The sequence below is a fragment of the Denticeps clupeoides genome, chromosome 5 (assembly GCF_900700375.1).
Source record: "Denticeps clupeoides chromosome 5, fDenClu1.1, whole genome shotgun sequence".
NCBI classification, from domain to species: domain Eukaryota; kingdom Metazoa; phylum Chordata; class Actinopteri; order Clupeiformes; family Denticipitidae; genus Denticeps; species Denticeps clupeoides.
In genome coordinates this window covers 17,035,557-17,096,504 of record NC_041711.1, presented here as the reverse complement: position 1 = coordinate 17,096,504, position 60,948 = coordinate 17,035,557, and the positions used below count along the sequence as shown (strand labels likewise).

The 60,948-nt window shown below is 44.2% G+C and overlaps 3 protein-coding genes across 3 annotated transcripts; 1 reads left to right on the top strand and 2 right to left on the bottom strand.

Moving 5' to 3' along the window:
- Nucleotides 1-866: 866 nt before the first annotated feature.
- Nucleotides 867-1,914, bottom strand: arl4ca (ADP-ribosylation factor-like 4Ca). The gene has a single exon (XM_028981516.1). It carries the CDS (start codon nucleotides 1,602-1,604, stop codon nucleotides 1,026-1,028), a length of 579 nt encoding a protein of 192 aa, XP_028837349.1. The 5' UTR covers nucleotides 1,605-1,914; the 3' UTR covers nucleotides 867-1,025.
- Nucleotides 1,915-15,023: 13,109 nt separating this feature from the next.
- sh3bp4a (SH3-domain binding protein 4a) lies at nucleotides 15,024-36,921 on the bottom strand. Its single transcript, XM_028980758.1, is given in 6 exon segments — nucleotides 15,024-16,480; nucleotides 16,807-16,995; nucleotides 27,545-28,144; nucleotides 28,146-29,920; nucleotides 30,071-30,268; nucleotides 36,808-36,921. Coding segments are annotated over 5 exon segments (2,910 nt in total). The 5' UTR covers nucleotides 30,192-30,268; nucleotides 36,808-36,921; the 3' UTR covers nucleotides 15,024-16,255.
- A 15,324-nt stretch (nucleotides 36,922-52,245) lies between these two features.
- On the top strand, nucleotides 52,246-53,585 carry s100b (S100 calcium binding protein, beta (neural)). The gene is made up of 3 exons (XM_028981300.1): nucleotides 52,246-52,280; nucleotides 52,682-52,838; nucleotides 52,920-53,585. The coding sequence occupies exons 2-3, from the start codon at nucleotides 52,701-52,703 to the stop codon at nucleotides 53,067-53,069; spliced, it is 288 nt and encodes a 95-aa protein (XP_028837133.1). The 5' UTR covers nucleotides 52,246-52,280; nucleotides 52,682-52,700; the 3' UTR covers nucleotides 53,070-53,585.
- Nucleotides 53,586-60,948: the final 7,363 nt, after the last annotated feature.

The window sequence follows — 60,948 nt, the reverse complement described above, 5'->3', positions numbered from 1 at the left end:
AGACTACATCAACTTCTGTCTTCTAGATTTATTACTTTCTATGTCTTTGCAGGACAGTATTCATGAGAAGTTTTCTTTTTTTGTATGGCAGGCTTGGCTGCAGCTAACCCTTTAATCTATTTGGTGTGATCAGTAATGTGGCCACACCTTCCCCCCTTATCTCATGATGCTTCACGTATCCTCAGAAAGACGCTTCCACTTGATGTCTGCATAGGAGCTTCTCTGAACTAAGCGGTGACAAATAGAGCTGCCATGAAAAACCGCACATCTCCGCGGCTCTGTCATCATCACGAGGGACTGCTTTGGATGTTCTGCATGTAGTTTAAATAAAATGTAAAAAAAAAAAAACCTGGACGAAGTGGGGGTCGTTGCAGAGGCTCCTTCACAGTCAGTTGTTCCGTATATCGCGAAGGAGCAACGAACGGGGCCGGTCCAGGATTTCCCTCTCTGGTTGGCTACAGGTTACAGCCTGAGCACATTTACATCATTCTGCAACCGCCGCATGCTACAAAAGCCCCAAAAGCCGCGAAAAGGCCGGCAGGAACCGTACTGTTTGTTGCGATCTTAACACCGGGGTGAGCAGAAAGTCCATGTCAGCTCAAGGGGACATTTTGCACTCGTGAAGGACGTGGTTTGGGGGATCTGGCCGCCACTTGCTCGCCTTGCCTTTGATCATTCGGTAGTTCACAGTGGGACGAGTTTCGATAAATCTGCCGTCCCTCCAGATGCTCCGGGAGAGTAAACGGGGCACGGCGGGCACTCTGCGCCCACACCCGAGCCCACTGTGCCCTGAGAGGACATGCACGTTTCTGACAACTGCGGCCGTCAATCACACATCGATCAGGAACGTTTTGAACCCCCCCCCCCCAAAAAAAAAAAAAAAAATTCACTTTCCAATCGGTAAGCGTCCTACAATAAGTGTCCGCGCACGTTTCTCCAATGTTTATCGGACAGAAGGCCAGTCTGCAGAACCTTCCAGAACCTGACCTGATCACAGTGCCCGCTGACCTGGGCGGCAAGGCACCTTATCGCTTTTTCTTCTGCTTCAGACTTTTCCGCCGCTTCACTATCATCTCGTAGAGCTTGTCCATGCCCTCGTGCAGGCCCTCGCCGATGATGGCGCAGGCGGGCTGGACGTGGTACGTGGTGGGCGGGCTGAGCTCCTGGAGCGCCAGGTGCTTCTCGATCTCGGACACCGGCAGGGACTTGGGCAGGTCCTGCTTATTGGCGATGACCAGCAGTGGGGTGCCCTGGTTCTCCGCGAATTTGGTGACTTTGTGCAGTTCCGTTTTGGCCTCCTCCAGCCTGTCCACGTCCACGGAGTCCACGACGTAGATGATGCCGTCCGTGCATCTGCTGTAGGACTTCCACAAAGGGCGCAGCTTCTCCTGGCCGCCGACGTCCCAGAAATGGCAGCTGATGCCCTTGGCCGTGCCGTTGCTCAGCTTAATCTTCTCGGTGTTGAAGCCGATCGTGGGCACGGTGTTGACGAATTCGTTGAACTTGAGGCGGTAGAGAACGGTGGTCTTCCCGGCGGAGTCCAGTCCCAACATGACGATGTGCAGAGACTGGAACGCGGCTATGTTGGAGAAGCTGTTTCCCATTTTAAATCACGTCGGTCTCACGTCGTGGGGGTCGTTTTCTCGGCGCACGCGAAGAAACGAACTAGTAGAACCCGTCAGAGTCCCGGCGCAGCATCACGCCGGAACAGTCGCGCGTCTGACGCCGCGTCGTCGCTCCGCTCCGCTCCGCTGCGGGTTCGGGCGGCGCAGCTCCGCCCCCTCCGCGGGGAACAATCCCGGCGCCCGTCTTCAACGGAGGGACGCGCGGATCCCGACGTCCTCGCCCCTGCGCGGCTCTTCTGAATTTACGCAGCGGAGCGCGTTACCGCGGTCGACGGCGACGCGCCGTGGAACGGACGCGGCGACCCCGCGTGGCAGAACGCGGTACTGCACCCAAAACATGAATCTCGCTCGTTTCGTGCAGGCAAAGCGTTCGGACGAGTTTAATAAATCTAAATGTACCACGACGGCCACTCGATATGACCGATGTTAATATCGTTATGGTTCTTTTTAATCACTGTGCCTGGTCCGGTTTTACTCCACTATTATGAAGACAGTATGCAATTTGTCATTACGCAAAGCCACCAGAAGAGGGCAGGACGTGACAAGGGAACAACAGTGAGGCGTTGTGACCCCTTCTTCCAGCTGATGATGTGTCTGTGTGTGGACTTTAAAATTGGATGACCCTCAAAGAGGAAAACAAGAGGTGAATACACGATTTCAGATAAATATAATTCTTATAAAGATCTTTATTTGCATTTAAATGTAAGAAAAAATATATTTAAATTGTCCTTGCCAAATATGCTGTGTCTTGAAGTGGGTTCTGGGTTCTGGCAGCCACAACCATGATTAGGACAAAGCAGTAATGGACAATGAGTGAGCCAGACAGTAATATATTTAATTCATATATTTTTTTAGTGCAGCTAAGATTAAACACATATTGCAAACATTTTACACACACACACACACACACACACACACACACACACACACAAACATGTATTATGTATTGTACATTTGCCTAATTTATCCCACCTCTATATCTATGAATGATCTCACTAAAAGATATACAGCATAGTAACAAAAAGCAGCAAAATGTAGCAAAACTTTGGCACTGCAGAAAATGTACAACCAGCAGCTGCAGGGAGCCGTCAACAGGTTGAACTCCCCCTGCACAGTTTCCATAGCGACACAACAAACTGGAAGTACTTAATAACGAGAGGCTGCAGCTGACAGCTCCGAAAGGATGTAAGAACGAGGGGGAGAAAGAGATTTCGGGAGCGCAGACAAAAGCCAAAGTTCCTGCTATTCTGACCCTCTGCGAGCAGGAAGGAAACGACACAGGATGGTAAACGATGTTTTAAATGGAGTTGGGCCGCTTTATTCTGGTCCAGCAATACAAAGTCGGATCAAAGCCTCCCTTGATCAAACTGGGACAAGCATGGAAACAAGATTTCCACTTTGCACATTACTGAATCTCACACCTTCTTGTCATACATTGTCCATGTTAGAAGCTGTTATATATTATTGTTAGGAATCCATGCAGGCAGGATACAAAGGACACAACCACATCACGTACAGACATGAGATTTATTCCAAAACAACACAGGACAGGACAACAGGCACCATGACCCATCAGGAACAAGACACCACCAGGGTAGATTTATACAGAGATGAACACAGTCTAGAAATTAGGAACACACACGGTCAACAACAAACTCTGAACTGGATCACGGACCCAGAGTACCCCACAAACTCAGGCCATGACAATTATAAACATGATGGATTTTAAGTTTAATTGATTGATGTTGAACTTTGTACAAAAGGACAAAGGGACAATTCTAGAACTGCTCTATATTTAGCTCCAATGAGATGTAACCCTTTTGCCATTTCAGAGGCCTTCAGCAGATGGGCAACTTCTCAGCGGGCGAGAGTCCTCGGAAGATTAGGATGAACAGCTTCTCATTAAATGCACCAGCCGAGGTGCTTTTTCCAGGTGGGGGGTGTGAGATTGTCCTCTCTGTCTCCCTCACAGTGTGGCCCACATGTCACCGAATGTGCTGATAATTACGCCCGCCAGAGATCAAGGTGCTCAAGCAGGATTTCCGGTTCATCATTACACTCCATATGTAGAGAACTAATCTTCCACCGTTTGATGTGTCCACCAATGTTTTCTCGTCACTGTGGAAACGGTGAGCTTAAGCAAATGTCCTCTGTAATGGTGATACTAATGGCTGCACGAGAGCCCCTATGTTGCAGATGCTGCAGCTTACAAGTAGGAGTGACCACATAGTTTAAGAAAAAGGATGGATAAGAACTAGATTCTGACTGGACCACATTTCAACTCACAAGACATGTTGTTCTCATTCACTTGGGAAGTTCATTGCTGTAGCTACATCTCCTCCAGGAGGCTTTTTTTCATGCAGCCTCCATTAATATGCATGGGAGAGTCTGTAACTGGGCAACCTGATTCACCGGGACTGTGCTTCTTACTAATTGCTCCCTATCCCCTACGTGGCTCATTGATTCTCCATGTAATGTGGGTGGGATCGATAAAACAGGGAAGAAAAGGCGGTGCCCTGCACTCTTCCTCAAATCAGCACAATGTAAATAAGCCACTATCGCATCCCATGCAGCTACCCCTCACACACACTCACACAAACACACACAAACAGGGCTCGGCTCCCAAGTGCAAAAATCACACCTCTCTACCGCTCCTTCCGTCACGCATTATAAGACCTGCCCATCACGCTGGAGACGTCTTTCAAAGCTCGCTCATGCATTTTGCAGAGGCTGCGAGTACGCCAGGGACACACATCTTCAACAACTTTTTAAAAAATTCATTATTTAGCTTCATTCTTACAGCTCCGCCTTACCGGAACAAATCTAGAGCAAGTGCATGGGCCTTTACTATTGTGACATTAATTATTCAAAACCACTGTTGTGTCGCATTAAGTGAGGTGGCCTTTTTAAAGTGAACATGCTTGGCATGTTGACATCTTTGCAACGGCCAGTGGCTCTGGGATGAATCTGGCACCCGGGGCTTCTTGTTGTCTCGAACCTGTGAAAACGCGTGAAAGGATGTTTAATTGCTGCTGCCAGTGAATTTATTGGACTGTAATTATTTCATAACGATCGACTCTGGTCTCTCATAATCATGATGAGGCAATCACAGCTCGCTGCCATGAAGAAATATTCCATCTATAACATCAGACAGGCATCGTTCTGGGAACGGTTATGGCAGCGCAATATTTTTTTCGCTGAGCTGGTAAGCTAATAAAAAGCGGAGCCAGGTGCACAGAACACCGCGCTTCTGCCTGACCAGGGACTTGTAGGCCTGGATGAAGCCTCATATTTCAGAGGAAAAACAGAGAGCATGCTAGCTGTAATACATTCACAGCCTTCACCTTAACTCAATTTAATGTCTATGAAAAAATTGGAAATCTACCACATGAGACCCCATAATCTTTGTGTTACATAGGGCAGTGGTGGCCCTATGGCGCCTGTCATGGCTGCCCACTGCTCACCAAGGGTCATGGTTAAAAGCGGAGGAAACATTTTGTTGTGTCACCGTGTGCTGTGCTGCTGTGTTTCACCATGACAATCACTTCACTTTTTTCTAGCTGCTGAATTAAAATATTAATTCTGATCCAGGGACTTACAAAAATTATGAGTCGTAATAAAGATTGCAAGATCACTTTATGAAATGTTAATTAATATTAGGGATTATTCAGTGAACGCGACAAAGTGAGTCTGAGTGCATCCAGAAGGAGCTGCAGCAGGAATGCAGCATAGGGGAGCTTTACATTCCACCCCATTTCCTTCCCCTCTGGTCTGCACTGAGGTCATGATGCAGCGAGAGTAACACACACTCTGAAGGATAAAGGTTACACATGAAGAGAGAGGGGGAGTGGAGAAGAGATAAGAAGAACACTGGGACCATTGATACCATTTATTCAGACTGGAAAAAGAGAGCCAGTGACCACACACACACACGCACACACACACGCACACACACGCACCCACACACTTTTTTATACCTTAGTGAAGACCTAGGACTAAAACCATTTCCACATGATTTCTACAATCCTGTCCTTAAAAACCAAAGGCCAGCCAGACATAAATACCTGCCAATACACAGATGAAAGACTTTGTTTCCATCTTAAAGAATGATTGCATGTCATTTACATTCATCCATGATCTACTTGAATGTATTATGTGAATGTATTATGGTCCAGTTTTCTCTGGCTCATGTCAGCCTCCTGCCACTCTCTGTAATGAAATGAACAAACCCGAGACTCCCAAAAACCAACGCAATTAGCCAGAGGGAAGTGATGCCAATGCATCTTGCCAAATGCTGATACTTAACGTACTCTATGCCTATTTAAATTTGCACGGCCAATGTATTTGAATGTATATGAAATGCTGTGGACATTTATGATCTTTTGTGATATGCTGACTTATACAATTTATGTGTACTCCTCACTCAGTCTGCTTAACACAGCAGGGTTACTGGAGGGTTCCATAATGCTGAAGGCAGGATTTATTTTTAGGTTTATTTCTTACCAGTTTACCAGTTCCAGACATTCTGCTATTGCACCCTTAAACTCATTTGGTCAACCACCAGAATGACCCCCTCCTTGTCTTTTTCGGTCACGTTGTTTAAATACATAATACTCAACTTACAGGTACTTATCATACTCAAGATAATGTGAATAATTCTGACACTGTGGTCTAAATCACTGCATGTCTCTGACCTGTTCTTTATAAATGCATCTTTGTTCAGATCTCATGAAACACTGCATAGTTTTAACTTTTATAATACAAAAAAGTGCAGAAGAATACATCAGTGATCACATGGTCCTGGTCATGAGGGCCAGAGATTTTTTGTAAGCCTGTAATAAAACTCTCTGCCCTAGAAGGGCAACCTGTTTTACTGCTGCCTGCTGGGTCTATGGAGCCATTGAACTGTTTTAACCTGATAGCTTGCAGAAACAATCCAAGATATGATCTCTTTGGTCCACATAAACCATCAATCAAAACATTATGTGGTAAGTTGGCAAACAGTCCAAGACACTTTTCATGCAAAAGATATTTATCCAATGATATTATATAGGCTTTTAGCTTAATAAGTGTCTCTCAATATATTAAATAAGAGTAGGGAGAGGGACAATATGCCTATACATTCTATATGCCTTCTGTGGATGTTTTTGGTATTTTATGTTATGCCTTATGTTGTTCTTGTTGACCAGTATTTGGGACACTGTTTGAAGCAGTAATGTAATATAGTCTTATTTTAGGGTAATTTCAGTTGCATTGGAAGTGCAGTTTCACCACAGGTGAGATAGCAGGTATCTTCACTTCTGTTTCCTGGTTGTTTTTGTTCTCATGAAAGAACTGGCAGCTGGATAAAATCTTGTATGGAAAATGGGCCTGTATCCATCAAGGTACAAAAGCCACTTTGGAACCCAAAATATTCATTCACTCGAATGCCAACATGCAACATACATTTATTTTTTTCTGATTCATGTCTGCATGAATATTCTCAATCAATGACAAAGTTGCTGCTGTCCACTTAGGAAGCAACACTGATTGACAATCAATTTCACATGCTGTTGTGCAAATGGAATAGACAACAGGTGGTGCAAACAGGAGAAAGGCCAGTACATCAGGAGACGTGGAGGAGGCTGTATGAGGGCAACAACCCAGCAGCAGGACCGCTACCTCCGCCATTGTGCAAGGAGGAACAGGAGGAGCACTGCCAGAGCCCTGCAAAGTGACCTCCAGCAGACCACAAATGTGCATGTGTCTGCTCAAACGGTCAAAAACAGACTCCATGAGGGAGGTATGAGGGCCCTACAGGTGGGAAGCCCAACACCATGCAGCATGTTTGGTATTTGCCAGAGAACACAAAGACTGATACACCACTGGCACCCTGTTCTCTTCACAGATGAAAGCAGGTCCACACTGAGCACATGTGACTGACGTGTCAGAGTCTTGAAGATCCTCCAGCATGAACGGCTTGGCAGTGGGTCTGTAATGGCGTGGGGCATCATTTCTTTGGGGAGCCGCACAGCCCTCCATGTGCTCACCAGAGGTAGCCTGACTGTCATTAGGTACCGAGATGAGATTCCCAGACCCATTGTGAGACCATAAGCTGGTGCGGTTGGCCCTGGGTTCCTTCTAATGCAAGACAATGCTGGAGTGTGTCAGCAGTTCCTGGAATATGAAAGCATTGATTCTATGGATTGGCCCGCCCGTTCATTCATTCAGATCTAGAAGACAGCAGGGGTGCATTCACCTAAGATTACAATACACCCCCTGCCTACTCTATTTACCTCCAATTTCCAGGCAACAGCCCACTAACTCACTCAACACTCACCCTAAAGGTGGGTAGAACCTTGCTTCACTACCCTCAGAGGTGGCCATATGTAAATGAGCGCAGCCCGATTGGCTGCAAACGCTACAATATCATTACATTTTATTACAGTTAACATAACTTATAGACATCTATAGCTTGATGTCTTTGCATACATGTGTGGATTGAATGGGTTGTTACTGCCATCTGATTAGAAATAGGGTGGTAGTAGCCTAGTGGGTAACACACTCGCCTATGAACCAGAAGACCCGGGTTCAAATCCCACTTACTACCATTGTGTCCCTGAGCAAGACACTTAACCCTAAGTTGCTCCAGGGAGACTGTCCCTGTAAATACTGATTGTAAGTCGCTCTGGATAAGGGCGTCTGATAAATGCTCTAAATGTAAATGTAAATATTTACTTAGAAAATTGACATGTTCAATATTTATTTTGCTGTAACCAGCCTTATATTTAAATGTGTAACTACCTCTCTGTAACAAGATTTTTACTAAAATTAAGTCCCACAAGGGTGTGGGAGGTATAGTGGGAACTATAGTTTCACCCATTTTATTGTTGCATCCTAAAATGGCCAATTTTGTAGAAAGTTTCCTATAAAATTGTAATGCATGTTGCAATGTTTCAGGTGAAATTGCAATAGCAAATGGAATGACAGAATGACAGATTCTTTTCCATAATATTGTGATTAAGAAATAAATAAAATAATTAACTTTCCATCCCTTCTGGAACTGGCTGGGGGTAAAGGTAAATTGTCTACTCAGCAATGGCAAACTTGCCATATGTGCGCTCTGTGGACAAGCATACCACTCGGAATATATTAGGATGGCGGTTGCCAGGTGCTGGCCTTTTCAAGAGCGTCACTCAGGGGTTCCAGGGGTAGCCAGCAATTATGGAAATTTGTCTACAGAGAAGAGCACGTAATGCATATCAGAATTATCCCTGTCTCCAAGGCGAATTTTTCCATTCCGGTTCAATAGTTTATGCCAAAAAATTGCGGCCAATGATTCAACAATGCAAAGATGGTTAGATGTTCAGTTAATGTATTAGTTAAGGAAAAGTTAACAACCCCCACTTTAACTTTTACGTCTGTAGCTGCCTTTTCTCTCTCTGCACATTTAAATTTGGGAGGTTTAACACCTGAGATGAACCCTGTGAGAATATAATAAATAGCCTATATTAAAGGGAGGCGGAATTGAAAAGATCCACAGTATTAGATTATTATTCAGCCATCTATTTTTCATCTTAAGAGTTCTAGAAATCCTTTTATGTGTTGGTTTATTGCCAGGCTGAAGCTTGCTGGTGTATGAGGCAACGTGGAAGGAGACTCAAGTCATCTATGGACATAATAGCAATAACAGAGCAAACATCCTTCCCCATTTCAAAGCAGAACCTGAAGAGACCTTTTCGGTGGCATAAAGCCTTGCTCCAAAGACAACCGTGGCAATTGTCTGTGCTTCTCTGTGTGCATGTGCGTGCATCTGCACGCTGGGGTTACCATAGAGACAGCAAGTCATCAAAGAAGCACATCCACTCAATAGGTTTCTCGCTCTCGTTCGCTCAATTTAAATTGTGGCCATGAACAGACATGCTCTGAGGAGGTGAGCTTCATGGCTAAAGCAAAACCACACAAAAAATGATGGTGAGGGAATATTCTCGATATTTTTGTGTAACTTTGCCTTTCGGTTACTTGTAATTGTTTAAAAACCCTGTAAATAAAACTGTAGCTTGGGTCAAAAGTTCAGCTTTTCAGTTTTGTGACAGCCAATCCAGCTGCACGTATTTTTGCACAAAATGACACTAGTAACAGGTTTAATAACATAATAACATTTGACCCATCATATAAATTGAAATTGGAAGGATTAAGATTCAAAATTTTGAACCACAATGAAGCACCAAGGTCTTGTTTGGCAGAAGACTCTGAATCTAGACTCTTAATGTCAGTCCTGTTCTTCTCTCCACTTGTCAGAGCTGCTTCAGCTGAGCAAATGATGTCACCAACCCGTGACACTCCATGGCAACCCAACGTGATGTACGTGCCTCGTTTGCACTCATTATCTTAAGCGAGAATCACAGCGGTGGGATTCCTCCCTGACAAAAGGCTGACCCTTCCACTAAAAGCGTATTCATCCGTATCCATGCAACCAAGAAGAATGTCCTCCCCCCAAAGTCCCAGCAGAGCAGGTTCATGGTACCAGTGCCCCACACCATGGATACACACACACTCACAGACACTTTTACTGCTTTCCCGTCTTTGTGATGTCTGAATAATTACTAGACTTTTAATTAAGCTAATTATGGGATGGGACCATGTGACAAGCAATTATGTCATCAAAATGATTTATTCACCCTGTCAGCACAGGAATGTGGCTCATTTGTGACCATGGCAGGCCACTACAGAGAAGACACATGCACTGGAAGGGCATATAGAACTATTTAGACAGTATTCCACAAACTACGCAACGCTCAGCCAGTCAGGACTAATGAATACACACTGTCAGGATTGCCTGCAGCTGGGCTCCACACCGGAACCCAATCCTGACGCCCCATAAATGCCGGAAGTTTCCGCCCGTTCGGGGTCGCTGGCATTTTCGTGAACTCTCTGCACGAACTTGACCTTGTTTAGTTTTATGTGCTTTGAGTTCTGGCAATCGCCACACGCCTACGGGTTTGTTTCAGTTCTTGATTTATGTTAAACTGTTTTTGGCCATCGCGCCATTGTTTATTTGTATTTCTTTGTTTATTGTATAATAAAACCCCCTTCCCAGTATGTCAGACCTCTGCGCTTCCTTCCCCCGTAAGTCCGTAGTCGTGACAGAATGCCAGCGACCCCCCCAAAAGCGCAGAGGTAAAAAACAGAGGAGAAGAAACGCCGCGAAGGACGCAGCCCGGCGCGGCGAACGCGGACACCAGGGGAGAGACGCGCCGCCCGTTCTGGTGGAGCGTTTTCTCCCCGAGAAGCCGTGGTACGCGGCGCCGCGTGATGACGTCACCCCCGGGAAACTCCGCGAAACCCGGAAGCGACAACGTCGGCGGGTGAGTGGGCGGAGCGAGGACGTTGGCGTCGGCAGCAGCGAGGAAGTGACGTGGGCAGCGAGCGCAGAAGATGCGACCCCCACGATCTTCGCCATGTCGAGCCAAGAACTCTGCGCTCTGCTGGCAAGGCTCCCCGTGGACTGGGACGACACGGACGATGACGAGAGCACGGGAGACGAGAGTTGGGCTCCGCCCATCGCACCAGTCTGCGATCGTCGCAAGGTCCGTGGGGACCCACGTCACTTCCAGGGGGGTGAGAAGCGACAACAACGGCGGCGTCCCTCCAGCGAGGGGATGGGCAGCCTCCAGCCCGAATGGCCAGAGTACTGTCCCTGGGAGTTGATCGCACCCTGGGTCCAGGATGTCCGCAGGGTGGACGACCCTCGGAGTCACAGGTGGGAGGACACGGATGACGAAAGCGACAATGACGTGGATTTTCGTTGGGCAGTCGGGGCCGGGATGGCTCCACCCAGCGCGCGCGTCCGAGATTGTCGCGACATCCGTGAAGATCCACGTGACTTCCGAGGGTATGAGGTCGACACGGACCAACACGAGGATGACGCCGATTGGGCAGTCGGTGCCGGGATGGCTCCGCCCATCGTGCCCGTCCGTTGCGAGGTCCGTGGAAACCCACGTCAGTCCCAGAGGTGCGACAACAGTGAGGAGGAGGACAGCGATGCGGGCGTAAGCTGGTGGAACAGGGCGACAGGAGGTCGCCAACCAGCAACTGCACTGTCGGAACTGCCTCACAGGGAAGATGCCCTCCCAGTTCCAGTCGCCGACCCGCCTTCCCTCTGCTCGGACGTTCCCCAGCTGAACGGCAGCGCATCACCAGCGCCCCTGCATGCTGGAGAAGACGTCCACCACCCCCCACGCCACACGCCCACCACCATCTCCAGCGACGCTGCCTGGCAGCAGGGAGAGACCGACAGGAGTTTTCGGGACTTCCAGCAGAGACTGAGGGCGGAGTTTGATCGGCCAGAGCCTGAGCCAGGGATCGAACTCTGCCCCTCCACCACATCCAGCGCCAGTCAGGATCCGGGGCAAGAAGACCAAGCACTGGCGGGCGACGAGAAGGTCGCGCCTCCCGAGATCCTGGCTGTGCCCCCTGAGGAGGTCCCGGAGTGCTCAGAGAGGGAACTAGACGATCCTCTCTTCTGTCTGTCTCTGTCTGTGTGTGTGTGCGTGGCATATGTGTCCGTATGTCGCCCCCACTTCCCCTCTTTGTGTCCACCAGATGGTGACCCAGCAGCAGAGCCGAACCCCAGGGAGGGAGTTCCCAACCTGACTGCACCGGTCCAAGGCGAGGTGGACGAGCCCCAAGGTACCCCTAAGTCCAGCCGGGGGGGGTGCTCCCCCAAAGAATTTTTTGGGGGGGTGCAGTTCGGGTTGGGGACTCCTCCTGAGGGGAGGGGAGGTGGGGAAGCGATGGAGCTGGGTCCTCCGGTAGCCAGTGAGGAGGGCGGGCCAGGCATGGGCCTGCGTCTGCCTCCAGAGGGGTGGAGCGCCATAGAGCCCCCGGGTAGGCATGAGGACCCAGCTGGGACAGACAGGAAGAGGGCCTGCTTGTCCCAACGGACGCAGAAGGGGCTAGCTGGATGGTCTGGCAATGCCCCCCCCTTGGCACCAGGGCCGTGCAGCGAGAGGGGCTGCATAGTCCCAGAAGGCACCAGCCTGGGGTGCCTGGAACAGTCGCCGGAGGCTCTGGGACAATCTCCCTGCGCGGTGCAGGGGGTGACACAAGACGTGTCAGAGGGGACATGTGGAGACAGGGCCCACATGTACCCAGATGGATCGGCCCTGATTATTGTGTGCAGGTACGGGAGTCCGGGGCCGCCAGGCGGGACCACGCCGGGGAGCCAGGCCGAGGGTCCGGGGCCGCCATGCGGGACCACGCCGGGGAGCCAGGCCGAGGGTCCGGGGCCGCCATGCGGGACCACGCCGGGGAGCCAGGCCGAGGGTCCGGGGCCGCCATGCGGGACCACGCCGGGGAGCCAGGCCGAGGGTCCGGGGCAGCCAAGCGGGACCACGCCGGGGAGCCAGGCCGAGGGTCCGGGGCCGCCAAGCGGGACCACGCCGGGGAGCCAGGCCGAGGGTCCGGGGCCGCCAAGCGGGACCACGCCGGGGAGCCAGCCCGAGGGACCGGGGCCGCCAGGCCTGACCACGCCGGGGAGCCAGCCCGAGGGACCGGGGCCGCCAGGCCTGACCACGCCGGGGAGCCAGCCCGAGGGACCGGGGCCGCCACGCCTGACCACGCCGGGGAGCCAGCCCGAGGGACCGGGGCCGCCACGCCTGACCACGCCGGGGAGCCAGCCCGAGGGACCGGGGCCGCCACGCCTGACCACGCCGGGGAGCCAGCCCGAGGGACCGGGTCCTCCAAGGGGAGGATACAGCAGGGCAGGAGCCCTGTGGTTGCCGCCATCCGCCCCGCCGCCTCCACTGATGGTACTGTTGGGGCTCCGAGGACGTAGCCCTTGGAGGGGGGGCTCTGTCAGGATTGCCTGCAGCTGGGCTCCACACCGGAACCCAATCCTGACGCCCCATAAATGCCGGAAGTTTCCGCCCGTTCGGGGTCGCTGGCATTTTCGTGAACTCTCTGCACGAACTTGACCTTGTTTAGTTTTATGTGCTTTGAGTTCTGGCAATCGCCACACGCCTACGGGTTTGTTTCAGTTCTTGATTTATGTTAAACTGTTTTTGGCCATCGCGCCATTGTTTATTTGTATTTCTTTGTTTATTGTATAATAAAACCCCCTTCCCAGTATGTCAGACCTCTGCGCTTCCTTCCCCCGTAAGTCCGTAGTCGTGACACACACCATTGTCAGACTAGTGGGATTCTCTAATTAGTTGGGCTAAAATCTTTGGAACAAAATGGTGCTCAACCCTGCTGAGTAGAAAAATAAACCACTTCCTGTGCTTTAGGGCTTCTAGACAGTTTATGAAGGACAACTGGGATAAGAGGCAGAGATAAAATAAACTAAAAAGCAGAAGTGCAAAGCTTTAATGTGTGCTCTCATTTCAACAGGGACCAATTCCTTTAGCTGGGGAAAACATCAAATCACGTATTTCAATGTTTCAAAGAGGCAAGAGCAACCATCTTCAGCCTTGCTGGCTGCACCGTAGGCACTGCAAACAGTCAACAGCATATAAATGATTCCTTAAACACACACACACACACACACACACACACACACACACACAACATCTTGCCAAAGACTAGCAGTTTTCTGGGTATTTAATGAAATCTAATCTGAAATCTAAAAGTCAACGCTTGCTGCAAGCCTCTATATGGCGCTCACTTGTTCCCAGAGCTTCTGCAACTTGACGCATTGCCATTGATCATTAAATTAGATATTTTCTGTGCTGTCCAGACATTTCGATCCTGAGTCTCGTTGAAAAAAAAAATTATAGGATCAGTACACAGTCAAATTAATTTGAGTGTAAATGAATTATGCTGTTCAAATATGGCTTGGGATTGATTCTGTCATCGGGGTGCATAGTAATACAAAATCATTTACAGTCAACAGTCGAGCAGGAAACACCGCTAATGAACCATCAGACCCTTGACCCACCTTAAACAACTGCAATTTAGATTGATACATCACTGGTCTATTTACACTCCTAGTGCTCCCAGAAGTCAGTACACAAATAATCCTAAATACAGATCTTTGCACAGGGCACATTAGTTTATTATTTAAATGTTCTCTATATGTTATCCAATTTTTTATTGTACTTGTTTTTTATATGTCCAATAATTTATATGGAAATATGAATTTTATGTACCCATTTAATTCTATGTGTGTTTATTTTTTTGGTGATTCTGAAATCTCTTTTTAACTCTTTTATCTGTGCTGTTTCACAATGACAATCACTTCACCTTCACTTTCAATATGCATCTCTTAATTAGAAATATACATAAAGATTTTACAGTATGCATGAGTTTTAGAGCTGCTTAAAAAACACTGACAAGTGACTGTCAAAAATCTGTTAAAAATGAACACAAGCCCTATGCAACGTACTATAATTAAAAAATAACCGAGACACAGAAAGATGAGGTTTTCTGAACCGACAGCTGTTTTATTGAATCCATGGGAACAAAAAAGAAACAGCCCAGTTTTGTTCTTGCTCCCTCTAAATATTTGGCAGAAAAAAAGGAGAAAGGAAAAGAATGAAACATAATATGCCCGTCATACCAATTATGACTGGCATATGAAAAAAACAAGAAATAAACTATATACATTCAGCTCTCCATGGACTCCAGCTGCAAAAAGGAACTCCAGCAATGTACAATACTACAAACTAAACAAAATGCTAACTTAAATGCAAAGTCCAAAGCCTAATAATGAAGGTCAATTGATTTTAATGCAGCTGGCATGGACAAAACATTCTCATTTATTATAAAAAGCCTGATTACTGAACTGACATGTAAACCATGGCACCAATCACAGACCAGCAAAAATACAATAACACACTTCATTCCTTTAACAGGGCTCTGTTTTAATGCAGCCAGAAGAATGAATAAAAGTGTGTTGAAAAATAATACTGAAACCTCTAATGAAGCATTTTGTGCAGTAACAAATCATTGTTCCACGCATAATTACTACAGCAGCCCAGAGTACCACTATCCGTTCTCTCGACTGATTCTGAATCAAAAATATATCACCACAATCACACAGTGTGATCATTCTAAGAAGATGTGGTCGTATGCTGTGTTGAGATCATGCACGTTTGAAATAAAGCTTTTTTCAAGTCGGAACACAATGCCACCAACAAAATCAAAGGTGCTTTAAGTTCTTCATCGTGGCAATCCAAGCAAGAACTTTTCACAAAGTGAGCAGAGGACGGATGTAGTGACAGACATAAGCATAACACTACATACGAACAATCCCTTTTTTCTTTTTCTTATTTTTCTTCCAAAAATTGACTATGAAAAGTGTCTGAGTGATTCTAAAAATTGCAGCTGTGCCATTGTGTTTAAAAAAATACAAATTACAGGGGACAATAATGATAAAAATACCCTTTATATTCTTAAAAAAAAAACAATTACGCAGGCATCCCATCAGTGTTTGGCTTGATTGGCTTACCACATTTCCTACTAGGGGAGAGGCTTAGAATAGCCAATCAGAAGAGAGATTGAGGTACGGTCTGTGGGTAGGTGGGCCACAAAGATCCAGCTATAGTGTCATGATAAGCCAGACTGAGCCGGGTCATGTAAGGTCAAGGCCTATCAGGGCTTTAGTTCTCCAGAGATGCTTTGTGATTTGCCATTCACAGGGGTGTGTTTCAAATGGCAAAGTCATCCTGAGAGCCAGGGCTGAAGGCAGAGCTGCGCAGCATGTCCAGGCAGTTGACAAGGATGAGAGTGCCCGTCAGGTGCTTCCAGCGCTTGGTGATGGGGTTCTTCATCCGGTCCAGACCCATGTGCAGCTCCTGTATCACGTCACGGTAGCTGTCACCAATCTGTGCTGCCCAAGTCAGCAGGAAGTCATATGCTGGTTTCCACATGGCCTGTAGTGGGTTTCAAAAAAGAGGAAACAAATGCATGTATAAATCTATCTATCTAGTTAATTTCTAATCTGTTTCCTCAGTTAAATAGTATAACCGACAGATATCAGTACAGTTCATTGTCCATTGTCTTGTAGCTTTCTGACATGGACACATGCAGTCAGCTCCACATTCACTGTATGACATATGACTACTATTATTGTCACATGCCTAGTGTGTGTGCAGTTGGGTGTTCAACTTGAGCTTTGTGGCAGACTAATAGAGATCACAAAAACATGAGGGCCTTTCTTAGCCTCTATGTGGAGTCCAGAAAGTCTGAAGCGTCTCACCTCACTGTCCACCACCCCATGCTTGTCACGGTGAGGTGCCTCATAGGCATCCATCTGTTGTTTGGACACCCTGGCCAGCTTCTCGCCAAGTTCTCTCCAGCGTGGGGCCACCTCCACCGCTGTGGTCAGCAGCACAAAGTCCATAATGAGCCTGGCCACCAGGCCCTGGCAGTCCATCTTCAGCAGAGCCTGCATGGTCAGAGGAACAGCTCATAAACACCCGCCCACTGGGGAAAACCCAGAAACCACTCATGTGCAGCCCCCACGGCCATGACAAACTGAGACTGGCCAATCGAAATTTCCAACAGACGGCGACAAAGGAGAATATACATCATCTGCTTTGCAACCCACGGATGGATAAACAACCTTTTTTTAATAGATGTGCTCACAACGTTAATCTCCTGTGGAATGAAAACATCTCCTAGCTATCCAAAGTGCTGATTGCATTTACATATTTTTTCTCCTAATTACCTAACTCAGACTAAAATGCAATCACTTTTTGAATAATGGAATATCTAATTTATTTCCATACAACTGAGATATGAGACAGGGGCAAGGGGATACAATAAAAAAATAATAATAATGGTGAAAAGCAAACAAGCCTGAAACTGTACAAAATGCAATATGCAGCAAGCGCTGCTGATTGGAAACAGATAAGCTGACAACCAGCCAAGTACAATTACACTGCCTTGGAGCGATGCCACACCACACTCTTTTCTTAAAGGAGGAAAAGGGGGGATGTTAGACATTATCGGAGATAATGTTGAATTTCCATTTTCAGACAAAAGTCTTCCACTTGCACCCAGCGGCAATGGAATGAAAATGTACACACAACACACTCACACTCTAAATGTACTGTTCAAAGTTCTGTAACTGAACTTTGAAAATCTGAACTTCTGCTAAAGCCTAAGAAAGAAAAATCGCAGGTGACGCTTCACCAGGTTCGCCACACTGGCCATGCTAACAAGACCGAATGTCGAAGTGGTAACACTACACACATCACAACATTTCCATATCGTGCTGAGATAACGTGGCTCGCGTAGACTCGAGTGCATTAATCCACAGGTGTGGCTGAGTTCAAAAGTTGAATAATTTAGGGAGATGAAACATTTTGTAGACTTGGAACAGTTTTCACCAGCAGTCCGAGACGATGGAACCCGAGTAAATGCAGACCCACTAAGAGCTGAATGTAAAAATAATACGAGAGAACAGGAACAATAACAACCATCCTTCACCCCCGTACTTCTCAGTAGGGACTTGGGGTGAACAACTCCATCTATCAGCGACTCCCCCTCTCCACTTCCTGCAGACAGGTCCAGCATGGGGAAAGGCGCGTGTGGAATGAGAGTAGGAGGACCGTCCCAGGGGAGCAGGGGGGAATAGAGTGGTAATCCCCTCCCCCTTCCCCGCACATGGTATTTGAGAGAAACCTAGCATGGGAGACCTAGCACGGATAACAGAAGATCCGAGTTAGCCTGGCATGGGGATTTTGGTGGGAATTCTGCTGTAGCCATGTGCAGATCTCACAAATGAATAAGGATGGTTCCAACAGCCTCTTAGGAGAATATTTATCCAGACTGCCTCTCGATTTTTCTCCCTCAGTGTGTTTTTACGGTGTGAAGCCAAAAACAAGGTGGAATGAGTCCCATGGGAAAATACAGATTAACGTGGACTTGGTCAAAAGGGATTTCAATGCTTTGTTCCATAAAAAGTCTGAGAGCGTATTCAGACAAATGGTCACAAACAAAAAAATATATTAAACAAAAAGCAGGCAGCCTTAGTCTAAGCTGGTGGTGCATGTGAACAGACTCTTATATGCCAAACTACAGCAGAAGTAACATCAAAGGCAAAATAACTTTTCCGCATCACAAGGAATCTGAATATTGATGCAGTAGAACAGGAATGGGTCTTACTTAACCCAGTGCCAGGATCCTGTTCCCATTTCGGTTAGCTCCTGTTCAGTTCAAAAAGGCTTTGTTTGGTTTGGTCAACACTGGTTTTGCAATCAAGTCATAAAGCATACAGTGGATCCAGAAAGAATTCAGAGCGCATCACTTTTTGCACATTTTGTTATGTTAAAGCCTTATTCCAAAAAGGATTAAATTATGTGTGTGTAGAATTCTGAGTGAAAAAAACATTTTGGAATAAGGCTGTAACATAACAAAACGTGGAAAATGTGATGCAATGTGAACACTTTCCAGATGCACTGTATGCACCACTCAAACTCACATGCTATATGTAATGTAGATCCCCTTTGTGGAACCAAAATATCTGGCATTCTGACATCAGCAGCTGATCCATCAGCCCTGTAAGCTGGATCTGACTTTCTGGATCCGATTGGACAGATCTGGGAAATTCAGTCAACACCTTGAACTTTTTTTGTGAGCGATGTTTTCCCAGCAGAACATTGTCCACCAGCTTCTTGCTTTCCTCCTTCTACCCAGCATCCTGTTACCTTCTCATCCCCAGGTCATCAATGCAAATTCACATGATCAAAAACTTCAATTAATGTTATTTAACTAATTGTTTAATGTTGTTTAGTAAAAAAACACATTTATTAGAGCAAGGAAAAGGAAGCATTTACCACCGTGTTGACAGAGGAATAAGGTGGACAGAGTTTTTTTCATCAGACATTAATATGTCCCGTTCGATCCCATTTTTGAATGTGTAGTGGAAAATCACTATAATATTTTTTTAAACAGGCAAAGAATTCTCCTGATATCCTGGCGTCTTTTCACATGTACAATTTTGGTGGGGCAGTGACTTTATATCCAACATGAAAATAAATGCACAGATGATTGGATTATAAACTCTTCTGCTCCTTTTTCAAAAGATGGAATGGCTTTATTTTCCCTGTGTGAGCTTGGCAATGGTTGCTCTCAGTTCATCCTCTGCTGTCAGTGCAGTATAAGGCAAACTAAGTGGAATGACAGGTCGGAGATTTAAAAATGGGAGCAGAGGTTTTCCAAATGTTGCCTGGAGTGCTGCCTGCTGATTGGCGTGTGTTCCTGGGATCTGTCATTTATAATAAAATGGGTACCTTTCCACAGACACCTGAATGTGGAGAATTTAAAGCCCATTCACTGTTATCAGTCTGTTAAAATGTCAATCATTGTGATGTGTCCAGTTTGCTGCAAAATAAGCCACATCATAAAAACACAACTCTTTCGGTTTTGAGTCGGAACAGGTCGGTCTGAGGAGAGCTGTGAAACAGTGTTCTCAAGTGGCTCTGCTTTTAAATGTGAGATTGTAAGTTGTCGGAGAGTAAGCTGTATGCTAAGCTTGGTGGACATCAGACTCCACATCCTCCCCGATTCATAATTCACATCCTGTCAGAGAAGGGAGCCACTGCACTGAGACCGCTTGATTTCCGCCAGACAGCTGCCTCAATCCAACTCAATCCATTTTTTTTTTTAATCTGAGGGCTGAGGCAGCACTCAAAGCCCCACAGAATTTCCCCTGACCAGGCTACGTTTCGAAAGTGAGCTTAAAGAAACATACGGGGTGCGGTGATAAAAACGACTGGCCGCACACTGCTTATTAGCTGTGTGTGTGAGCACATGTGACAGAGAAAGAGAGAGAGAGAGAGAGAGAGAGAGAGACGAGCCTTGTGAGTGAAGGAATGAAAAATACGAAGAGGCAGCCATTCCTACACTTGCTTATCATCATTTCGACAAATATACCTGGACTGTGCCGTATTATTTCTTTGAAGTCCGAGATGCCGACCCCTGACAAGACCCAGATTCTCTGACAATGACCCATCATGGAGCGGATCTGTCGCGGAACGTTCCCGGAGCCGGGCCACCTGGTCTGCGCGCCACTGCTCTTAATGAGGCCTGGATGCTGAATCAGGAGGGCTATTAAGGCTGTCAAAAAGGCTAAAAATACAGGCGCGCGCCCTCCCATCTGGACAGGCGCGTGCACAGCCATCTGTCAGAAACGGAACAAACCAGTTGTGCGGCCAGCGCTGGCACATGCCTTCACCACGTGGCCGTGCCAAACTGTTATTATGCTAAGTGACACTGCATAAGGCACCTGTAGGCCACGATCACTCCACCCTGTCGCTCCGGTTAGCCAGATTCAGAGTGCGGCCAACGCGCGTCGCAGACTGTTTGGAGGTTGGATCAAACCCATGATATGCTTGTCATATTTATATCGTAATGAAAAAAAAAATCTGACAGGCCAATGTTGAAATGTGAAATATGGTGTGGGCATGTGTAAATGTTTAATATAACCAGACGGTTGAAAGAAATCCTGGAATAAAAGGGGAAGGTTTCCTCCCAGCACCTGAACAGAGAAGTAAATAATATACCGTAACCTCTCTCTAAGTAGAAGGGGGAAATACAATATTTGCATTTGAAGAAAAGCCAGGCTGATGAAGTCCCTGGTGCCCTCGAACGTCAAAGCCTCAAATCTGTCGTCATGATGGGAATGCCTAATACCCCTCTCCCACCCAGCCCGCGCAATCACTGAGAAAGCCTGTAAGTGCTGATGAAACGCTGGAGAAAATGTGGAAATGAGTGACGGCTGGGAGGAGGGGATTGGCGTGGGGGCCATTTCCCCCTCTGCAGCACCGCATGTGATTGATGGCTGGAATTGACACTCTGTGCCTCAGAAGCCATTTTTTGCCTCCAGCTTTAGATGGAACAGGGGCCACAGGAGCGAGGGATGGTACGGGGGATGTAAAAAATGACCTGCCATTCACTAAGCAGGGGTGTTGAAATTAACCGTATAATCGATGCATTGCGATGCAGACGTGGATGATATTGCATCAATGCAGTGCAGGACATAATAGATTACATCATAATGATGTTGCTTGGTGATTTTCTGCCGCCGTGACGCATTTTCATGCAACCAATAGAATCAAAGTAGGCAAGTTTTCTTTCTGCCACTTCTCTGAACACGACATACCGGGAGTTTCATAAAAACGTGCTTACTTTTTGCGCAGACCCCCACGTCGAGCAGCGCGATTGGGCTGAATGCGGCTTTTGATTTTCTCCAATGAACAAAAAAGCTCCACAAACGTCAGAAAAAGGCCTGGTTCAGACATCCGTGTCTTCAGGGGAGCAAGGACTGAACACAAATAATTTTCCTGCTCACTGTAGCAAATCAAAGCCTCCACACTGGTGAGACGTCAACTCTTGTATTTGAAAACATCATGTGACCATGTAGAAAATGTATAGGATGCATCGTGGTTCATACCTCTACTAAGCAGGTTTTAGAAACACTGCAGCTGTCCTCTCAACTGAACAGTGAGAAAATGTAAATGAGAACCCAGCCTGCTTCCTCTTCACAACATGGTTTGGAACAGAGTGTTCCGCTATTGGATAAAAAGAAGAGTCTCGATAAGGAAGTACAGTGAGTATTTACTTCACAAATATTCGCGATTCCCTTTGCGTCACAGGAACAGACTCACAACAAAGTTCCGACCTGTATTACGTCTTAGTGGCGTAGAGCTCTGTGGGCGTCACAAGCTGGTCTGCGTTCCAACCATTTGGCCTCACTGTGGTGACCAATTATCAGATGTGTATTCATTTGTTTGCTGAGAGAGCAAAACTATCCATCTGGTTGAAGTGTTGGCTGTGTATCTGCTGGCTTTTCTCGCCAACCGTGGGCTTCCTCGCAAACCCGCTCAACAGATTTCAAATAAATTGTGCCTGTCAGCAACATCCATGAGCGCACATAGGCAGAGAGGCACCGGCCACTGACAGGTGAGCTGAAAGCCTCGATGCTACCTGAAGTCTAGATGACTCACAGAGAAAATTGGAATTCTTTTTTTTTGTAGAGAACATCAAAGCAGAAAAACAAATGGTTACATGAGATGTTCCCGACTGTCATGGAATATGAAAAGTGTATCATTGTTTCAACATGTATCTGAGTTGAAAGCATGATTTCTTAAACACAAGTAATGTACTGTCATTGTTACCAAACCCTCTGAACCGTACTTTCACATTTACATTTACAGCATGGAGCAACTCCGGGTTATGTTCAGGGTAGTAATTAGCAACAATTTTCTAATCATATCAACCATGATTTGTATCAAATCCAACACTGGCACATCCAGAACGCTCTATTCATCAGGAGCAACGGACAAAGAACAGAATGGAATATGCACAAACAAAACTCTGGATGAAATAAAACATGTCACAAGCATAAAACAGGCTCAGAAGACTATGATTTAAGCTAATATAAACCTTTGCAAAGATCACAAGCTCCAGGACCCAAACAGGAACAGACTAAAAGGCAGGCTGATGACAGGTAGATTTGAGAGACAGAACTGTGACAAACAGAAACCACTGAACAAAAGAAAATGCCAACGGAATCAGAAGGATTGTAGTGCCCAGACAAGGAAGAGGGAGTTACGCGTATCTGGAAAACACACAATGTGGTTTCTTCGCAACAAACAAAACACCCACTGTGCCCTCTGACAAAACAAACCTCTTCTGATAAATCACTAGAGTCTAACTGCCTGAGAAAATGACATGCAAATAGCAGCGTGCACCTGGAAACTGCATTATTTTCAATGATAAGACAAAGCATCCCTATGGGGACATCCCTGCCATGAATTGGTTAACATATTTGTCAACAAATGTAAATTCAATGTCCATTAACCAAGGGATCCTCAATCTGCGGCTCTAAAGCGGCAAAATTCCACATCAGCCACGTACAATGAGCACAAAACGTAGTTTTGGAATTCTGGAATGCATTAATCATGAAATGTTAAGTGTGGGTCATTTTTTAAAATTCCTCAATAGCTCAATCGGACAAAACTTTTCAAATAATCCACCAAAAAAGACTGTGGACCACTTACCACATGGTACAGTGCCTGATTTCCACTCTTTGCACACAACAAAGGACGAGTCCAGACTAGGGCATTAACAGAAAAGCCGTTTTGTTGACGTGTCGACGTCAGAGGCAAAAGTGGACAGCCCCAGTACAAGTGTACAAGTGAACATCTTACTAAATACCTAAAGATGTAGCGGTGTGAGGGACCACTCCCAGGGCTCTAAACTAACTTTTTGCACTCACATTTAAGAATATCGCTGTGCATATACAAGCCAATATTGACTTGATTAACTAACAATCTGGTCAACAAAGTTCTTGATTTGAAGCACAATTCTAAAAGTTAAGTAACTTACTGAAAATGTGTTGGTGCTCAAAGTGCTTCACTGATTTAAACAAGATTTAAATATAAAAAATAGTAGTAAATGAGCAGTCAGGTGAGTTTTTCGATTAGCGCAAAAATGGATGCTGAGGTGATGAAACTGATACTAGCTTCAATTTTGTTGCACTGGGAATGACAGCAAAGTCTGAGGAGTAGAAAAAAGACTTTGACCATGACCAGAAATGGGATTAAAAAAGTTATAAAAGGTGTACTCGGGTCTAACTTTAATGCCTGATTAAAGCTCTAATACGTGGCTATATCCACTCCATCTATCTGACTGTCACGGAAAGATAACTAGTGTGACCAGCTTTTATGAAAAAGATGAAAAGGTAGGGAGTTGTATGTTTGTGATGCTTAATTTTATCAAATGCAAATTGTGCTCTCTGCAGCAGCAGGAAAACAATCCACTAGCGCGACTAGAAGTGAATACACGTTTAGGATGCCCATGATGTGCTAACTGTTCTGGCAGCTAAAAAACCCACCCAGACGTAATTTCCAGGTCTATAAAAAAGAGGACAAGTCTGGGGAATAGAGGACATCTGGTCATCCTATGTAAACTGATGCAGTAAGGTGGGGTAAACACGTCTCCTGTTTCCTCCATCTGCCGCATGGACCTGGCCAGCATGGATTATTTCGCTCCTCTGCACCAAAGTGGACCAAATAAAGGGAAAACTACAACCATGGACACTGGTGTGTTTTCTATATTGTAACATGTTTCAGGAAGCATGAATGTCTTTTGGGCTTTAGTCTCCTGGGGTGAAAAGGGGTGAACCGGAAGTGTTCAGGAGTCCTCCCTGTTACGGCATAATAGTTTTAATTATAGTTTTTATATTTTTTTCAGTGGATGCACATTGGACAGCTGGAGATGAGAATGTACACTGCAAAGTTGATGGTTGGGATTGCACATGCGAAGATTACGTCTTATCGACTTTTTTGGGTGAATTAAAAATCGTTGGTCCAGATGCAGGCCCGTCGTGGACACTCACGTGTTTAAAATCATTAATTTGCTTTAAATATTTTAGCAATAAGTACTATAACACCTTCCTACACGTGACTCAGAATGGAGCTTATGACATAATGGTCTGACATAATGGTTTAAATATGATATTTTAAAGGGATGAGTCAGAGTGTCAATTTGACTAGACGTCTCTCATCCTGTCAAAATGCCAGGTTGTAAATAACTGTGGTATACATGCATGTAGCTTAAATACCAAACCTAATTGACGAAACATTTCACCTTTTCAACGTCACTGAGCCAATGACAAAAAAAGAAGTGCCGTGCTCAGGTTCATGTTTCACATGACGCAATGGTCCACTCTTTAAAAGGAAGGGGAGGAAATAGAAACATCTGTGGATCACATTTCTTTTTTTCTGGTGAACAAAACAAACATTGCCTGATACACCCACGCTATTTGAGGTTGGTCAGACGAACAAAAAAAAAAAAAGCATTAGCAAAAAGACTCTGTTAAGGTTTGTATGTGTTAAAACAATAAAGACGGGATGTTATACTGACTGACTACAAAACTGTAAATCCCAGAAGTCACTCTGCCCCCACTAGATTTTTATTTTACATTCAACGAGCTTCCTAAAATTTGGGTAAATACCCACAGAATTGCAGCCTGTATTTCCAGTACACAATGGGATATTTTTGTGTCCGCCCCTGCATAGCACATACAGTGCATGAACTCAGTGTGGAGTGCAGCAAATTTGGGAGCTGCGGTGTTTGACAGCAGCGGTTTCCCTTAATGGCTCTGTGGCTTGCGCAGCGTCTGGGTAAGGCTGAGACAGCAAATCACGTATCACGCCTCCCGCCAGCTGCCAACCTGCTTGGACCACGGTCCCTCCTTGAGACATCAGCAACTCTTTAAGTACCGCTCCAGTGCTTTCACTTTCAGGAGTCTTTTCTGCCACTTGAGAAAATTGGATCAGTAAACATGGCAGCGGTCAGTGCACGTGACCGGCTGCATGTGTGTATGCTTTTTAATGACGTCTGACCCTTGAAAAAGCCCAAAGTCATGTTTTTGTTTTGTTAGCTTCCAGGGATAATCGGTGACAGAGCAATGGCTGTCTCATTACATTCATGTCCAGACAAATGTCACAGGGGGCACAAGTGGTCGACATTATTACTGGGCGAACACTGTGTGACAATGACATGGGCTGGGAATGAGAGTAAGGCCTGTCTGCCGGGAACTAAAGCTATAATTTAAAAATCTATTCACTCCCAGAAAGGAGTTCCATCTCCTCATTTCACACCAGACACAGAATAATGGGCCTATCTGCACTTGATTACAATGTCAGGCGCAATAACGCGTCATGGGAAGCTTTGATGAAGCTTTTATGCTTACATAAAGTTCTGCAGGAAGAACAGATAGTTCCTGCGAAACAGCTATCCTGTTTAACACAATAAATGCTAATTGCAGTGGTGTCCAAAAACAGTAATTATTATAAAATGACGTCGCTTTGCTTCAAGTCACAAAATTTACACAGACGTACTGATGTAGTAGTATGTTTTTTTTAAGAAAATGACATTATCCATTTATAAAAACCGCACCCTCAGCACTAACACATTAATAACGGGACCGACTGGACTCCATTACGAGTAGCTACAACAAATATCTCATTCTCCCGACAGGTTTCAGGAATATTCGGTTCACAGTTCGGTCTCGCTTGCCTTTGCCAATGGCAATTCTAAGTACTGCAGCGTATCACTACACATATCACTTTCATTGTCCCGGCCTAAATGCAAGGAGGTGTGAAAAACGACACACTTCCAATCTGCAGAGTCACGGAGGCTCCATCAAGTCCAAAATCTCCTCTGCTATTATCGTTTTGTTTGTGCATCATATTAGCTGAGGTGACATTGTTTTTCTGTGCTTTTTTTTCTGCATTGTGCTCCAGGTTTGAACTTGTCTGTAAAGAGAAACGGCTCTTATGGCCATAAACAGGCCTTCTCCAAATGACACATACATCTCAGCGTGAATCTGCGTAACCCTGTTCAAATTTACCACCTGGAGATGACAGATCTGGAGCATGTGCCTCTGCTGCCAACATGTACTGTCATCTGTGGACGTGGACAAAAAACTGCCTGTTTTTTTTTTTTTTAACCACATGGAAATTGCATGGTGCTATAAGGGGACTGGAACATAGCCTGAAGAAACACTGATGAGCAGCCTCTCCATGCTGTAACTAGACAGAGCAGACTCCCACTGAAGTCTACAGTATGTAACCTGCTCATATGAGATAGGCTAATGACGTTCTCTTTCTCTGAGGATGGGGGTATGGCTGACTGGAGCATGAAGGGAGATTCGTGCGGCAGCACTTTAAAGCTTCCCTCAGCAGTACAGATAAGAAGGGCTGTGGACAGACAAGCTAAGTGCATTCTCATCAGAATTAGCCGGCGAGACCGTAGCAGTAATCAGTGTTAGTGTGATAAAAGGATAAAATGGAAAGAGTATTAAAAGGGAATCCACAGAAGCCTTATTAAGCTCTAATAAGATGTATATATAAAACCACCACTAGCTATGACTACATGAAGTAAACCAAATGTAATGAAGCTATTGTGTGTCTACTTACCGACATCAGTTCCTTCTGAAAAGACTTCCTGTCTTTGTTGTCCATGTTATTGCAATCCTCCTTGAGCTTCTCAAGCACAGAAGCCACTTTCTCTGGTTCGCTGTCCAACTCAGCTCGACAGAAATAAGTCAAAGGCAGATTTTCATATCCCAAAGCATCAGCAAATGCCCTCCAGTTCCCAACATTCTCCATGAGTACAGTCCGTACAGAGGCGTAGATGTAAGTGAGGAATTTGCAAGGCTTCAGAATTTGCTCCATGAGCACAGTGGTTGTGAGATCTGGCCCGCAGAAATATATGGGTTTTACTTTTCCCAAGACCAAAACATTTTTCACATGTACAAGACCCGTCTTTCCCTGATAGTATCCTATATACCACTCTTTGGTCCACAGTTGTCCTTTCAGTTTGATTTTCTCCTCGCTCAACAAGGCGATCACGTCACCTTTCTTGTACTCAAGCAGGTACTGGTTCTTGGTCTGTCTGATCACAGTTTTGAGTAGTTTGCCAAATTTTAGGTTAGTGATGCATCGTTCCTGAAACTGAGGGTATTTGGTAGTGATAGCCAGAGGAGAAAGGATGATTTTGCCCACTTCTTTTTTTTTTCAAAAATCTCCTTTGTCCATTGCTTCGTACGTTGGTTTTTGGTGGGGGTTGAGGGGTTTGGACACAGAACTGGGCAAGGATAAAATCTTGATCGTCTTTTACTTGAACACGCATTGTGAAGTCTGAAATATCATCTGCATTACGTGAGGTGATAAGGTATATTAGCCTGCTTACCTTACCCAGTTTAAGCTGGAATCCACGGACAACCTGAGCCTGTTCACTAGTCTTAACCTCATAATTGGACATGTTGGAGTACATGCCAATTTGTAGGTCCTGAGGTCTGGACAACGCAAACTGATGCTTACCCCACAACTGAAGGGCAACTGGAGGTGCAGATTGGGCCTGTTTTCCTACCTCACTGACCAGTAGTGTCTTTGGGGCACAGTCATGTCCAAATATAGCCACCACAGTCTTGAAGGAGGGATGTATGTGTTTGGGACCATAAAGCCCCAGAGTGACTTTCTTCACCATGTGGTCCCATACTGTTGAGTTGAGGGTATTGTGTCGGGCTTGGACTACCACAGCTATGTACATGCAGGGCTCCAGGCTGTCCAGCTGGACCTGCACTGTGTCACTATATATGTAAGCCTGTGGTACAGGGACATAAGGACCTTCTTTACAGTCACTCCTAACACACAAAATCTCTGCCATCTGACCTAAGTCCTTCTTTACCTCTACCGAGACTTTCATCTCTAGTGTGATGAAGGACTTTGTCTCCATGTTGCTCAGTTTGATCTCCACAAGAGGGCTTACAGTAGAACATTTGTCATTATTTAGTTCTAAAGGGGGATCCAGCAATGCCTTCATTGATATTTGTTGAGTGTCCCCAGGAGCCACATGGCCTTCGGGAACATGAATACTGATATGAGTATCTGGCAGTTGGACTGCACCCCCATAGCTGTCCAACCTGCAGACTATGTTGGTTTCCACTGGCTGGGTCTGGCCCCAACCTGGATTTTGTCCCAGCAAGTCAAGGTCATGGCATGACCTAGCCAACTTCCTATGGCTCAGCCATGCAGTCCTGAAGTCTTCCCTGCTCTGAAACTGCTCTGGAGATGGAGCCTTAAGTCCAGTGAAAAACCCAGAGGAAGGCAATGGAACATTGGACTGGGCCTGAAGGATTGACAACTCAGACAAACTATATGATCTTTTACTCCGGAAGAACGGGTTGTCCTTACGAAGCATCTCAAAGGCTTCCAGGTTGGGGCTAATGGGAGTGTTATCAAAGATACTATTGCTGTACCCGTTGGTGGAGTTGGTGCTGGTAGCAGACGTGGGGGCAGAGGGTGGGAAATTGTCAAAGAGCAGCAGGTCCACAGCATTGCGCTGGTTAGCCTTCTCATTACTGTTCTGGTCCAGGAGGACCTGAACTGACCCATTGAGGAAGGGATTTGTGGAGGTGTGCATGGAAAAGGGGTTACTGTTATAAGGCAGAGTGGGCTTCAGGGATACCCCATTCCACTCCCCAGAGAAATCCAGCTCCTTGACACCTTCCTCAGAGCAGTCCCAAAGACTGTCTATCATTCCACTGTCACTGAGTGAGGAGTTCCTGTAGTTGATGGGTTGGACATAGGCAGCCGGAATGTAGCCCATCTCTGTGTTGTTGTGGGCATACCACCATTCTCCTCCAGACGTGTCCAGCACGAAGAGGCGATCGCCTTTGGAGAATTTTAGTGTGGTAAAGCTGGATGGACAGTAGTCCTTAATAGCGACTACCTCTCGTGCAGTACCAAAGGAGGCTGACGTGTCTAATCGCAAGGCACTGGGAGAAGGCACTGCAAGACAGGAACAAATATTAAGACATATCTGGCTCAGGCATAATTAATCAACCGAATCATTTAAAATTGAAATGTCAATAGTTAACATGGCAATATTAAAAGTCAGCCATGATTTATTACAATAATATTGTTGTAACAAAAACTCACCTTTGACATCTGTGAGTGTAGCTTCAGACACACCCTCACTCAGATCAATGAGCGTCCCCTCTGATTTACAGCGTGGGAGCACATTGTTGTTGTTCGTCGCTCGAATTCGATGGGCGGCCATGTTTTCCTACCCCAGGTAATGCTATGCTTCCATTTCTCAAAAATCAAGCATCAGTCATTGGTTGCTTTCCCTGTCATCTACAAACATAAAAGAAAAAATTAACTATGGTTAGTCATCCTGGAGAGACACATCACTGAAACAGATTTAAAGTATACATTAAGAGAGCATCAGAATGGACAGAATGGACCTACTTGCACTGACAAATATTTTTACTCATGAAAAGTGTATTTCAATGTCATGGCATTTTATGTCTAGGCAGTTTAAGACAACGCACTATTACATTTCCAATAATTGTAAACACAACTGCATGCCAATAGCAATACCCTAAAAAAACAGTCAATATCTAGTTCAATGTGGTCTGGGGTCCTTATAAATGTTCTCTGTGGCCCAGTTTTTTGGACCAGCTCCAGATAAACCCTTTGTGCTTTATTTCCAGCATCTATATCTTCCTTTAAACAACTTTATGAGCAAATTGTGGTCTGAACCTACCGAGCCAGGGGGCAAAACAAAATACAAACAAATGCAAGCTTACTTAAAAGCTGAATTTAATCAGCATTCACATCAATTTCATTTTGATTTGCTGCACAGCAGAATTGTAATAGACCCTGTACTAAATCATAATAAAAATCTGTTACTTTCTTTTTGCAGTATTAGCCACAGAATTGCACAAAGTTCATTTCAATTTGTGCATTTCATGTATCATTTGTCCCAGTGATTTTGCCTGAATTTGTGTAGATATTTAAAGCCTCGCTCTGCGTGTGAGTTTTGTTAATCTGACAGACATTCTGAAGTAAAAATGACTAAAACAGTCTCAAGAATATGAAGATAATGACGCACATATCTCAATAAATAAGAAACAAATAAACAAATAAGAAATGTGTGGATGTTTGGTCCATGTGCACAACGGGGTTCCACACAACCACACTCGATGTAGACTACCTGGTCTACATCGAGAATTACAGTCTGAAATGGGTCAAGCTTTTCTTTCCAGTGCCATCATTGCTTTTGCATGCTTTTACATTTTATGCATAATTCAGACTAACTGTCAGCTCATGACAGTGTGCACTGCAAGAGAAAGGAGAAGTTACTTTTTAAATGCGGCTTCTGTTGACGATTTTGAAAAGTACTGAGAGCTTGTCATTGGACCAAACATTTCACACATCTTGTGCTCACAAGCTTTCAGACATCACAGAGAAGCAGGCTGCCACCCTCAGTAAATATGCGTAGCTCTGTGTTGGCCCGGCACCTCTCTTGTGGGTGAGCACTTATGGCTACATGGATCAGAGATGGTAGGTGCACAATGCTGAAGTCACAAACACTGAAATGACACCTCTGTTGCTCAGCCCCCAGCCAAATGACACAACCACTGGCGTGTGGATGGAACATGCCTGTGCGATAAAGCCATTTAATCTTGTAATGTCACATGCAGACATGATGAATTGGGTACCAATTTCACCCGTCACCTAAATGTCACTGACTGCTCAGTGTTCAGAGTCTGCAATCTTCATATTGCAGAAAAGTCGCATTTTGAAAATACTGCATACAGTTTTTAGAGCCAATATGTGCCACAGGGCTGCTGTTTTCCCCACTCTCCCATTCATTCATGTAACCTGGCTGAAAATCTAGTTAATTGGCCCAGAGCGCATAGCTGTGATTGTGGAGGAGTTTCACATACGCACAACGCCACTGGGATCCGACCTTAAAACACTTAATTAACCCTTCTCTCCAGTTTTCTCATTGGACCTGCCTGAAGACCTCAACTAACCTCAAACCAGCTCACCAAGGGATGAAACCAAGAAAATGCTGGTGCATCACTTATTATTTATATCAGTGCTTTTTCACTACTTACTCCATCACAGCAGAAGAGCAACTCTGCTCTTTTGCCGTAGGCCTAAGTACCAATTAGCCTGCATTAACTACCTCATTAAATCTTCAGCGTAAATAATATAGATAATGCAATAAATGGCAAGAGTTATTTATGGCGGTAGTGTACAGTTGCTGGCATACTGTGAAAAATTATGAGGATTCAAAATGGAGACTCAGAGAAAAAAAATTGGAGAATTGAGGTCATTTCCTGGTCAATTACGTAGGCATTATTTTTTTCCAACAAGACTTGGGACCTCATAGTAAATGCACTGCTACTATTAGTGACCTTAAGTTCAGGCTGCCAAGTAATTTCCTCTCCATTTAAAGGACTCTTTCCCTTGTCCAACGAGATGAAACTTTTGATAGGGGAAAAAGGGAGCTCAATGTGCACATTCTGTATCTGGCACTCAGCAGTCCATTAGCCTACCAGTCTGGCCAGAATAACAGTCCCTAATATAATTGTGACAAGGCCTGCTTCAGTCCCTGCCTAAAAAGACCAGAAAAGACCTCACCCATATAAGCTCACCATAAGTGCACCAAGACACTTTCTAATGAAATGAAAGGGTCCGCGTGTCCTTAAACAAAGACAAGGACATGGTCGGGATCTAGCGCTCAAGGCGCATTGTAAGCAGGATTAATGCTGGCTTAAACAGAGACTCCAGTAAATTAATAAAGCCGTCCGGGGCAGACTCTGTATGACAAAACACAACGACAAAACACAATAATTAGCACTGCGGTAGTTCCTCTTGCAGTAACGGCTGGCAGTAATCCTTCCTGCCCCATGAGCCTGGACACCCACATTAGTACAGTGCGCATATTTGATAGCTAAAGAGCAGTGCTTTTTCATTCCCCAACAACAGGAGCTCAATGATTTTGTGAGGATTAGGAGCCCTGAGCTTGTGCTCAGTCCCCATTAATTATGGAAAGGAACGCAGATAGATTGTGCAATGGAAAACGATGACTAGGTAAATTTTTTTTTAGATTACTTCCCTAAGGGAATATGAAAGAGTTATGTTTTCCCAAAGCCAACAAAAAAATCTGGTGTTTTGTCTTCCTGCTGTTCTCCTTTTCTTAAGTGAGTTTTTTGTAGGCATCTATCTATATTAAAATGTGATTATGCATTATATGTTATATATATATATTATACATATATAGGTTTGATAATAAGGACAAAACAGTATTCACAAAAGTGGAACTGTTCACTGTTTACATAGTAAAATAATACAGTACAGTAAATATCAAATTTGAAATGATTATGAGTATATGGTATATAAATACTGTATTTAAAATTGGAATGCCAGTCTGTAAGGCAGATGGGTGTGCGTGGGCAGGGCCGAGGGAGTCTGGCAGTGAGCAACTCGACCAAAGCCATCGAGACAGAAACCTAATTACTACAGCGCTGCGCTGCCGACAGGCCCGAAGAGGGGACAGCCAAACTCGGGGCCAGCAACACACCCCTCGGCTGGTTATCCTAAGCGCTCATGTCACCCAGGCCTGCATGAGAAGAAGTGATGTGGAAAAACATCTCCAGAACTGTCATAAAAATATAAATAAAAAAAAAGCCACACTGAGCTGTAATGAAGGAACATAAATTAATAAATATATATAAACACTTTCTGCACTTCCTAATGCCTGTAAAACCCCATGGTATGGCTTGAGCAGCTAACTTTTATTCATTAAAATTTTCAAGGGCAACTTGGCCAAGCCTAATTTCTGTAAGCAGAATTTCTCAAATTTGCCTTTCTAGCATGATGCTACCGATTCACACGCATGCTCACGTTTAGCAAACAGATATTGCTTCCCTCTTCCTTCGGATGCCCAGGCGGGTTCCCAAAAGGCTGGTAAACAAAGCTTAACACGTTGTGTTTGTTCCCTCAAATCAAGCGCTATAAAGCCGCCTCTCTTCTTTTGACACACTGACAGGATAAACGGCTTCCTGTCTCCGAATGGCTTATGCCAAAGCCAGCCGCTCAGGAGGATTCCTGCCGTGGCGCTTGCAAGGTCTCAGCCGTGAGAGTAAGCCACCGCCATTACCGCACGCGGGACCTCACGTATAATGCATGGTTGGAAACATGGGTTAATGAAGGTCCGCACACTACGTGTAAGCGCATTGAAAGGATTTACACCACACTGCACACACGACCCTGCCAACAGAAATTAAGCTTTCGGCCCTTTTTGTCATGGGACCCTCAAGGCTTAAGACTACAACAGTGTGAACTTCCATACTCATGCCATACTACTGTTGTAGAGTATTATGTACTCACTTTAAGGAAAGAACCGCGTAATTCCGTATGATTAAGGAGACCTTTTGAGTCCCAGGCAAGTGATTAAGAAAAAGGTTCATGTGAGTGTGAGTTACGAAGCGGTTGGGTACTGAGGAGTGGAGACAGCAGTGAGATGTGCCTCCAGAGCCCCGGCAGGCAGGTCAGGCATTGTTTACGGCGCTGGCGGGGACGGGGGGGGGCTGCAGTGGCGGCTTCCTCCACAGGAAGAGAAGAGAAATGCAGAGGAAATGCCTTCCTGATGAGGAACGGCCCCACCGGCTCCAGTCTCTCACAACACCACGGGGCTGTCGCGAGTCCTTCCAGCCCCAGGTGCGCCGCTGCTCTTCCCCAACACTGGAACGCAGTTTAATATCAGCCGCTTTCCGTTTTGCCGGGACCTTCAGACGTTGTCCGGAGTTAAAAGAAGAGGAGCAGACGTGGGCTGTGGCAGGCGTGGCGTCTCCTCCTGCGCGACTAACAAGTCAATGTGAATGAGGTCATCAGATAAGCTTCAAATCCACACTGACCGCCCTGACCCCACCGAGACACAGCATCCTGCAAGTGCCGCCGCAGGCTCCCGCGGACAGACAAGCAGGAAACAAAAGAAAAGCACGCACTGTATGCAACATGCCCGGCTATTTTGGGTCTTCTTGGAAAGATACCGCTTCTTCGTATTTCTGACTACCAGCCACAGAACTGTCGCACTTTTTACATAATTGTGTTCAATCGCGAATTACCGGAGACAAATGTTCCCCTTTTCTGCTTAATTGCACGATCATGTGCTTTTCATTTATCAAGCTGAAACTGCTGAACTGCCAGAACGAAAAAAAAGAATCCCATTATTCCCAAATAAAGGCTGCTAGAGAAATCAATCACTGTTACTTTGCTGTCAAAAATGTTTCACGCATTTCGATTTCCCGAAACGTTCAGGGTATCAGGCCTTATAATGTGAAATTTAGCTGCAAACACCTAGTAAAGCCTGCTTAACGACACCCGAAACATGCTTCGCAAGTAATTAGAAGCAAGCAATAAGATAAGTAATGGTATACAATGCCCAGTGAGCGATTATGGCTGGACATTAAAACAACGCGCGGATTGAATATAGCCTCCCGGCTCTGCGATCACTCCTGCAGAAGATCCTTTAACCACAGCAGATGGACCGCCATCGGGTTAAGCTCGCCAATAAGGATGCACTTATTACAATGTCATTGTAGTTTTAAATATAGCAGCATGCCGCCAGAGCCTGGAGTCGGGGAATGGAACGTTGTTGATTTTCCAGAGCCAGCGGTGGTTTTAATGGAACAAAATGGAAGCTATTATCAACACTCGACTGAATAGCGTTTTTTTTTTTTTTAGCAAAGTGAAGATGGTTTTGGTGACTGAGACCGACCGGTTTAGAAAAAAGTGGGTACAGGGCATTCAGAATGGTGGCCCAGTGGGTAAAGGAAGCAGAACCGAGGTGCTCCCCGGGGCGCCTGTCACGGCTGCCCACTGCTCACCGGGTTCATAAGGTTAAAACCAGCGGACACATTTCGTTGTGTCACCGTGTGCTGTGCTGCAGTGTTTCCCAATGACAATCACTCCACTTTCAAAATGACTTTTTTTCATCTAAAAAGTTTTGTTGTCGAGGCATTTGATCTTCACAGTTACTACAGACATCACCTTTTCTCTCTTTTTCGTTACGGTATAGGTGCTGTGGACGTTTTGGCGACGTGCTGGAAATGGCCGAGCTGTCCCTTTAAACGGAAAGGACGTGTGGCCCAGCGGAGGTCGCGCCGAGCGCCGGGTCACCCAGCTGCATTCAAATCCGCCCGGAATGTACGGGGCGGGGCGGGCATGTTCCCCACCGACTCCCCGGTGCCCGAATCGGGTGCCCCCGTCATTCTCGGCGCCAAATGTCGTTGTGCGCGTGCGACCCGAGCGCGACCTGGAACGCAGAACGTGGAGGCGAAGCTTCAACAAGTCCGCTTCATAATTCAGCGTAATTAACGCCTTATAAACGCCAATATGTCCGACCCGTCACTTCGACAGGTATTGATATCTAACTGCTTGGGAATTTCTCTCAGCAAACCGCCGATAAACGAGAGCCGCTATTTCCCCGACAGGAGGAGCCGCGGGGAAGAGCCCGACAAGTGTCCCGGTGTTCCACCGCAACGCAGCCGGGGCTGCTGCTTGTTGACAACTGATACCATCCTGGCCAGCAGCCCTTCGTCCCCCCAAAAGTAATATTCCTCTCACGGCAAAGTTGCGCGTTAACGTTCGGACCGCAGCGAACGTGGAACAAGTTGAGGAGAAAGTGGCCGGTTCGCTTTTATTTCTTCTTCTTCTTTTTGTCGCCGTGCATTTTGAAACATTTTACAGGAACAGTGAAGCACACTGTCGCGTGTTATCCTCTCTGCCCAAACCACCTCGCGCCCCGTATCCCCCCAAAAACACAGACAAACAGGGATGTAAAAGCCGAGAAGAGAGTTCCGTGGAAGACTGACCGTACTCGGGCACACCCGCGCTCCGCTCCGCACCGCTCCGCACCGCTCCGCCGGGGCCGCTCGCTCCTTTGTAAGGAGTCTCCGGCAGTCCGGCTCGTACAGGAGACTGGCGAGCGCGCTGACGTCACCGAGCGGGGCGGGGCCTTGACGTCTCAGCTGTCATTAACACCGAGCTTTGGGTTTCGAACCTCTCTTCAAGTCTAGATTATTTATGATATGCGCCAAAATACAACTTTTATACAAGTCTATCTATCTATCTATCTATCTATCTATCTATCTATCTATCTATCTATCTATCTATCTATCTATCTATCTAATCAGTTATTTTTTGTAGGCTTCTTTTTTTATTTGAGGGGATGTATGAGATCAATGTTACACACAAACCGTGTGAGAATCAGATTACACCCTACAGACTGTAAACCCCTCCTTCTAGGCACCCCCCTTACACCTGCTCAACCATTCTCTAACACTCGAGTAGATGCAGTGAACAAATTCCACAGTTAATGTACTGGTATGTTGACACTGTGCTGAGTCCAAATCAGTTGCAGCACTTTAAATACAATTCGAGTGGTGGGCCAATAACAATTTACAGCCATGCAGATTGTGTAAGGTTGTATTGTATTAGGATTTTATTTGTTTGAAGCTGAAAATAGACACGTTCTCGGATTTCACGGCGCTGGGGTCTCTTTTTAGATCTCACAATGAACCTGGGCTTTTTCATAACAAGCTGCTGCAGGCTGCGCAGATTGAGGGTGTCTTTTGAGTTCAGCCGAAAATGGGAATTGTCTCCTGTAGTGAGAGGCTGCTGATGAGCCACTTCAGTCACGTTCCAAGGCACATCTGGAAATAAACAACGACCCATGTGATTTGAGCTGGCGCTGTTAACAGAACCATCACTCTGCTTTTCCTTTCCGAACCAGCATTTTATAAAACATCTAATTTAGATTAATAATAATAATAACATAATAATTATAATAATAATAATAATAGGAGATGAGGAGATGCATTTTGTTTCCAAAATGCAGCACACTGCTAAAGTGAAGGTGTATTTTTCAGAGTAAATTACAGTGATCCGGATGTAAAGCTGATTGACAGGCAGCTTCATGCATGAGTAGAGCTGATTACAGTTCGTTAGGGCAGAGTAAGTGAATGGCAGATTGCCTGTGAAGCTGTTTTTTTTTTCTTCTTCTTTTCTCCCAACTGAGAGAGATAGGCAAGCAGGGGGTATGTGGGGGCTAATGATCAAGAGCTGAGAGTCTGTAGGACATTGTATTAGCATACAGGCACACAAACAAACAAGCCATTAAGGATTCTGCGGGTGGATGGTGCACTTTCTTTCCGCACTTCCTAGTTGGTTTTCTTTATAAAGTTCCCCTAAACACAACCAAACCTGTTCCCACACTCAATACATGCACACAAACAAATATTCAAAGGACAAAAATGGTTTTAATCATAACTAGGAAGTAGTGTGAGCAATAAGACAGCTTAAAAAAAATTAAGGCATCTAAAAATAGTCTCATCTATGGAAGATGAAGTGACTGAATTGAGTAAACCTGCATTCGGAACATCATTTGGTTGGTTCTGAAGTAATAACGTTTCAGTTGTCGCCGTGACTCAGAAACATCTCAGTGAGTCAGAGCCGCCATTGAACGTTGGATTGCGCAGAGCACATCGCTCAGGGCCTTATCTGGTGCGTTCTGTTTAAACACAGAAGAGAAGTTTTTAAAACTGCCTGCCCTGGATCATATCTTACACCAGCAAATAGAGAAGTCATGATGGCATACAAACAAAGCAAATTGTCCGAAAATATGCTGAACGCTGTTGTCTCATCTGGCACCCCATTAATTATTTTATTAAAAACAACCCTTCAAAACACAGTCCACAGAACGAAGTTCAAAAGCAACAGACGGTCGATACATCACAGTCACTTTTTATTTTGGCCTTTTTCAGGACTATGCACGTTAGAAGACAAAGAGGCGGGGCGTCCTGTTTAAGTGTGGGCTTGGTCCGATTCCACCCTTCTGTCAACATGTGAGGCCTTATAAGGATATAAAGAATACATAAGGAGGGGCAGGGGGAAAATTCCCTCTGCTGCAAATTAGGCAGCAGACGGGGGAGTGATTGTAACAGTTTCCAAGTTTGCTGCCACTGCTGCTGTCGTGATTTCCAGCATTGTGTGTAAAGAAATTGGGGGGGTGCAGATGTGGCTGAGAACAGAGGAACAAAAGGGAGGACTTGCCAAGACTCTTAAAACAGGCCTCGGAAAAAAGCCCAGCCATAAACTTCCCACTCTCTGCATTTAGGATGGCACTTTAAAGTCGGCTTTAAAAGAGCTGTGACTTTTTCTTCCCCCCACAGCAGGAGCGATATTTGATCCCAAAAAACAACAAAAAAGAGAGTGACAGGTGATCTCTTGCGCATACACCACATGCTGTGTCCCATCCCTTTCCAATTGAACAGCCTCCCTTCCAACTCTGTCATGTTCTCACACAGAAGATACGTTTATTACAAAATTTCATATATGTGCTACAGACCCGCCCCCCCTCCACCCCAGTTAAGCCTAATAGGCTGCAGCAGGATTGCTAATTATTGTCATCTGCTTGTGCTGCTCACACATACAGGCTCTTGGGTGATGAATGCTTTTTTAATTGCTCAGGGTTTGCTAGAGACCTTAGCCAAAAGTGAAACCATACCCATAGCTCCTTTCATTCATTACAGATACAAGGTAAAATTTAACATCTGATTTCATACCAGGCATTTCATCAGTGAGTGTCTCCACTACATTTGGGTGAATACCAGGAAATGTGCATGGAATGACTTTCACTTGGTTACAAGCAAGCAAATAGCCTGCAAAAGTTGCAAATGTATGCTTTGTTTATACAGAATACTCTGATTTCAGCTGAGTCAGGCCAATGCTGCTGAACCTCATGCCAGCGACTACAAATTGCCTACTTGGTGTCATATTTTAGGTAATGCATATTCGTATATGTCCATTCAGGGGATAAAAGCTGTTATCAGTCATGCCTTTGCATGTGACCTGTGGATTTTATTGGGGATTTATAGTGTCATACATTTTCTGTAAATTGAGCACTTGACTGAGGCCCATGCTGACGGCACCGGACTCCTAGGAACATCTTTGTCAGACCATGTGAGCGCTCTGGATTTGGAGTGCTTGAAAGCACCAAATTGAAATTAATCAATATTTATTTCAATAAATATTGTTGAGGATTGTCAAATGTGTTGAGGATACAGGAGATTTCTTTTGCAAAGGCCACCTGTCACGTCCATGCGGGCATGACGCGGCGGGTGCACAGAGAGCAGGACGGAGAGTGACGAGAAGACGTGGAATGAAGGACGCTTTCACCTGACATCACGAAACCGGGGTTTAATTGGTGAAGCACAAGACAGGGGAGACATTCGAGATGTACACACTGGTGAACACTGAACATAACGTTAAAGATCTGACGGTGAACAGAAACGAACAGGGCAGCTTTATACAATTAACACAGGTGAAAACGATTAGGGAACATTACACATGACAACAATGAAGCTAGAAACAAGTAACCCCATTTTGGACCGGATCGTGACACCACCGAGGACTTCAACATGAAATTATATTGTTAACAAGAAAAGGGCCAACTACGACCAGCAATTTAAATAAACAAAACAACATAAGAGGCTAAAATGATGCACAGGGTATGTGTAATTCAGCTCTGGAGAGGATCTGCAGTAAATGTAGAGATTTAGGAGCCAATAAGACTGATTTATTTGACTGCTTTGTGCCAGCCATTACATTCTTACCTGTCACGGTCTGCCAAAATGATGGATGTTATTTTTGGCCCATTCTTATAGACAACACAGGCCTTCACAGAAATATTGATCACCCTCCTCCCAAATTGTTGGTACTTAGCTTATCCCAGATTTGGAACCGTAACCTTGAGCCTCTCTCTCTCTTGCGTTGGTTGTTAACGTTGTTAACCTTGGCATTGATTAGGTGCCATGGGGTATCACTTTAATGAATGCCATTTGTCTTTGCTTGGAAATGAGAAATCATTCACAACTTAAGCTATGTCTTGCACCATAAACACAACAGATTTAGCTCCCAGAATTGCATTAAAATCTTTGGTTAATGGTATGCATGATGGATCTTAACCCGATATCATATCATTTTAAGTGAAAACATGGTCAAATTAAGATTCGCTATGGGTGCCCAACTGGAAAACACCATTAAATATTCAAGGATTACTTTCCAAGCTTTGACAGAGCAGTCAGGAGTCTGCAAGAATGCATTTATTAACACAAATTGGACAGTTCTAGAAATGGTGCTCAAGCTTAGGCATTTCGTGGCTGCTTTCAAACTCCTTCCCTTTCTCATACCTATCCTGTTTTCACAAGGGAAACACAGATTTTCACACTCAGAAACACAGAATTTCTCTTCTGGAGAAAGTAAAGGACATCTAGTCTCTGATCAGCACCGATTAAAAAAAACATTTCATTTTACTGCGATCCATTCATCCAGGTTGCCTCTGTGAGACACAAACAACCACGAGAACTTCAAAAAGACCCTGATGTTGTCCAGGAAGGGAGTTTGTGTATAATTGTAACGCTGCTCTTTCATCTACTCAGCCTGGCTTCAGTCCTACAAGCTCTTCATTTAAAAAAAAAAGAAGTTTGCAAGCTCTTGTGATGAAAAACAGTTCTAACATGCAGTTTATGAATCCTTGGGTTTAATTAGGTTTTCCACCCAAAACTCATAAAAGGAGGCTGCCGGGGTCATAAATAAATACAACACAGAAGAGGTTATTTTACCTCTGGTGCAGAGCAGGTCAATAAGAACTGATGGTAAGATGTATAAATTGCTCTGGGAAGACTCGTCTCACTTACCTCAGCGGAGTTCAGGAGAGCATCGTTGCTGAGCTGCTTAGCCCCCATGGTGAGTGGAGAAAACTTAACATTCATCAGAAGCAATGAACACATGAAATAGAAGGTTTTTACCAGAGTAAACAGGGGCAGATGATACCACAGCTGGCCATGTGATAGCAGACACCAAATAACCTGACATGGTAACATAAAACATGGGGAGTTCTAGAAAGGTGTTGGCTGCACCCAAGAAATTGTGTGCAACTCGAATGTGATTGAAATTCCGAACACAAGGCCATGGAGTACAGGATATATCTCCTAGGAAATTTGAGCTGATGTGTTAAGAGAGAACCTCTGCTTTTCTTATTTCCCTCCTCTTTTTTTCTGCCTCAGGTTGGGGGACTATTTAATGTTTTTACTTTAAAAGGAGCCAAAAGCGAAACGCACAATGTGGCGGTGGATGCAAATTTTCTCCATGCCTGTTCTTGAAAGCCCAGGTAAAACTGCTGAGCCCGAGAGTGGCATTAACAATTAGCGGCAAACAGATGCTGGTGTCCCACTGCTGCTCTCGCTGTGGACCGCATGCTCTCCACCAGCCTGGGACAGCTTGCCTACTCCCATGGCGTTTATCAGTTTTTAATTCCAGCTGGCAGCACAAGAAAGGCAAACAAGAAGCATTTTTTGTGGACAGACCAGTCAAACTGAGTGGATCAACAGGAAAGAACTGAACAAAAAAGTGAGTAAAGGCCTGTACTGAGCATACCAGATTAAAAATTCTCTATATTCTATATGGTTTATAGTTTGCTGGAGAACTGGAAATGACAGGTGATGTTGTGAATGTTCAGGTCCCAGAGAAGATGAAATACATCTTAGATAATACAGTGAGCTGTATTTCACACTTCTCAAAGAAAATGGGATTCCCAGTTTGCACTGCAGGAGTCACAGAGTCACATGAAATATCCCACAGACTTGGACAGAATTGTCTGGAGCTCCAGGTGCTTCCAGCCACTCTCACCTCATCATCACATCCTTTCTTTGACCTTCAAACATCCACAGTGCATAGTTTCACACTTAACATATTTGCAACTCAGTGACATGTATCTTAATAAGTTTCAACATGCAAAAAATATGGACAAAGTCAGATTAATGTACCGGCCCAGGAACAAAATCTTTGCAATTCTCTTTGTATTGGTTCCTCTCTTTGCTTGCTCATTATTTAAAAAATGCACAGTCTGGTTTGATTGGAAACATGAACTAAGCCCTGCCTTGGACCCCAAGCCTTTTGTGGTCGAAGGAATGACATCACATGAGCTGGTCACTGCCAAAGCAGCACTTCCAGCATATTTAACATTGCAGGTCACATGCTAATTCTTTACCTCTTTTGCCTTCTTTGGATGCTGCTAATTCCTTGTTAGCTTGCTTAACAGAAAGAATGGAATAAAGAAAGAGAGTTTGTACCTAGTTTCTGCTATACCATGTGTATGCCACAAAAAAGTGCTGCAGAGGGCAATGAGGGACACAGGGGTTTGTCTGCAGTGTTAAACCTCCTTTCGGTCTAGAAAATGTTTCTTATGTATTTTAATGTTTTAGTTTTCTGAAATGCTCATTATAAAATTGTTAGCATAACTATTCTTTTAAGACAAGACAACACAGAGGTAATTTTTTTTGCCAAAATGGCCTGTTTTTAATATCCTGTCAACATGTCCTGCAATAGAAAGGCGTTTAAGTTAATCTTCACCTTTTCCTAATGAGTGCTCATGACCTCGAATCTCCTTCCTCTTCGCCTGTCTACACACTGACTTTCCCATCGTGGTGAATAATGTGTTATCATAGCAAGAGGTCAGCTGGACAGACACAGCTTTGTTTTCAGGCTGGCTCACATTCTCGGCCATGGCTCACTGGCTTTCACCACTCAGGAGAACAGGAAGTGCTCCAAGAAGAACTCACAGTTTAAAGCAAATAGAGAATTTATCAAATAAGTTATTCCTCCATTGCATTGTCCACAACACTGTAAGCTTCTGCATGTGACTCAATGTATCTGACTTTATCATTTGTAAGGACAACAGTGAGCCACTGTGTTCTTGTGCTGAATGTGTTGTAACTATAATGCGCTGATTGTGCTTTTCACATTTGTGCCTTATCTGTCTTGGAAAAAAGTCTTACTGATACAAAAATGCCTGGACTTGGCTGAAACAGGAAAAATTATCACCTATGATGATGAAGTTGGAAAGGGGCCACTGTCCAGTTTTGGATCGTTAGTTGGCCTGGGGTGAGGGAATGAGAGCTCTTTTTTCACTGCATCGGGCCAATTATCCTATCATAAGAGCAAGGACACCTCACAAAAGCACATAAATCACGTCAGACGGTGCAACTGGCCTCCTTATGGGTTCTTTAACGAAGCCAAATTTGATTTAGCAAGGAGTCTGTAAAACATTGAGGCCTTCACAATCATTACGCAGGCTGTAGGTTCAACAAACTGCTTCAATTAGCATAGGGAATAGATAGCTCTCAATGATATATGCTATAACACCGGTCCTGGGCTGTCTGCTCGGTCCATCACAGTGACAGACCAGATCAAGCCCATCTGAGGTAGCAGATTGAGTTCTCAAGCGAAGCTCAGAGGGGGCTGGGCAGCCGCTCTTCCATGTCAGGCTCATTTTCAGTTTCTAATGGAGGCATACTGCTTAAATTATCTGGTGCTTTGAAGTTCAGTCAACACGAAAGGATATGATATTAGCTATGTGGGAGATTTCGTGAATACTGAGCCTATAAAAACAGAGGGAAGGAGTGAGAGAGGGAAATAGAAGAGAAGGATGGAAAATTCCTGCATGTGCACGGAGAACAAAGGGATTTCCCTGGACAAGCTGCGTGTATCAACTCATTTTCACACTATTTGTCAAACAAATCACATTGGCTTAAAATCATTTGCATAGAGTACATGTACACAGTTCACATGAAAGATGATCAACTGGGTTGGTCCAGGCAGGGATAAAAAATAGCTCAATTTCCATATTTGTACATGTGTTCTTAGTTTTTATCGATACTCCAGTGCATGTTCAGCATTTCGCATACATTGAAATAGACAGGGAAGCTATTTGAAATCATGTTTTGCATATATTGAACTGTAAAATACAATGTCTTCTGGTAAAATGCATTTTCTTGTTACATTTTTTATTTTTATCTTACATGTTTATGGCCTCTATCACACAGCAAGCTGCTGCTAGAATGATGTTGCTTAGGAACAGATGGATCAGAGTTTCTAGTCATTTCAAAGTCTTTGTTAATATAATCAGTGAAAAGTCTCACAGGACAGCACCCGTGTTCATGCATGAATGAATAAATATGTACTTAAAGGCTCACTGGATAAAACTGAGTCAGAATTACTCACAAACAAAAGAAAAACTCATATTTGTGTCTGGCTGATCTTGAAATGCTCTCTCCAAAAGGCCCAGATCACCATCTAACAGGGATTCTGGTTCAGCTCCCCAGTAGGATGTTGAATAACTTTAATTTGCTCACGAAATTGTATCGAAGCAAGGACAAGCCTCACGTTATTAGGACACGGTGTAGAGGTCAGGCGAATTGTGCGCTGTGTACACTTCTGGCTCCCTGCGCATAAATACTGCTTTTGAAACACCTTCTGTCCCGAGGCATGAAGATTCAGTAAATCTTTCGAAAAATTCACTGATCATGAGTTGAATGAATGAGCCTGTCTGGGCCTGTCCAAGCTCTTTTCTTCTCTGGAGGGAGCCGTGGGTCAGTGCGGCGTCGGGGTCCTGCTCTGTAACTAATCCCCCGGAGGTACCACCATGCAGTTACCAGCTCCTTTACTTGTTGCTGTCCTGGTTTCATTGTTTCTGTTTTCTTCGTTCATCACACATGGAAGGGCTTGCAGTGGCGATGCAGCGTGTAGGGATAAAGGGATTATCCCAGACAACATCCCGCCATACTGACCCAAAGGCATAACCAGGAAGTGGATTTGCTATTTGTGTCAACAGACGTGTTTGAGGTGACGGGATTTCAAGACACCTTGCCCGGCGGTCTGAACGCAGCAGACTGGAACCGAGTTAAAGCGATCGGCAGGTGGAGCCAGGAGACATCATGAGATATTGGCAGAAAGACAGCAGACAGGCCATTTATTGGCCGAGCCTCTTTAATCCCCTTTAATCCACTTCAATTAGCACACACACGTGTTTGCCAGTCAATGTTGCTTGTTTACAACATTGTCGCTTTGAAACTGCAGATGCTAAAAAGTGTGCTCGTTGACCAATAACATTTGAGTCACCTTAAATCGAACATATTCCTGGAGTAATAATCTGGGAGGCAGAGGAAATAGCTTCTATATCAGTACATGTTTGTGTGTGTGCGCGCAAGTGATCTAAGTGTGTTTGTGTGTAGCCTATGTCCATCTGTCTGTCCATGGGGATAGCATGTGTGATCTTAAGATGCCCGTGGGATGGGTTGTGACCCTGTCTGTCCTCTTATTACAACAACAGAGTGGTTTGGCGGGCAGCAGAAGCAGGGCTGAGAGTCTGAGGGGTCGTCCTCAACACACATCATCCTGGTCCTGTGCCAGCGCCACAGAGCACGCACCACTGATCTCATGGACACAAGTCGCACTGAAGGGGCGAACAGGAAGCAGGCAGGGGGAATCGCCAGCGGTTCCCATGACGAGATGATGAGCGTCCAATCAGAGAGCCAGTCTGATGTCATCTTTCTGTGCAGCAGGCTCTTTAGAGGGGTTTTTGTGTTTGATGGTTTTGTTCGAGACTAGAACTTTTACGACACATTGGAATATTTGTGTGTTTTTGTCATATACAGATATTGCTTGTTTATTTGTTACTTCTGGTATACAGCCTGTTTTCTTTTGAGCTCTTGAGTCTTCTGTTATCTGGCCACATTGCCGTTGTTCCTTTCTGTTTATTAAAATATTGCCAATATTGAAAATGTCAGGCGCTTGCATCTATCCCTCACCCTGTGGCATTACAGTCATAATGTTGCATTGTTATATGTATAGTAGGAGGAATAATTACTTGATCCCCTTCTGATTTCGTTTACCCACTTACAGTGGTAACAGCAAGAGACAGAACAAAAACAAGAAATCCTAAATGGTGCATTTAAAGTAATAAATGAATATGCATTTGTATGAATGAAATAAGTGTATGATTTCGTATTCCTTTTCTGGCTCACAGTTTTCTTTTATACAGGTAAGGAGCTGACATTTGGAGCTTCTCAAATCCTTACCAGAATAAAAGGCTCCGCCAATTTATCCAGATTGTGTAGTCTGCACCATGGCCAAGACAAGAGCTTTCCTAGAATGTCAAGGACCTTCACAAGGCTGGAATGGGCTACAAGACCCTCGCCAAGCAGCTGGGTGAGAAGGTGACAACAGTTGGTGTGATTATTTGCAAATAAACAAAAAATGCCAATGCAATCTTGTTCCATGCAAGATCTCAGCTTGTGGAGTTTCAATGATAATGAGAAAAATGTGAAACAAGTCCAGATCTACTCCAGAGCTGGGAGCAAGAAGACAATTGGTTACACATTATGCTGTGAAGGACTGAAATCCTGCATCCTGCAAGGTCCCCCTGCTCAAAAAAAGCACATGTACAGGTTTGCCACTGAATATCTAAATGATTTAGAGGAGGACAGGGTGAAAGTGTTCTGTTTGGAGGAGGATGAATGCTACCTATAGCTGCCACAAACTGCACCATCAAACACGAAGGTGTATTTCTGCCAAGAGGAGACAATTGCACCGCATCAAAGGGAGAATGGATGGGGCCATGTACCATCAGGTCTTGGGCGAGAACCTCCTTTCCTCAGCCAGAGCACTGAAAATGGCTTGGGGAGGCTCTGCAAAGAGGAGTGGGACACACCTTCCCCTGAGATATGTACAAACCTTGTGGCAGAGACTGACCATTTGTTTCTTAGTGGGCAAACTTACAAAATCAGCAGGGTATCAAATAACTATTTCCCCCACTGTATATGGCACTCTGACTCGGATTAAGACTGTTTACTCTGCAAAGACCATGCCTACAAAAAAAAAAACAGGTCTGATTGGCCCATTGCCTGAGCTCATCATTAGCGCCAGGCTCCCGAGGATCTGTGGCCACCGCCAGGTCTCTAACTAGGTGATTAACTCCAGACACCTGGCCCACCTCGGAGGACACTTCCTGTGACTTCCGGTGTCCTCTGAGCCTGAGGGGTCACTTAGGTGGACGGGCCCTCCCTCAGCGGCCAGTCTCAGATGTCCCTGTGCCAGGTTTCTGCTTATTCCCTGTCTCTTCTTATTTTTGATTCTATTGTGTTCTGGACTAACAAAATCTCCAGCCTGGCCAGAGGCACATAAGCTAACCCTTTGATCTATTTTTTTTATCTCAATTTTTCTGGGTGTGTTTTCTTGCTTCTCTTCCTCCAGGAAAACTGTTTATTTGTCTTGGATTTAGGTATTTAGGAATTGATATCTCTGTGTGGATGTTAAGTCAGGTATTGTAATGCACAACACCCCCAACTATGTAAAAACTGTACTGAATTGTACTGACTGTATTTTTTATGAAGGAAATGTTCAAAGATGACTATGTTTATTCATTTGAACCCTATTGACTCAAGCTTCTCTAGTTCCTGCTTACTGATCACTTCAGATGTTGACTTTTGCTGAAAACTACAAGAAGGCAAACATGTGATATGATCACGTGACTGTAAATGAATACTCCACTTTGTATAGGTACAATGCTTCATTTGTTGAGGTCAATACTCTTTTAAAGCAAAGACGTAATTTTTCTGTATAGTATGCTAATGGAACCTTAAATTACATGAGAGGAATATACTGCCACCTAGTGGTGAAACTTAACCAAAAATATTACCTTTTTTGCTGCTTAGAAGAAATGCTTAGTTTCATTTATGGAAAAGCTGACAGTGCACTGCTTATTTATACTCGCCCTCCAATACGGCCCACATTTCTGTTTTAAGTAGCAATCTATATCTTGTTCTATTAGGAAAGAAGATATGAGAACAACACATCACACAAGCACAGGTGAAATTACACGGTGCCGGAAAACCCTTCAAATTACCCCAACCTGCAACGCATCAACTGCCTTCGGCAAATAATCTACCAATCTTCTTGCTGATGCCATCTGGGAAGTTTAAGCCCTGCCCTCTTTCGCCCTCTCTTGGACAAAAGCTGCATTGCAGCAGTTGTTATTCTGAACTGAAAAATCTCATTCGCTTTACTAGGCAGTTAATCCAATTTATGGTGTGTCTGGTCAAAACCTTCAGGTTGTTCAAACAAGCTTCTATTCAGCATCCCAAAAAGAAAGTGTAATTAAAAGGTGATTTGGTTGTAATGGAATAGTCTTCGGCTTAGGATCAGATAGGCCACATTTAATTGCTGCTTTTTTAAATCAATACTATCTCATCTCTTCTCACAAGCATTCTACAAATAAATATCATGTGCTAGGTTTTAACGATCAGGAAGTTTGATTTTTCTACTTCTGGTGCTGTAGGTGGGGTCCCGAAATCCACATCAGCTTTTCCGTTTCCCTCTTGTGGCAAAACCATGCGAAGCAGCAATAACAGCATGATTCGTTACTAGGAGATACAAATCAATTTCTGCCAGTTAACTTCAGGGAAGGGGAATGATTTGCATGGAAAATTATATGTATCCACAAACTGTGAGAGGGTTTTTATCATCTTCAAACTGTCACCACGCTCTTTTGCTGCATGCCAAGGGATTGTGAAATGTCATGTTGCAGCCACTTACTAAGATTAAAAGCTCTGAAAATCAATAATGTAAACATAATATCACAGTCATACAGTGGGCTTTTTCAGGGACCTCCCCTGTGGTGAAATTGTATCATGTGGGTTCAAATGTGCGACCTCACTGACATTCACATGCGGATCATCAGTAACCGCTGTCACATGAATCAAATTAAAATTTGAGAGCTTCCAGAACTGTCATTATTCTGTGACTGGTTATGATCTCATATGCCGTTGACTCTGCCCATGACTGAATTATCTGTGGATTAGCAGGTGCCTCCATCTCCCCATCAGCGCCATCTCTTTTTTTTGAGAGCCAAGGGCTCTCAAGCTTGGCATTGGTAGGTTCGGGTCTGCCACTCCTGATATTTTGCAAGAGCTTTTGGATGGTGGCATATTAAAAAAATGGGGGAGTTTGGGGAGTGAGGCTGAAAAGGGCATCATAAATCAGGCAGGATTTAATTGAACCGTCTGTGGGCTGATACAGGATTATTCTCTGGCCAAAGCACAGATACCCAGCCATGCCAGGTCCTGAGGTGAGATGGCCTGCAGTCAAAGGATGAGTCAGTCATTTGGCAAACCTTTCCGGCACAGCGAGAGGTGGGTCTGTCTGCCACCGTGCCACAGGGCTATGACCCATCTCCATGGTAACAGCCAAAGTACAGGAAGGCCACACAAATTTCACAGCCTCTGTCCAAAGGGGGCTCACTCCCTACCCCCCACACTAACAAAAAAATATGTGTCTAAAAACAGCACAGGGACATCCTTTTCTTTCTGGGCCTTGACATTTAGCAAGCTATGTGAAAGTGAAGTGATTGTCATTATGAAACACTGCAGCACAGCACACGGTGACACAACAAAATGTGTCCTCTGCTTTTAACCATCACCCTTGGTGAGCAGTGGGCAGCCATGACAGACACCCAGGGAGCAGTTTGTGGGGACGGTACTTTACTCAGGTGCACCTCAGTGGCACTTTGGCAGACCGGGATTCGTATCGTCAACCTTCTGATTACAGGGTTGCTTCCTTAACCGCTAGGCCACCACTGTCCCTGTGCCCCATGTGGACAATGAAAATGACTATGGGATTAATAACAGCTGATGAATTGATTGGTAATATGTAATTATGCCGACTGTGATAATGGTGATTGGAGCAATTACGATGGTTTTTGAGGAACGACTCCACCCCCTGCTGGCCAGTATCTATCTCATCTACCAGTCCTGCAGATGAGTAGTCAATGGGATCACATGGAAGGGTGCTTGGCTGGAACAGATAAAGCCCAGTCTGTCTCCTCTCTAGTATCCCAGCATGCCCTGCGTTTACTCATCGTGTCTCTAAGTTGAAGGCTGCCTTCTTGTTTTTACCTGCAATATTTCACCATTCCAAATACTGGGACATTGTTAATAGTTCCCTGATGACCCAATTCCAAGCATCTATCAAGATAGTAAGACAATAAAACCGAGGAGGAGAGAGGAATGGGCTTTGACAATATAGATTATTGATCTGTCCTTGTCATATGACTGCAATGAGTTGCTCAGAGCTGCCCCCAGCACACAAGAAGCAGTGTTTTGAGGCGACAACAGATGTCTTATTGTCCTACATATGTGAAATGTGTCGAAGACAAAGAAACATTTATCATTCCATAAAAAGCACTTTCACTGGGAGGCTTCCTGACCAGGGTGCAAAACAGATGCAAAAGAAACGGAGGAGGCTTTAGAGAGGGGGACGGAGCTGGAGAAGGAATTTGCTTTCTCTTTTTTCTCTTTCTTTCCTCCGACTCCTCTGTTTGAGGGACCATCATACATTAATGCAGATATGAACATCATTGCTCCTCCACAAAATGCATATTCATTAACTTAACGACTGCAGCACAGTACTGTACCTTTTGAGGACAAAAAAGGTAAAGGTCTCTGCATTTATGAGCAATGAGATGACTATTTGAAACAAACAGCGATCAATACTTTTGACGCCTCATGCATTGTAATAATCAATATCCCTTTGTGTGTCTAAGGCACTTGTTTTTTTTTTTTTTAACTTGGCAGTGCATTGATCATCTTGGTTCAAGATGGCGTTTATCGATCAGCCCATGGTACAACATCACAAGGCGTTACACATTTTTGCATTGCACACCATTGGCTGTCTGCTTAGTAGTCTGGCGGTGCTTTGGGCACACGTCTGGCCAACTCAGGCAGAGAAAAGGACTGGTTCATTAACATGCGCTACCATCCATTTCCTCTCAAACTGACTATTGTGACCAAATGGTTGCCTGACAACAAAACGTTTGTGTGCGTTGTGGCTACCAGAACTTCCAGAAAGATCAAAAGAATGGAACTGTGTTGTGCTGCAGATAAGAAATATTGGCTGAAAAAGTGTCTGGAACACAATTTTGCTGCCACCAGGGGGGCTTTTTTCTTACTCTAAGGCTTTAAAAGAAGATTTGTCTTTGGTGTAATGTTTCTAAAAGGAATTTAAACACTATTGGATACGTAAAATAATAATATTGATTATAATAATAATATTAAGATGTATTAGAAGACAAATTATTTGTCTGAATCTACAACTACATATGTACAATTTATACATTTATACAAAAAATTGAGCATTAGATATACACCTGTAACAAAAAACAACATCTTGAAATGTTCGACTTTTAAGGCTAAAGAATAACAAAAGTCCTCCATTCCAGTCAATGGTGTATTTGTACGGTGGAGTGAGATGGTGCTAAGGAGCCCATTGGTCAGCAGGACTGGCAGGCCCGTGCTGTGAGGCTCTACCCCTCTAACGATGCCCTATAAAAAGACTTTCCCATCTCGCCGTTCTTTAATCTGAAATTCATCGCTTTCACTGCTGCGTCACGCTGGTAAGTCCAGATGCTATTTCTCTGCCCAAAGTGCTAAAAATTTGCTCAGCCGTTTATTCGTTTCACCACTCTTAATGTTCCTGCTCATCTCTATAAGATCTTAATAAATGTCAATGAAGGTTTTATATCAGATTAATAAAGACCTTATTTAACATAAATAATCCATAAAACCTAATTACAGTGTGAGAAAGGCATGAATACATTTATTACGTTTCTAAAATATGTTTTTAAATAATATATAACACATTAAATCATTTATAAACTGCACTTTTCATTATCATTAATTTTTGGTATTTTTTAATTAGTCTAGATTTGTATATGTATAATATACAAATGAGAATTTATTCACTTTTAGATGTTATACTGTTACTTCTTGAGCCATCTTGGTGTATTTACTGCAGCTAGACCTGTTTAATAACCATGAGTGACTTGGAGAATTCGCTGGCAACCATCATTGAGGTATTTCATAAGTACTCCGAAAAAGAAGGTGACAAGCACAAATTAAAGAAAAGTGAATTGAAAGACTTGATCAACAATGAATTTCCATCTTTCATAGAGGTGAGTCACGTAGAGTGCAGATAAAAGATGAATAGGCCTCCGGCTCATTCAAATGCTTATCTTCCCTTTCTCTCTCCCCAGCAAGTGAAAGACCAGGCCACAATGGACAGTCTGATGGAGAGTTTGGACACGGATGGAGACTCTGAATGTGACTTCCAGGAGTTTATGACTTTCATCACCATGGTTACTGTCTGTTGCCATGAGTTCTTTGAGCACCATGAAGACGAATAATCACAAGGGAAAAGAGCAGCCGTAAAATACAAAGGGAATAGCGTAACAACATTTTCTTTTTTAAAGTCGCAATGTAAGGCATTCTATTCATTCAACATTGATGTTATTATTCCCCCCCCCCCCCCCCTTTTTTTTTTTGTTTGGTTTAAGATTTTAGATATGTTTCTCTGATCCAATGTGGATTGGAATGTGACTCCTTTTGTGTTCATGGAAAATTCCAAAATGTATAAAATGTGGAATGAAATGACATTAACAACTAATTTGTCTCTTGTACGATTTCTAGATTTTCTGACGAATGAAAAAAGGGCTTGAGATGCATTGTTGCTTCAGACAAATCCAATATACATTCCAGTGAACTAGCCAAAGCATTCCTTTTGCAACTTTACAACAAAGCACTGTGATCAAAATCGCATAGTTCTGAGGTCTTTAAACCTAAAATGAATAAAACAAAAAGCTGCCTGTACCTGTACCTTCTGCTTATAGATCAATAAATATGTCATGAATATGACAAACAGACTTTTTTGTATGCGCCATATGAAACCAACTGTAAATCTAAAAAAAGGGTCTGCAGAGTGTGATCAGTGCTGAAAGACGCTGAATTTAAATGATCACTATAACAATGGCATTTCCATGCGTTAGCAAATCCTGTTTTAGAAAAAAGTTGTCTCTGTTCCAGCCTTGCATATTAACCTTGTAGTCATGAACCCTATTGCCACTATCATTGCACCATCCAATTAATGTTTTCTGGGAGTTAGACTCTGTGCAACTCCCAAATGAGATCTCCGGAGGCTCTATTTCCATATACAGATAAAAGGCAAATTATTATTTATATCCTATCCTTTTCTTGCCTTCTTTGAACACCCAATGCTACTATCACAGTTCTTTTTTTTTGCCAATGAGTTCAACAAATTAAGACGTTACTCCTAACTGCACCAATTATGGTAAGATAGAGTCCTTGCTGAGTAGCATTGCATTTTTGTGCAAATTTACTATCTGGGGTAGCAGAAATCCCAGGCCTCTCTGTAATGTGCAGCTTGCCTTTGCCACAAATAGTGTGCATAATTATCTCCTAGTGCAATACTTCCTCGTCTATTTCGATGTTTTCTGGCTGCAAAGGTTATTTTGTCATTGCCTGACCTGCATTTGCACTGACTGCACCCTGGTCCAGATGTATTGTAATTTGCACCTCAGTGGTAGCATGTCACCATGCTGCTGAAAAAAGTGGGTTCCTGTTCCTGTCCCTGAGAACAAGAAATATTCCTGAAGTTGTAAGTGTATTATATGTTAAATTTAGTGTCGGTTTACAGTCGGTTGTCAATAAACAGAAGAGCAGCCATTCTCCAGCACTTCCCAGCCTGCTGCCTAAATGTTCCTGCCTTCCTCATGGTCCCAGGGGTGCACCTGATTTGCACACTAATGTACCTCCCCTGAGGGGAATGTTCATTTTTTAGCAAGGTTATGCCAGCAGGCAAATCAAGTGCCCCTATGGGGAAGTGTGGAAGATACGAGTGCGTGGAGAGAAGTGAGACACAAAGAAATCTCTAGGTGGCACTGTTGCTATTGTTGTGAAAGTCCTCAGACGATCCGCATATTGCTGGAGAAATCAGCTGGGGATTGAAGTGGTTTTACTTTCTGCTTCGTAATAGATCCAATTTTATTAGAAAATTGCACACTCTCAGGACTCAGGTAATGATTGAAGATGTTTATTAAGTAACAAATTAAGTCAAGTGAAGCCCAGTGCTGAAGAAAACAGTAGCAAAGTGCTTTGCTGTGATTAAGAAAGTTATGTCAGGAAGTACAGATGATGCGTGTCATTCAAGACTCAGCTAATAATGACGGTGAAAAACATTGGCAGGATGAAATTTACATCTTGTCAAATGTGATTCCCTAGTCCAATATTTAGCAACAAGAATAAAAATTTTAGTTTTAGTTTGTCCCGCAAAAATTTATTATTTTTCATTCACAGCCTAAACTTTTGCAGAAGTATCTTTGCATCATCTTTATCATCGTCATTATAACTGGGGTCACACATTGGACCCCAGAGTTCTGCCCAGGGTGGTTTCCTGCATAGTAGGTGGTGTCTCAGGATGGGCGTCTGCAGCTGTCATCCTGATATGGATTGAGTGGCTATCGTGATTATTGTATATATTGTGTAATATTAATTACTATTATGTTCATTATCTGTTTTACAAATAACAAATTCACTATTACAAACGGTAACATACAGGTAATTGGAGCATAAGTATGATATTCTCAGTTCTTAATGATCTAGCAAGCTTAGAGTTTTGATGTTGAGTAATGCTGAGTTCATTAAAGTGTCCTCAAAACATTAGTTACATGAGTAAATGTAACCGCTGACATGGTAGCAATCCACAATTCACCTTCAGAGCACCCGGCTAAACGACACACCAGCCAGGTCCGGAAAAGCTTTCAGCGGTGAAGTCAAAGCGGTGGGAAATGTGTTTGGGTTGTGTTTTGATGCAATATGATAACGCTGGTGATATAATTTGATAATATAACCTCAGAAATTGCCTCCGCCTCTCTCCTCGTGGTGCGCGAGTGCTGGCTGTGTCTGGCCAAATCCAAATTGGTTTGGCTTTACTCTACCTTTCATAGAGCTGTTTATTTCCCCCCCTCTCCTTTCCAACTGGGGCTGGGATAATGAGACACATGTCTATGGGGACAGTGGCACCAGTGACCCGGAGAGCCTCGTGGACAGTTGGGTGTTTGGGTGTGAATATAATCCGCCTTGGTATGCATGTGCAGTGGTTCTGGAGGAAATGAAGTGTTTGTTTATTGCAGGCGGGTTGCGTCTGGCTGCTTGAAGGGCCTTCATTAAAAGACATTGTTGATTATGTATACGAGATGTGCTGATAGCACGCACAACGTGGAGAGTTTTTGCTATTCATCAGTAGCCGACTGTGCATTTCTGATTGAACATTGACGGCAATAACGGCAAAGGAGTGTGTGAGCAGGCGTGTGTGTGTGTGTGTGTGTTTGCGTGCTGGTCTAATCAACTGAAATATACATTCCATGCAGTCCTTCTCCTCTGAGACTCCAGCAGAATGCACTGTGGGTAATGGCAGGAAAACGTCCTCATTTTTTGCGTTTGCACTCATCTGTAGCTGTTCTTGTGTAGATGTGGCCACCCACCCACGCACTGGAAAGACAGAAATAAATAAAAACTTAATTGCGTGGTTGGGTAATGATGACAGTCTGTGGTCAGTCAGATTCCAATGTGACTGAAAGAATGTGTGAAACGGCTGCTTGGTTCTTCTGTGTTTCATCCTTTAACCATCTGCCTGCTGTCATAACATTTTTTCACATTGTTTGTGTGTGTTTGTGTTTGTATGTCATGGATCTTTATTTTTCTGAGCTTTCTGAAGCTACGTGTCCTCCTTCTGTGACACATTTCAATCTTGCTGTGGACTTTCAAGTCTTTTTTCATGTCCCAAAAAACTGTCCCTAACGGGGACATTTGCTCATTTGAGACTACAGGTGGTGTCAACATTTATTAACCCATATCTGATGTTCAAGTCTGTGAGACCCATTTCAGTTTTTCCTAAAGAAAAATTGTTATAATTGAAATCCATGATTCCTTGCCTTTGACTCATTTTCTGTGAAGAACCCATAACCTCAATGAGCCTCCTTCCACTGGACCTGAACACCACAGAAGGGTTAGTTACAGACGCAGTGGCCCACATTAAAGGACTTGGAACACATGAAATGAGAATTGCAGCTGCCACGCGAACGCGTCTGATGAGGGCTTTCGTCTTTTCACTGCCTTTCTCTGTCAATATGCTCATGAGCTTGTGGTAGAGCGCTTGGGCTGTGGGCTGCCTGGGGTATGAGGAATAAAATTAAATAAGGCATAAACGCGCTTTGGGATTCCTCCGAGGTTGACCCTGCATGCTTGGCTGAAGTTGTGACAGCGGATGAATAATTAGCCCACCTGTAAATTCCTCATTTCCATGGGCCCGTTCTGATAACGATTGGAGAAGTGGGTGGCAAGAAGTGCGCACGTCTCTGGGCACGGGTTAGACCCGTGGGGGCAGACGTACAGGCCCCCAGCCGAGCCGACAGATGTCCTACCTTAACCTTCAGCAGCCTGTGAATGACCTAAACAAGGCACCGTTCTGCACTCCTCCCTCTTCGTCGGTGGGGGTGGGGTGCAGTGATGTCATCACGCGCGCCCTGTTCACACTGTATTACCTACAATATTACACGGCTCTCAAAGACTGATGAACGGACATCAAAATGTTATCTAGCTGTTTAAACTTTATTAGAGTGTAGCCTTTTATTGAAATGCCTTAAACGTATTATACTAATTCAATTTTAAGGCATTGTGAACCAGAAAAACCCTCATTACTGACAAAGGGGCACAATTAGTTTAAAAATGACTTTTTTTTTTTACATTCACACAAAATGGACTGCACAGGGCATCACATTTTTCAACTAAATTTATGTCATTGAGTACCACCCCAATGACATTAACAAAAATCTCATGATGTGAAAGGTGAGTTATAGTCTCGGGTTGTTCATCATCAACAGCTTGTGAGTTTTACAGGCACAGTGCATTTTTAATAACCAGCTGAAGAAGCATTATGGTCATGAGGTACACAACAATGCTTTTCAGAGATAAATTAAACAAAACAAAACAAGAAAAAATGTGGAAAATATGTTCACTGAAGCTTCCTGAGGTCTTGTGTCTTCCTTTTTTCATAATTTTGATATTTTTTTTTACATGCTTGCCTAAATTCACATTCTTGATGCTTTTTTAAACATGCTTCAACATGCTGAATATGAAAGTGAAGACAGAGTTGTTTTGCTAGCACAAGTAAAGCACATACATACGGCTCAGTTAAAAAAAAGGCCCGGCCTGTCGTATCTCCCCGATCAGCTTCCTCAGTTCTCTTTTGTGCTTTAGCTAACAGGCAAAATTCCCCACTGAGAGCCGGTGCTGGTTGAATTGGCTGGTTCAAGCAGAAAAGACACTCATTCAGCCTGAATGGAAACAGAGCTAGAACAACAGGGAGAACTCTGATAACGTGGAAATATTACACACGCACAAGCACTGTTATCATGTAAGTCCTGGCTTGTTTCGCCTCTCTCCCCCCTCTGAAAACTGATTTTTAACCACTTCAATTCATTCTCTTTTTATCTCATTTCGTGATGTAACACGACTGCGGAATCAAATGGATTCTAGTTTTGTTTTTTTGTTTTTTTTAAAACGCAATTGAAATAAAATAGCAGAGAGCCCTTGATAATGTCATGTCAATTTTTAGCCGTGTTTCGACTTAAATTTGAAGTGGCCCAGAGGACTGTTAAGAACAAGGAAAAAAAAGGCCGAGCTGCCGAGATGATGTTTTTGCATTTCGAGACACTCATTCGAATACATTAACCTTCTGCCAGTGATATGATTTCGCTGCCATGCATATGTCGGAAAAATGAATTTGCTCACAGGTTCTATGACAAACAAACGATGCCGCATTCAGGGCACCATTCGTTATTTTTGAGCCTGCCTTTCCGCAAATGACATGCTGCAAGCGGCACACAAGAGGAATCCTAAATCTACGATCTGTCACGAAATAGACTGCTGCCATCAAGCAAATGGGGGAGTTAGAGTGGATGGTGAGGACCCTCACAGCAGTCACCAGCAGGGCTGATAAGACCCCTCGAATGACCCCAAACTACACGAGCTTCTCGGGGATCTGCATTCACTGCCGTCAATAGCGGCGAGGTGCAGTGCTGACAGTTTTTCACTCAAACAGATGAAACAGAAAAGGGGGATTTTTAAAAGCCTGATTACAAATGTAATGAATAATGAATATATGAATAATAAATCAAAGAAGGCCACTTAATGTTTAATCAACGTTGATAACAAGGATAATGTGAAAAACTACTGTTATTTTTTTTCCTTTTTTCGTCCTTCATTTTTCTTGCACAGCTCAATTATTCTTATGATTCGCCTATTCCCAAACACAATTTGTCACTCTTTGGAGAAAATTGCAAAATGGCCATGATACTGTTTAGAGAATGATCTTACTCATCCAGTTCCATCGAGATCGAGTCTGTCGAGGGCCAATCCAGAGCAGTGCTCCATTTTAATTAGAAGACTTAAAAACAAGTTCGACTTGATTACTCGTCTTCCAGTCTTCCAGTATCAATTTACATTTAACCCCGTTCTCCAAGGCTAAACGGCGTCTGCCTGACTGAACTTCCTGCGCTGCTCACCGTGAAGGTGCTCATTAAAACATCTCCAAGCCACGTTTCCCCGAGCTTTCGCTTCTTTAATATGCCACTGCGCATTAAAGTAAACCATGACCGTATGTTGTAAGGCTCTCCTCTGAACTCAGCTTTGGGACAAGGCTCGTCACAGCAAAAGACAATACTGTGGACAGCTTTATAAATGGACTCCTCAAAAAGTTTGACATCATTTATTTATAACACAACTTTCCTGGTCCTGCCAAGTGCACCTTGCGTTATTGTTCTTGTGTAAGCTAGATTGGCTCGGTCACTGCTCTTAGCAATAACCGTGTCCCCCGTGCCCCGTTGGCATTGTGACACAGTTTCAAGGAGGCTCCAGCGTGCAGGTTTTTTTTTTTTCCGGATTATTCTTTCCTACCTAGCTCCAGCTCCTGCCAGGGAGCCAATTAGACGAAGACAAGCTCCTCTACCGCAGCTTTCATCACAGAGAAGAAGAATGGAGAGTGAATATAGAAACATCACACATGCCATATAGCTGAGCAGGGTTTGAAAGGTTGTAGACGATTTGAAGCGCCCCGTCTCGTTTAAAGCATTGTGAGCGCTAAACACGCCCCCTCCCTTCCTGGTGTACATTCACCACAGATAATTTAAGCTTTTGATGCTGGTCCACGGGGATGGAGAATTGCCGTTAAGGAGACGTGGCGAGGCTGCGGCTCTGTGGGGTGATCTCTAGGCACCGAGCTCAAAAGAGCCCCTTCTCAGAAATGATGAGATGAAATGTATTTTTTTTTTTCCTTTTTACATATTGCAGGTCAAAGTGTCTGTGGAGGTGTATGAATGTCAAAAGCCCTTTCAAGTTAAGAGCCAAAGAGTTGTCATGTCCTCAAATGCAGCAGCTCTCGTGGTCTTGGGCTGGCCAACAACAGCTGCAGTCACTTTGACCATGGTGCTGCCATTTTTCTCAGAATGTTTCAGTCAGCATTTTCCATCTTTGCTAATTATAATCCATCACTGTCACTCCTGGAAAGCTTTTACCTTAGAGGGAGAGAGAAGTAAGCCTACCCAGTGAAAAGCAAAAACTCTGAAAATGCTTAAAATGATAAGCTTGAGCATTGGCATTGGCATTTTGAAGGAAAAAGAGCAGAGATGGACTGCTGAATGTTCTGGTGCTGGAAGCCCTGCTGGAACAAGATCTACAATATATGCCGGAGAGTGCAGGTATTATGCTAATACTAATAAAGACTGCCAGACTGTACTTTTCACTGGTGCTTCTGCATTGCCCGATATAGTTGTGCTTAAGGGCAAGATTTGAACAATTCCAATATTTATGAAAATGCCAGTTATGTAATATTACATTTAATCGTTAGAAACACTCTGACATGACCTTCTAGAGCCAGAGTCTGAATATGAGAAGCATGATTGTGTTAATAATAAGACTGTAGAGGAACCATGATAAATTATGTAGGGCCCATCCCTTCATAGAATGTGTGTTGGAAATAATTTGCAGCTCTTGCTTGTGAAACAAGCAAGTTGTAGTTCAAGCAAGTATGCAGTTCAAGCAAGTATGTAGTTCTAGAAAATTTAAAAATTTGATCTATGAATATAACAAACTTATTGTAAATTTATTTCATCAAACATGTCATGTGGTTTTTGGTTTATGTTGGAGGAATCT

Bases quoted from the DNA above. Each gene is read 5' to 3' on its own strand.
- arl4ca (XM_028981516.1), bottom strand. From the start codon at position 1,604: ATGGGAAACAGCTTCTCCAACATAGCCGCGTTCCAGTCTCTGCACATC.
- s100b (XM_028981300.1), top strand. From the start codon at position 52,701: ATGAGTGACTTGGAGAATTCGCTGGCAACCATCATTGAGGTATTTCAT. The intron at 52,839-52,919 runs GTGAGTCACGTA...CTCTCTCCCCAG, and splicing joins AATTTCCATCTTTCATAGAG to CAAGTGAAAGACCAGGCCAC.